We start from the raw sequence: 72089 nt of genomic DNA, 5'->3' as shown, positions 1-72089 counted from the left end.
ACGTATCACAGCTCGATGTGGAATAACAATTAAGTAACATTCACTTCTCAAATAATAAAAAGTTTGTCATGCAGGCAGTTGTTCCGTAACTGTAGGTACGTACGTTTCATCCACAGGAATTCGCGAAAATGTTATTCCGCGTTGTCTCCCAGAATTGTTGCGCCATTTAGCGCAGCAATTGACGTGCCTCCCCGGTCCTGAAGGCATTTTTCTTCCCTTTCGAAGGGAACGCGATGACGACGCATGAAAAACGGCCACCTGCTTGCAATCCGTTCGTTTACTTTCGCCGGTTCATACAACGCGCGTCGCTCCGCGCGGTGGCAAGGTCCAAGGTCTGCAAAGGTTTCGGCCGATATCATGTGACATACGCTCAACAAAAACCACCGATGCTTTATTTCATCCAGGAAATATTTTTCTTCGTGCTATCATACTGCGCCAACAGTACAGAAAATACTCACAACAATAATGAATGAAACATCTAAGAAGTCCATCAAGGTGGTGGCGCTTACTCCAGTTCCACAGTGGCGCCTTCTGGTGCTGGCCGTGAAACTCGGCGAGTGTCTCAGGCGTGGTTGCATACCATCGTCGACGCTGTTGCACATTGATAAATCGTACGTAAAACTTGTCCCATAGCAGTATGCTGTTTCTCAAATACATAGCAATTTTTTTTTTCTGCAAGAATAAAACGCTGTCGGCATTTTCTTGCTAACACGGCTGTCGAAACGTCAGTCTCTGCAATGGGCAAGTGCTGTGAAGGGGGCTAGCACAGTCGCGACTTGATACAAATTGTACGTGCTCACAAAACACAAACGACGAATTCCAGTCACAACATCGCACAGAGGTTGGTTCGCGAATGAGTTTGCAGCTGCTGCACTGTTTCCTTATCGCGGAACGGTGGAACCCGGCTGTCCGCCATCTTCAAGCACAGATACGTGAAGCCGCGAGAAGCCGTAGCTGAAATCCACTGACAAGTACGAAGGCGCGTACACGTCACAATGCCCGTTCGGGTGCATCTACGTATTAAAAATGGCTGCGCCCATGTGTGTTTCAAAATGAATTATCTATTGTTTTGACATGGTACTGTACCGAACTGAGAGAATGAAGGTGCATTTTGGGGAGAGCTGGATGTGAGCTTTCAGAATATCACAACCGTTTCGACTATTTGGGATATCGGCATAGCTGACCTTTAAGATTCAGTTCCGGTTTCGACTCCTGTGTATGAGAGCAGTCTCAAGACATTTTCACAGGTGTGCCTTTTGCAGTTGTACTGTCACCCAATCTGCACAGTGTATTACCGTGAATGGTACTTCGCCTCGCGATATTTTTCATTGCATGTCATGGTAAGCTTCAGTCAGCATAAATTGCACGCAAGTGTTCGCCGTTGCTGCGGCAATGCTAGAAATCACCTCATCATGAAATTTTGTCGTATGCCCCATGTGGGTTGATTCTTGTGAAAAACCATGATCTTTTCTTTATTTTTTTCGTAAATTGTGCAGAATGTGGCTTGCGGTCACTGTTTTTGTATATGGCCGCCCACAGCACTAAAAACATATGTCAGCATCAGGGGCAGTCATATACTGCCTGTACTGCATACTTCTGCTGCTGCCTTTGTTGGCACGTACTACATTACTCCGCACGTGAGGTGTGACATGGCAACGCGTAATCTTGCGCAGCGCTTTTGCCTTTCGCTGCTTTCACGTTTTCTTGCCCGTTAACTGCGTCTGCGTTGCAGTCTTTCCTTTTAGTGGGATGACGACGGTGGTTTTGAGTAGATTTAATGCTTAGGTAGGTCGTATTTGTGAGGCATTACACGACGTTTTACTTGTATTTAAACATCTAAGTATGTTCTGTTGCGGACATTGATGGGCGCATTACAAATGGCGGCAGGAGAGGATCGGCTACATCAGTGAAGCGATGGTGTACATCACAAGTACGGTTAATCGTATTGTTTCATTCCAGATGAACGTGGGACTGTATTGATTGCAAGTGCGTGAGTTACAAAATGAGGTACTGTAATAGCTTTCACGTTGGAAGAGCGCCAGCCTGATATTAACTTCGGTTTCTTTGCAGATAGTTCCCTGTCACAACGGTCACACATGCGAGTCCGTTCGTCGACCATTTCGGGTGAGGATCTGTCCTGTTTGTCAGGATGAAATTGATTCAGCTTTGCCTAGACTGCCTGTTCGAAGTTTCGAGGACTGTGTGGGCGTGCGAGGACTAGCGGATTACCGGATTATTAGTGTCCGCGCAATGTGTGCTCCATATATGTAAACGTCGGAGTTAAGTGAACCGTGTATGCTTTCCATTCGGCAAACGATGATGTACTGGATGTCAATTTACAGGTACGTGCATACCAATAAAATTTAGTGTTACATGTTTGATGTTCTTGGTGCATTTTCATTACTTTTTATTTATTTATTTATTTATTTTTGCCAATTGTGGAGTCCATCATACTGGGCTCCTGTATTAGGGGGTACGGGTAACGCTTCAAGCGGCCGGAACACTGTGGCTCCTGGTGTCAGCAGGGATGCCGTACCAGTTGCTTCAGGGGGCACGGAGTACCTACAGCTTTCGCAGGTACCGCGGGCCTCTTGAAGTCATCTGGCACATTCTTTTAAAAATTGTGCTTAGAGTGTACACGTGTTCGCCCGCTAATTGTGCTGCCAATTCCGGTCTTTGACATAGAAAGGTAGTATCGTATTAACGAACAAGCTATTTATGCGAAGACCATTGGGAGACGACAGTGTGTCATACATCCGACAAGTGTCATAAATCCGGATTGTCGTGTTAACGACGTTCGACTCTATGTGCATGTAGTGTATGATGCCTGAGACGAAGACCTTTGAAAAGCTTGAGATTTTTTCTTGCATTCCTGAGGGTATATATACCGGGCATAACACTTTTTTACAACGACGTTTCTCAAGGCATCTAAAATCCGTATTCGGAAGTCGCGCATGCGCAAACTTGTCGATACTCTGACCAACCGCTATCGTGTAGGGTTCTTTTTTTTCGGGTTAAACCGTATCTTTCACGATATTTGCACCCCGAACCCTTCTTTTTTTTCTGAGATTCGGGCATAACCCAACATCATCGGACTGACAAAGATTGCGCTGAAAAATTCATCGTGCGCTATTCTGTGCGACCTCCGTACAGTACGATGTTCGGCTATTTTTTCCGATGGGATAGCTCCTGAATATCCCTGTCAATTATCATTAATTTGACTAAATTAGACACTCTCTTCACATTGGTGGGGTAAAAAAGTGACCTTTACAAGGCAAATTTCCTACTTAAGCTCGCAAAAATTTACATAATTAAACTTACGTTATACGACATTCATATGCAAAAACCCAGTAAGAACAAATGCCATTGACCGCATGACTCTAATTGGTGTAGTTTTTTTATTATAATTCAAGGACACGTTTTCTGAAACACCCTGTATAAGAATGTGCGACAACCTATTAGAAACTCATCATTAGTTACTCCGAGTTCGACAGTCTTCAGTGTATGGGTCCGAGGCCTCGGTTTCAAGCGACGCGCGCACTGGTACAGGGTCCGTCGAATACGGCGAGTCGTTGTGGTTTATGGTGACGGTCAGATCATTCTCCTCATCAGAATACACGTCTGAATCGGGCTGAAGTCCCGTGGAGTTCTATTCTGATGCGGAGTCGGTTTCCATGATTGCACGTTGAGCGTAACTTGCTTCTTTGGGTCTTCAATGCAATACAACACATGGGAGTCACGGCAGACGAATCTCGCGACTGACGCCACGGCGTGGCGCTCCTCGATTCTGATGCCACCGCCTGCTCTCATAGTTTCGGTTTCGCGTTATCGTTTTCGCTGTTTATAAATTATACGCGCACGTTTATACGAAACGGAGGCTGTTGTCAACATCGGGGGGGGGGGGGGTTCTGCTGAAACCAACCTTCACTTAATTTTGGGCACAACCGTTGCGGATCCTCCCTTTAAATGGAATGACCTTCAACGAGGATTGTCTTCCATTCCCTGATCTCGCTACCGACCGAAATCCCCCTCTTTAAAGAGTTCGTCGACGTAATCAGTTATTACTAGACCTCAGATTCCTAGGCAAACGCCTTTCTCTCTTTCTCTCTCTCCTCTCGTGTGGTTCGTTCCAATAGCGCCATATCAATTCACGAGCACGAATTGGGTGCTGGGGACCTCCTGTATCGACCTGATAGTAACTATAAATGTACGTGTCATAGTTGGAACTTAAAAACAACGATTTAACAGCCGCACTGCTCCCCCTGGTGATGAAACTCCCCCAGCCCAATCTTCATCATCAAGTAGAGTCACCTTAGCTTTAAAGTTTTGTACGTTGTAGTCCAGCGATTCCACCCACAAAATCCAGCATTATTCTTTTGAGCTTATTTTTCGCTTATTTCGCTTATTTCGCTTATTCGCTTATTTTTTAACTGTTGGGCTTTCAAAACTGATTTTTTTTTCAAACAACCGTCAAAGGCGACACCAAAACACACGGACGAAGGCAGGAAAAGATTCAAGTCTTGGACAACACGCCGTATACACCATCTAAGGCCATTTGAAGCACTGTGTGGCCGGGGATTTTGTGCAGAATTCATTCTCAAAAATGGGGGAACGGTGTTAAAAAAAAAGAAATCACAAGATTCACTGAAGCTGCACCTGCCAATGAAACTCCTGAATCATCTTCATGGAATGAAGTTATTACTGCATATTTTGCAACATATTCTTGCATCACGTATGTTCTTTAGAGTAAGAGTCTGGATTGTGCAGCTTCTGATAATGTTACATTTGAAGCTTCTAAGCTTTTGTCTGATTGAAATCTGAAGCAACCATGGGTAACAGTACTGTTCAAGTTACATATTTAACCCTTGGACACTGCATGCACATCCACAGAATGGATAGTGGAGAGTCTATGGCAGTTCTCATGCACAGTCTGCTGCATCTCAAGTGTCTTTAGATGCAAATGACATTCAAGTCGAATGCATCAGTATTTTACTGCCTCGTTCACTCGACACTTCGGTCTGCGGTACACTTCAGATGCTGACACATTATTGCACAACGCAGGGATGAGTTCGATGGAGCACACGTGACAGACTGTACCGTTATAAGATGACACAAAGCATTTAACGTCGTGCAGCCATGTTCCGTGAATCACTGTCGAATATAATCAGGAATGCAACATGGGCACTCTTCAATGGTTACATGACAGGAATTTTAGTAAGAAGACGGTTAATAAAAAAAAAGTTATTCCAATGACATCAACACCAGAACACACCTTGACACAAAGGAGAGCCTCAGTACGTTCACACAAACGTAATCCGTAAGTTTTTCACCCTTATTTAAAGTGCACTCTCAGGTGACGCTGTAGATGATGATTTCGTTTAAATGCACACCGACAGACGGAGCACGGGTAGTTCCTCTGGCACTCGTGAACTGCTTCCGAATGTCTGTCCAGGGAGGTCTTCTGCGAAAATCTCCTGAAGCACACTTGGCAAACATAAGGTCTCTCTCCAGTGTGAATTCTCTTGTGCATTTTCAGATTAGCCGTGTAATCACTGGAGTAGGGACAGAAGCTGCACCGGTGCCTCTTTGGAGCTTCGCCAAGTACGGGGCTGCGGTCAGAGCGGTTCACACCTGCGACAGTAAGAACGAATGTGATGAAGTATGGCGGCCAACACTCATATATTATGCCAACGAATACATTGCACAGTAACGACGAATATAAGCAGGGAGACAAGGCAGGAGCAACGCCACCGAGACAGTGCAAGCCTGCCTACTCGTCGACGTGACGTAACAACTAAGTGTCAGCCAATGAGTATCGTGTTTTCAACGGCCGCAGCCAATCACCAACGTGCTTTCAGGGGTCGTAGCCATAGAAACGAGCCCCGTCAGCCGCATGGGCAGCCACTGTCGTCTGCGACTAATGAACGTCCCCGCGTACTAAACGGGAAAACAAAATAAAGCCCAAAACGGTCCATGTTTTTCTCGAGGCTCCCTTTCTGGAAAGCGTGTTGCACTTGTCGACAAGTTCAAACTTGCGGAAGCTGGCTGTTTGAGTGAGTTTCAAAGTTGGTTGTTTCATTTGCAGGTTCTTGAATTCGCAGTATGACGAATTGCGGTAGCAGACGAATTCTGGCTCTGTGTCGACGTAGCGAGTGAGGAAGAGGAGGCATTAACCAGGCCTTCTGTCTCCAGATGGCGTTGGTTGGGGCAACAGTGGCGAACTATATGGCTACATATTGCGCAATCTCTGCTCCAAATTCCCGTTCATCTTCCAGGGGGCAGAAGAAGCAGGTACCGAGCTACAGCAAACACCAGACAAGTAGCCGTAGCATCAGACAAATGGTAGCTTCCCAAGAGAAACCACAAACAGACAAATGTGTTCATTTTCTTCTGAGAGAAAGCAGAAATGCAGAAATCGTCACGTTCACACTTGCCCCCCCCCCCCCCCCCCCCCCCCCCGTATACGTCCACAGAGTTCGTGGTTTTCGGGTTAAACCCGAAGTTTCACGATAGTTCGCTCCTGACGAAATTTTGAAGAATTGAAGTGGAACCCAATATCTACCCTGAAATCCTTGCGGTCCTTAAACTCATCGTTCTCGGTAAACTGTCAGAAAAGCAAATCATAATATCAGCCAATAGAGCTATTTGAGGCAACCCATTTGTCCTCCTTTTATGATCCCGCCCTGCAGGAGAAAAAGGACAAGCTTTTGTGGAGCTCGCACAAGCGTTTGAATACCGCAGTCATTCACTGCCCCAATTCCGTGCAGAACTGTGAAGATTATTGTTTCTTCTCCCAGTGTCACAGCAGTGACTTGCCTTCCTGTGCACTTCACTTCACTCGAAGATTCCCCGACGACATATCAAGCACAGATCACAGCGCCCGATTTCTCCCCGAAATCTTGTGCGTAAATAGCACCCGATTCGTCCCCAAACGAATTTAAAGAAAATCATCAACCTGGAAAACGAAGATGAATGCGTTGTATCTTGCGTACGTCCGTTTCCCGTGAAACCCATTATTTGAATTAAATTTCAAGCTGAGTGTATTGTAATTGCTCGGCTCTTGGGGCCTTTTTTGGCAGGTGCCTTTCTTGGGGAAGTAAGAAAGACTAACTGTAGCACCTTCCTCGTGGAAATCCCACAATAACTTCGACTCATTAAGAGGGCAGGTATACTAAACAAAAATTATGTCTGGAATGTGCAGGATTCAAGATTATACGCGTTATTATCAACCTCGAGATCAGATACCCTCGCGCACTCAAGCAGCATTTCATATAGTGGATAGCAGTTGTACCACTCCCCACTTATTTTTGCTACAATGTATGCTGTTGTAACTTAGCAGTTGCATGTTTGTTTTCTTGCTCCTTTTTTGTGTATTTCTCTGTCTAAATTTAGTTTATGTGGTACTCGCATTCGTTAGTTTTTGCTTCCTCTCATGCTATGCGTGCAGCTCCAGCTATTTTCTCCATAATTTAGATGCAAACGGCATTCAGTTTGAATGCAATATTTTTAATTCAGTATTTTACTGACCGGTTCACTAGAGGCTTAGTGTACCCGGACGTATCCGGAAGTACCCAAAGGTAAACTTGAGATGCTGACACAAAATAGCGCGCACAAAGCGGGGATGAGATCGAGTGAGTGCACGTGACAAGCAGTAAGGTAAAAACGATTACACAAAACATATATATGGAACATCGTGCTCACGTGTTCCGTGAACCACTGTTGAATATACTAATCAGAAAAGTTGACACGGGCACTCTTCAATAACCATGCGACAGATGCCCATGCGAAAGGCGTACTAGGAACAGGAAGCTTAATCAGAAAAGTTCTTCCGATGACGTCAGCAGCAGAAGACGCCCCGATGCAGAGGAGAGGCCTCAGTGCCCCCGCACGGACTTAATCCTCTCCATCTCATTTAAGGTGCGCCCTCTGATGACGTCTTAGATGGTCCTTCCGGTAGAACGGCCACCCACAGATGGAGCACGAGAAGTTCCTCTGGTCCTCGTGCACCTCTTTGGAATGTCTGTCTAGGGAGTCCTTGGAGGAAAACGCGCCCCCACAGACGGAGCACGCGAAGTTCCTCTGGCCCTTGTGGATCGCTACCAGATGTCTGTCCAGGGAGAACTTTTGCGAAAATCCTTTCGAGCACACTGGGCACACGTAGGGCTTCTCCCCGGTGTGTGTTCTCTCGTGGACCCTAGTGCGAGCCTTGTAGGGACTGGAGTAATCGCAGAAGGTGCATCTGTGCCTCCCTGGAGGCTCCTGGGCGGCAGGCGCAGGAGGCGTGCAGGCGCGGCGGCTCAAACCTGAAGGAGGAAGGACAGACACGACTAAGTATGTCGACCAATGTCCTTTATGCCGAAAAATACAACAGGGGGGAAACGATGCAGGGGCGACAGTGATGTGGTTACATAATTGCGCAATGCTTGCTCTGCATTCCTGTTCCTTACCTGCAACGCATACACAGACACGTAAAAGAAGTAAGAAGTAAATAAACCAGGGTCAGCTAAGTCGCATCACGTGAGCCAGCTGAGAAACATCTGACACCCACATAACACGATTTAGCATATGCACAGCCCCACGTGGTGATGAAAGTCCCCCAGCCCAATCTTGATCATCAAATAAAGTCACCGTAGCTTTAAAGAGGTTGATCCGTTTCGTACGTTGTAGTCCAGCGATTCCACTCACAAAATCCAGCATTATTCTTTTGAACGCTTATTTTCTAAATGTTGGGCTTTCAAAACTGATTGTTTTTTTTTGTTTTTTTTCAAACAGCCGTCAAAGGCGACACCAAAAGACACGGACGAAGGCAGGCAAAGATCCAAGTCTTGGACCACACGCCGTATACACCATCTAAGGCCATTTGAAACACGGCCGGGGATTTTGTGCAGAATCCCGTCTCAAAAATGGAGGGAGGAGATGCTCCTACCCCACCCAGGGGCGGATCTAGGATTTTTCCGAGAGGGGGGTCCGCATGGACAAGTGCCAGGTGCATGCTGGGACTGGGCCATTGAACCCCATGTTTATGTCTGAAATTGAGGGGGTCCGGACCCCTGGACACCGCACCCCTAGATTCGCGCCTGAACCCACCCCCTGTCTTTTCTTTTTCGGTGAGGGTGCCGTCACGCCGAAGGCCGACTGTAGTAATATGCACAAATCACTGTGATGTCCGCAGACAAGCAAAAGTTCGTTGCTTAGGCTTTCCCACCTGGTTTATCCCTTCAAGGTTACGTGCTTGAAGAAAATCTGACGTGGGAACATGGCATTTGTAATACTCCGGCTTTGCCGAACCGAAGCGCGAGACGTCTATTCTCTTGTAATTTTGTTTTGTTATTTGCTGGTTTCTCCTACTTGTGAACAAAGACGGGATTCGAACCACTCAGGTGATGTGCCACGGTGCCGACAGATCGCCCAAAGACTGGTCGCCTGGTCTTCTTGGGAATAATAGGACATGTCCGCTCTTTATTTCTTCAAGGTGAACTCCTTTTAGAAATATTATTGGAAGAAGTTCGCCTTCCAAAGGGTTATCAAGTAGGGGCGCTGCGTGGAAAAAAAAAGGTCTTTAGGCGTCTAGGTTTAGGTCTAGGTCTAACGGTTTAGGTTCACGCCGCTGTACACATTTTAAGGGGGTATCCCGAAATGCCGCCGTTAAGAATCCACCGTTTAGAATCCTATATGCTCAAAATCCCAAAAGGCGGTTGAGTAGCGTTGCGCGCGTGCTGAACTATGGGTAGCCCCCCAATGTCGTGATGAACTGTCAAAAAACACCTAAACTAACCTAACCTCTGAGAACTAATATAACCTAGACAAAATCTAATAATTCCTGCTGCTCCGATGTGAACGCCGTGCTAAGCATAACGGTCGCCACAAACCTCGCTTTTATTCATGAGAATAATCTCTACTGATGTCAAAATCACGCAAAACTCTGAAGTTTGTGAGTAATATGCATAATTCAGCACTCATTCCGCCATTCTTCACATTAGAGCTTTAATTTAGAAAGGTGGGGTCTTGAACATCTGGGATTCTAAACAGTGGAATTCTTAAGGGTGGAATATCGTGGTGTCCCATTTTAAGACAAGGGCCTTGCTTTCCTCGATGTTACGTGTGGATTTCGTTTTGTAGTCGGCGAAGCGCGTAATTCTGCGATCCCCATGGCCAGCCGTAGCCATACCAGAAGGTGACTATACTGCCCCGGCTACACTCAACGAAAAAAAAACCCTGGAACAAGAACTTCAGGAGCGGTATCGCTAATCGGATCAGGGCTTTTGAAGACCATCTTGAGCACTTCGGAGGCAGTTCATGTGTACGACACCGACGAAATGTGTCCACTGTAACAACACGTTTCGACTGCAGGTTGCTGAGGCAGGGCCGTCAGGTGAACAAGATCCTCTGGCTTCAAGCCCTGACGGCACTGGCTTCAGTGACCCCACGGAAATTGTGCAGACTGTGAACAGGAGCATATCAGAGCAAGATATTGGTGTGAGCCCATTGAGGCACCCGAAGTAGACGACGTAGAAGAAACAGAAGCAGAAGAAACCAGCAAATAACAAAACAAAATTACAGGAGAACAGACGTCTCGAGCTTCGGTTCGGCGAAGTATTTACAAACGCCATGTTCCCACGTACGATTTCCTTCAAGAACGTAACCTGGAAGGAATTAACCGAGTGGGAAAGCCTATGCAACGAACTTTTGTTTGTCTGCCGACATCACCGTGATTTGTGCATATAACTATAGTCGGCCTTCGGCATGACGGCACCCTCACCGAAAGCAAAAAAAAAAAAAAAACAGAAAAAAAAAACAGAGGGAGACAGCGTGTGGGGTGGAAGTCCACTCTTTGTGCCTGTGTTTGACCCCTGCGAGCGCTGCCCAATAGGGGTGCGAAAAAAAATCGCGCGCCTTGTGGGATCAAAATATGCAACTATTTTATCGCATATCCTGAACCAGCCATGTCTCAGCTATGTTAGTACAAAATATTGAAAAATTTGAAGATGTCATTTTTGGGTAAAAACTGCCGCGAAAATGAAAAATTTTCCTTCGTCTTCCGCGTTCACTGCATTGTTACGGGATAATAGCTGAAGATAAAGCAACGTATTTAACGTCAAACGAAAGAGCAAAGAATGATATTTCCGCTTAGGCGAAGAACATCACAGTCGGAGATCCAGGGCCTGGGCCATGACCTTCCATACGTGCGGTAAAATGGGTCTTTGTTGTATATTTGGGATTTTTTTTCGTGTACTTTTTGTTGGCCATATAAATTTAATAGCACACGGTGAAACATGCACCATCCACTCTGCCAGGAAAAAAAAAAAGACGTTCAAATGGGACATCTCGTTCAAGAGATACAAGGTCACGAAGTTGGAAAAATTTAAACTGCGAAATCGCGCCGGTTGCTTCGAAGTGCCGTGGACGGAGAAGAAAATATCGCAGAAACCTCCGGGCAGGCACCTTTTGCATCTGTAGGTGGGATAACATATATTTTTTTTTTAGAGAAATAAAAAATGCGACCGGCGGGCATCATTCGATTATAAATGAAACTACCCAGGAGCATTGTTGTGCAACATCACCAACGCCGCTCCACTTGTTCAGTTCCTCTCTCATTTTCACCCTTTCCCTCTTATATAAGCCCTTGTCACCCATTTGCATGTTTGGTCCTGTTGAAGGCAGCGCTGACTGCAGGAACGTCAAACCCTAGCTGTAAATCTATTTCTAGTAACGCCTTAATTATTAATACAATAAAAGTAGCAAACTGTGTTTAATCCTTATACGGCTTCCCAAACCTCTTCATTACATGTAATCTATTTTTTTCGGCTCCATCTGTACCAAATTATCGATATATATATATATATATATATATATATATATATATATAATGAGGGGAAAAAGCCATTAAAGAAACAAGTAAATGACACTAGGCTTATTTGAAATTAAAAATTCCAGATTAAGATGGTTTCTATGGCTGCACGCAGAGAAACAGATAGTCATGGAACGATGCGACAGCACCAGAGGACACGTGTTTCGCCGTGTTTGCGGCTCGTCAGCTCTGGGTAGCTGCGCATCGTTAGGAATTGGCAAACCACGGTTCGCTCAGTGAGCGATATGCACGTGGTAGGGTGACTGAGCACTCCTCAATGCCACAGTGCAAGCCAGCGAATTATGATGGAGGGAAAAAAAGCCATTAAAGAAACAAGTAAATGACTCTAAATGTATTCGAAATTAAAAATTACAGATTAAAATGGCTTCTATGGCTGCACGCCGAGCAACATGACAGCATGACAGCATATGACATATGACAGCACCGGAGGACACGTCCAGCCATAGAACGATCTTAATCTGTAATATTTAATTTCAAATACGTCTAGTGTCATTTACTTGTTTCTTTCACGGCTTTTTTCTTTTCATTATAATTCACTGGTTTGCACTGTGGCATTCAGGAGTGCTCTGTCACCCTCCCAGGTGTATATCGCTCGCTGAGCGACCCCTGGTTTACCAATTCAGAAGGATGTGCAGCTACCCAGAACAGATGAGCCGCAAACACGGCGAAATACGTGTGCTCTGGTGCTGTCGCATCGTTCCGTGAGCATCTGTTTCTCTGCGTGCAGCCATAGAAGCCATCTTAATCTGTAATTTTTAATTTCAAAATGTCTAGCATCATTTTGTTCATGCTTTTTCCCCTTAATTATATATATATATATATATATATATATATACTCATGGAACGATGCGGCAGCACCAGAGGACACGTGTTTCGCCGTGTTTGCGGCTCGTCGGCCCTAGGTAGCTGCGCATCGTTCCGAATTGGCAAACCAGGGGTCACTCAGCGAGCGATATACACCTGGGAGGGTGACTGAGCACTCCTCAATGCCACAGTGCAAGCCAGTGAATTATAATGCAGGGGAAAAAGCCATTAAAGGAACAAATAAATGATGCTAGATGTGTTTGTAATTCAAACTTACAGATTAACATGGCTTCTATGGCTGCACGGAGAAAAACAGATACTCATGGAACGATGCGGCAGCACCAGAGGACACGTGTTTCGCCGTGTTTGCGGCTCGTCGGCCCTGGGTAGCTGCGCATCGTTCCGAATTGGCAAACCAGGGGTCACTCAGCGAGCGATATACACCTGGGAGGGTGACTGAGCACTCCTCAATGCCACAGTGCAAGCCAGTGAATTATAATGCAGGGGAAAAAGCCATTAAAGGAACAAATAAATGATGCTAGATGTGTTTGTAATTCAAACTTACAGATTAACATGGCTTCTATGGCTGCACGCAGAAAAACAGATACTCATGGAACGATGCGGCAGCACCAGAGGACACGTGTTTCGCCGTGTTTGCGGCTCGTCGGCCCTGGGTAGCTGCGCATCGTTCCGAATTGGCAAACCAGGGGTCACTCAGCGAGCGATATACACCTGGGAGGGTGAGTGAGCACTCCTCAATGCCCAGTGCAAGCCAGTGAATTATAATGCAGGGGAAAAAGCCATTTAAGGAACAAATAAATGATGCTAGATGTGTTTGTAATTCAAACTTACAGATTAACATGGCTTCTATGGTGCACGCAGAAAAACAGATACTCATGGAACGATGCGGCAGCACCAGAGGACACGTGTTTCGCCGTGTTTGCGGCTCGTCGGCCCTGGGTAGCTGCGCATCGTTCCGAATTGGCAAACCAGGGGTCACTCAGCGAGCGATATACACCTGGGAGGGTGACTGAGCACTCCTCAATGCCACAGTCCAAGCCAGTGAATTATAATGCAGGGGAAAAAGCCATTAAAGGAACAAATAAATGATGCTAGATGTGTTTGTAATTCAAACTTACAGATCAACATGGCTTCTATGGCTGCACGCAGAAAAACAGATACTCATGGAACGATGCGGCAGCACCAGAGGACACGTGTTTCGCCGTGTTTGCGGCTCGTCGGCCCTGGGTAGCTGCGCATCGTTCCGAATTGGCAAACCAGGGGTCACTCAGCGAGCGATATACACCTGGGAGGGTGACTGAGCACTCCTCAATGCCACAGTGCATGCCAGTGAATTACAATGCAGGGGAAAAAGCCATTAAAGGAACAAATAAATAAACAGGGCCGACGAGCCGCAAACACGGCGAAACACGTGTACTCTGGTGCTGCCGCATCGTTCCATGAGTATCTGTTTTTCTGCGTGCAGCCATAGAAGCCATGTTAATCTGTAAGTTTGAATTACAAACACATCTAGTATCATTTATTTGTTCCTTTAATGGCTTTTCCCCCTGCATTATAATTCACTGGCTTGCACTGTGGCATTGAGGAGTGCTCAGTCACCCTCCCAGGTGTATATCGCTCGCTGAGTGACCCCTGGTTTGCCAATTCGGAACGATGCGCAGCTACCCAGGGCCGACGAGCCGCAAACACGGCGAAACACGTGTCCTCTGGTGCTGCCGCATCGTTCCATGAGTATCTGTTTTTCTGCGTGCAGCCATAGAAGCCATGTTAATCTGTAAGTTTGAATTACAAACACATCTAGTATCATTTATTTGTTCCTTTAATGGCTTTTTCCCCTGCATTATAATTCACTGGCTTGCACTGTGGCATTGAGGAGTGCTCAGTCACCCTCCCAGGTGTATATCGCTCGCTGAGTGACCCCTGGTTTGCCAATTCGGAACGATGCGCAGCTACCCAGGGCTGACGGGCCGCAAACACGGCGAAACATGTGTCCTCTGGTGCTGCCGCATCGTTCCATGAGTATCTATATATCTATATATATATATCTAGAAAAGTTGGAGTTGGATCGGACGGCTACGTAATTATAGTTGAAATAAATGGGAGACAGAAGACGAAAGTAGGGGAAGTAACAAAATAGGGGTTTATTAAAACTTAAAAATCATGAAAGTTAGGGAGGATGTCTACGTTACGGCGGAAGCTCCGCCTTCTTCGGGACAAAAGAGCTAAATGTGGCCACGAGGCTTATAAGGGGCTTGAGAATGACGTGGTCGGTTGGGGGAAATTCCCGCCACCTGGCGGTTGTCAATTGGGGAAATTCCAGAGTGTTTCTGTGTCAGGTCCAGGAGTGGGGTCATCGTCCTTGTGGGTCAGTGGGGACCTTGATCTGGCTGAAACGAGAAAAGGCAACAGGGTCTTATCTAGGTTGTTAGACTTCTTATTGTTGACAGCATGCCAGGGTCCTCGTTAATGGCCGATCGGAATTTGTAAATTAGGTAAGATTCCCGTTGTTCCCGGGAGCGGTCGGAGGTAAAGTTCGACTGCAGAATAAAAACTGAGGCTTCGTTGATTGAATGTTCTGGTTGTTTGAAATGGCGTGAGACTGGGAGATTAGGTTTCTTGGTAACATCCGATCGGTGATTGTTGAATCTAATTCGGAAATATATATATATATATATTGTCCTTTTGTCCTGATGAAGACAGTACCACTGTCGAAACGTCGACCATTCTTTTTTAATCGAAGTGTTAAATTACCCTTTAAATCAATTAGTGTTTGTTAACGTTCCTGTAATCTGTAATCCACGTTTATTATTTCAGTTTTATTCAACTCGTAGCCGTCTGATATATTAACCTCTTTGTCCTATGTATATATACAGGGTGTCTCAGTCAAATCCCCGGGCTAAATAATTCGCGAACGGGTGCACCAATCGACGAACATTCTTTTTTACAAGTATCTGTCCGATACCACCTACAAGCTGCGAACCGCGTGAATGAGTGGGAGGCGCCCATTATTTCAATAAAAATTCAAATGAGTTGCTTGAAAAACATAACTTCTAAAGCAGGGCGCGGTCGGCATTAAAATGGGTACTGCGCCTTTTGGGACCTTCAGTGGACACCATTTACAGAAAAATCTGCTACCGAAGCGAGTCATTTGTTGCAGTAATTAATTGGTTTCGGTTTACATATTTTTGTCACGGTGAAGCGAAAAAGGACATTCTTCCACTCCCTTATCCACCAATGAATTACGTGTTGATGACCTTACTTCGCAACGGGGAGGGCTGGAGAAAAAATAACAGCGTCAAACAGGCTACGCCAGTCCCCGCCCCGCTTATCTGACTGATATGCGCCTTTTCTCTGTTATGATCGCACGGACGAAACACAGTTAATCACATAGTATCTTGGTATCACATGCTTTCCATTTTTTCTTCAGCACTGCCCATTGCGAAGTAAGCTTTAGAACAAGTAATTCATTGATGGATAAGGGAGTGGAAGAGCGTCCTTTTGCGCTTCACCGCGACCAGCCGCGACAAAAAGAAATGTAAACCGAAACCAATTAATTACCGCAACAAATGACCCGCTTCGGTGGCAGATTTTTCTCTAAAAGGTGCCCACTGAAGGTCCCAAAAGGGGTAGTACGCATTTTAATGCTGACGATGCCCTGCTTTAGAAGTTATGTTTTTCACAAAACTCATTTGAATTTATATTTGAATAATGAGCGCCTGCCACTCATTCACACGGTGCGCAGCCTCTATGTGGTATCGGATAGTATCTTGTAGAAAAGAATATTCTTCGATTGGTACGCCCTTTCGCAAATTATTTAGCTCGGGGATTTAACTGAGACACCCTGTATATATATGTTGGTTTGGCCAAGTTGTAAATCAACAAACCTTAAGACGGAAACGAATAGGAATAAGTTAATACTAAGATTTATTATTATACAAAATAGGAATAAAATTTAGCTATTACAAAATCGACGTTCCGCGGAAACTCCTCCTGCTTCACGAATGAATGGCAACCTGCGTATGTCCATTTTAAAGAGACGGGACTGTTCGTGACGTCAGATGCGCCTGAGGCGGATGCGGCGGTACTAAAGCATGGAAGCTTCCAGTAGGTGCGTCCCATGGTCTTTGATTTCAGTGTCTCTAAGGTTGGAGTAGGTCATCGTCGGTCGGGGAGTCTGGCTTTTGTGTTCGTCGGCGTTAGCCTTCTATGTCCTGGGGGATATTCCGCGAATGACCTTTTAGCGATTTCCTGCTTGTTCTTGGCGTTGTCTGGGTGGAGCGTATTCAAACCGTGGTGGACTGAAAAACTAAATATTTGTCCAAGTGGGCTGCTGGATTGTAAGAGCGAATCGCGGTCTTTTATTTTGTGTTCATATTACGAACTGTTCATAGGGTACTGGGGTCTTCGTTTATGAGATAATTCAACTTATATATGAGAAAAGATTCGTGTTGTTCCCTCGCTCTGTCTGACCGATATCCTGACTCAATGACGAGGATCGGTACGCCATCAATAGAGTGCCCCTGCTGCTGGAAGTGGCGTGAAACTGGTTTCTTCATTATATCAGATTTATGGTTCTTGAATCGGATTCTGAACGGGGTTTTTGTCTGTCCGATATATTGTGCAGTGCACGTGTTACATTGGATAGCGTATATGACTTTGGCCGAGTTGCAATCGAAGTTTCCCAGTACCTTTGCTTTGAATCGTGAGTTTGTGCACGGATCTGTTTCGCACGTTTTCATTGCCTTGCAGATTCGGCACCGTTTGCCACTACATAACTGACAACCACGAACTTCATCTGCCGGTTTGTTGACTTTAGGCCTTACTAATCTACCCTGTAGGTTGCGGTCGCGACGGTAAGTGACGCGAGGTGGTTCAGCGAATACTGTTTGCATGCATTCAGACTGCAAGAGTATGGAATGGTGGCGCTTCAGAATGACGTTAATGTTGGGCTGGTTTTCGTTGAAAGTTACAGTGAGATTTGTAACTGACGCACCCTGACGGGAGGCATCACGTGCCACGTGACCTCCTGACGCCATCCGCTCAAACGTTGCCTGCCTGCGTGCTGCTAATGAGGCCCAAGAAGGCCGAAACAGCTGTCCAGTACTGCCATGGCGACGCTTGACTTACAAACATATGCAATACGTGCAGCCAAAGAGCTCCTGCTAATTTTTCCCCTTTATACACTTGACTGGCTTTGCACTGGGCTTTCAGAGGTGTCTTGGGAGACCCTGACGGAAGGCATAAAGTGCCACATGACCTTCTGACGCCACCCGCTCAAACGTTGCCTGCCTGCGTACTGCTGATGAGGCCCAAGAAGGCTGAAACAGCTGTCCAGTAGTGGCATGGCGACGTTAGACTTACGAACATATGTTATACGTTCAGCCAAGGACCTCCTGCAATTTTTTTCCCTTTATACACTTGACTGGCTTTGCACTGGGCTTTCAGAGGTGTCTCAGGACAACCTGACGGGAGGCATCGCGTGCCATGTGACCTTCTGACGCCATCCGCTCAAACATTGCCTGCCGGCGTACTGCTGATGAGGCCCAAGAAGGCCGAAACAGCTGTCCAGTACTGGCATGGCGATGTTTGACTTACAAACATATGCTATACGTGCAGCCCAAAGAGCTCCTGATCATTTTTTTCCTTGATACACATGACTGGCTTTGCACTGGGCTTTCAGAGGTGTCTTAGGACACCCTAACGGGAGGCATCGCGTGCCACGTGAACTTCTGACGCCGTCAGCTCAAACGTTCCCTGCCTGCGTACTGCTGATGAGGCCCAAGATGACCGAAACAGCTGTCCAGTACTGGCATGGCGACGTTTCACTTACAAACACACACACACACACATATATATATATATATATATATATATATATAAGTTCAAAAAAAGACGCGGAAACAGATTTTAGCGAAGTTAAAAACACTAGTTTATTACATGGGGAGACGTTAAAAAGTAAAATGGGCAAGGGGTCGACGTTTCGACAGTGGCACTGTCTTCGTCAGGACAAAAGATGCGTAGCTGATTACACATTTCTTAAATAGGTTTGCTACATGACGTCATAATCGGTACGGGCACGCCACAGGCGTTTGTCAGTGAGTCAGATTCGGGAATATTCCAGAAGGTCAAGTCCGGGTGGTGATGTCATTCGCCGTAGGTCACTGTCCGCTTTGGGGAAAATTCCGGGAAGGGTGAGCGCTGCTTCAAACTTTGCTGAAAAAAAAAAAAAAGAAAGAAAGAAAAACAGAAGGGAAACGAAAAGGGAGGAAAGTGTAGCTCATCTAGGCGGCCAAATTTCTTACCGTTGAAAGTGCTCCCAGATCTTCGTTAATGGTTGATTGGAATTTGTAAATGAGATAAGATTCGCGTTGTTCCCTGCACCGATCTGAGCTAAAATTTGACTGGAGAATAAAAAGTGACACGTTATTTAGTGAATGACCTGGTTGTTTGAAATGGCGAGAGACCGGGAGGTTTGGCTTTTTGGTAACGTCAGATCGGTGGTTGTTGAACCTGATCCGAAATGATGTTTTAGTCTGACCTACGTATTGTGCTTGGCACATGCCGCACTGAATGACATAAATGACGTTAGAGGAATTACAGTCGAAGTCACCATTAATTTTGACGAAAAATTTGAATTAGTACTTTTAAGTACTTGGGTGCTTTGCATTAATTTGCATATTTGACACCTTCGACCATCGCACGGGTGACAGCCGTTTCCTGGATGCGCTGCTTTGCTAACTTTAGATCTAACTAGATTATCGTGCAGGTTGCGCGCGCGCCTGTAGGTTACCCGCGGTGGCTGAGGGAAAATTTGTCCCATGCGCTCTGATTGGAGAAGGATACTATGATGACGGTTTAGTATATTGTTAACGCTTGGAATATTGCTGCTAAATGTTAAGATGAGGTTTACGGAACCATTATCTAACACGCGTTTGTGGTTTTCGAACAGGGATTTGCGGTCTGCTTTGCGGGCTTTGTTTAGAGCGTCGTCAACTAAGCTAGGTGGAAATTGACGACCGATGAATGTTTCCCTAAGTTGAGCTAGATTTCTGTCCAAGTCATCGTCACTGGAACAGATGCGCCTGTATCGAAGTGCTTGGCTGTAAGGGATGGCAAGTTTAGTATGACGCGGGTGACAACTGTTAAATGCTAGATACTGTTGAGAGTCCGTAGGTTTACGGAACAGGTTTGTGGACAAGGCCCCGTTGGTTAACTTTACTTGGACATCGAGAAAGTTAACAGTTAAAGGGGAATAAGAATGGGTGAACTTGATGGCCGGATGTGCTTTGTTAAAGTCGCTGATAAATGTGATTAGGTCATCTTCTGAGTGTGGCCACACCATGAAGATGTCGTCGAGGAACCGCTTGTAAAGCGTGGGCTTCTTCAGGCGCTTAGACAGAAATTCTTCCTCTAGAGCTCCCATAAATATATTTGCATAGTTAGGTGCCATTTTTGTACCCATAGCCGTGCCCTGAACTTGCAAGTAGTGCTTACCGTCAAATTCGAAGTGGTTATTTTTCAGAATAAGATTGAGAAATGTGCATAGGACACAAGGATCGTATGAGGTATCAGAATATTTTGAAAATGCCCTTTCAGCTGCAGCAATGCCATCCTCGTGGGGGATGTTAGTATATAAAGAGGAAACGTCTAGCGTGACTAGCAAACTGGAAGAAGGAGGCTGACATTCGCTTAGAACTTGAAGAAAGTGATTTGTGTCCTTAATGTAGGATGGTAGTTTAGGAGGTATATCTTTAAGAAGGTGGTCAACAAAGCTTGAAATGTTCTCGGTAGCTGTACCGTTGCATGAAACTATTGGGCGCCCTGGATTTCCAGGTTTATGGATTTTAGGGAGCATATAAAACCTGCCCGCTGCGGGGTCTTTGGGGAGTAGATAATCGTATAGGGAGAAATCTATCTTTTTACTTGCTTTTAGATCCTTTAGACTGCGGATAATATAAGCCGTAATTTCCTCTGTAGGGTCAGCCTCGAGGAGTTTGTAGAACGACGCGCACGATAATTGCCGGATACCTTCGTTAATGTAATTTTCTTTGTCCATTACTACGATTGCACCACCTTTATCAGCTTTTTTAATGACTATGTCACTGCCGTCCCGAAGTTCAGAAAGGCTGAGCTGCTCAGCCGGCGTTAGATTTGGCTTCGGTTTGCTGTTGTATGATTTATTGTAAGCGTTAATGATATCTTTTTGAACTGCACGGATGTACATGTCCAGAGCCTTTTCACGGTTAGCCTCTGGCGTAAAGTTGGATAGCGGTTTAAATGGGTTGGAATCTGACTTAGGTTTGTCATGAAAGTATTCCTTCAGGCGTAGACGGCGGGCGAAATTATCTAAGTCCAGATAAAGTTGGTATTCATCTAGCTTGTTGTTACTGGGGCAGAATGAGAGGCCACGGCTGAGTAGTGATATTTCCGAATCGGTAAGTTCGTGGGACGATAAATTAACGACGTTATGGGACTTCTGAGGTACCATCTCTGCAGATGAGGCTGCTGGGGTGGGACCTGTTTTTCTAGCAAGCGGTTGACGATTTTGCGACGGCGTATTGGTTTTACCTGCATTACTTATATGATCACAGTCCTGAGCTGACACACTTGGTTCAAGCGAAGCTGGAGTATTAACGTTGTCCCTGACTAGCTTCCTCCGCTTGGCATTGCGAATTGCCTCTTCCCTTTCTTTTGCGTATTGTGCTAATTCTAACTGGTGGTTGTCTGTTAAAACAGATTTACAGTCGATAGTTTTCGCCTGCTGGGATGATTGGTCTATGGCGTCCTCACAATGGGATATAAGCACTTCGATTAACGCGGCCGAAGCATTGTTGAGGATCTCATTCCACTTATTCTGATGTGCAGATTTTAGGGGAAAGGTGGGTTTAAGGTTAATGGCGAGACCCTTGGGAATTTTGTCCTGATCTTTGTAGAGTTGTAAAGTGGTGCGATGGGAATTATAGCGTGCTGATTTATCGGCTAGCTTACGAAGTTTAAAGAAAGCTTGCGTACTTGGGGGAGGTTCACTTTCAGAAGGAGAAGAGGCACGCTTACCGGCGGTTAGTCAGTCCAGCGTCGATGGTCTTGTATTCTGCCGTCGTCGTTCCAGGGCGGCTGCCTCCTGAGGGGTAGGCCACACTGGATCCGGAACAGCAGTCACGTTGGGTCGGCGTGATGGTAGGACCCGTCGAAGTCGTGGAAGCAGGTCCAGCAGGTGTCGGCTGATCATCCGAACTCCCTCGAAGTTTGGATGGAGGCCGTCAGCTGCAAGGACCTGGGTTGGTCGTCGTCGGTGGAATCCGTGGTCCAGGTAGCAGAGGTCGGTTGAGTTCCGGCAAAGCTGGACCAGTCGGCGGTTTGAAGTCGAAGGCCCGCGGGTTGCACTGGAACTCCCTACGCCTGTCAATGAAATGGCGGCGCCTGTTATGAGAGCGAGGGAGCACTAACGTACAAACCGTCATTTCAATCCCACCACGGGCCCGGATCTTGTTGAGGAGTCGCTGGTAGTGGGAGACTGCCTGCTGGGAGTCCAAAAGTGGCATATCGTTGGTTCCACAGTGTAGAACCACGACACGCACACTTGGTGGCAGCAAGTCTACTTCCTCCAGGAAATCCATGATCTTTCCTCCGCTGCGGGATACAAACATCGTTGGCATCAGTCGAGACCTGGGATTTAAAAAAAAATAAATAAATAAAAAAAAAAGCTGATAAAGGTGGTGCAATCGTAGTAATGGACAAAGAAAATTACATTAACGAAGGTATCCGGCAATTATCGTGCGCGTCGTTCTACAAACTCCTCGAGGCTGACCCTACAGAGGAAATTACCGCTTATATTATCCGCAGTCTAAAGGATCTAAAAGCAAGTAAAAAGATAGATTTCTCCCTATACGATTATCTACTCCCCAAAGACCCCGCAGCGGGCAGGTTTTATATGCTCCCTAAAATCCATAAACCTGGAAATCCAGGGCGCCCAATAGTTTCATGCAACGGTACAGCTACCGAGAACATTTCAAGCTTTGTTGACCACCTTCTTAAAGATATACCTCCTAAACTACCATCCTACATTAAGGACACAAATCACTTTCTTCAAGTTCTAAGCGAATGTCAGCCTCCTTCTTCCAGTTTGCTAGTGACGCTAGACGTTTCCTCTTTATATACTAACATCCCCCACGAGGATGGCATTGCTGCAGCTGAAAGGGCATTTTCAAAATATTCTGATACCTCATACGATCCTTGTGTCCTATGCACATTTCTCAATCTTATTCTGAAAAATAACCACTTCGAATTTGACGGTAAGCACTACTTGCAAGTTCAGGGCACGGCTATGGGTACAAAAATGGCACCTAACTATGCAAATATATTTATGGGAGCTCTAGAGGAAGAATTTCTGTCTAAGCGCCTGAAGAAGCCCACGCTTTACAAGCGGTTCCTCGACGACATCTTCATGGTGTGGCCACACTCAGAAGATGACCTAATCACATTTATCAGCGACTTTAACAAAGCACATCCGGCCATCAAGTTCACCCATTCTTATTCCCCTTTAACTGTTAACTTTCTCGATGTCCAAGTAAAGTTAACCAACGGGGCCTTGTCCACAAACCTGTTCCGTAAACCTACGGACTCTCAACAGTATCTAGCATTTAACGGTTGTCACCCGCGTCATACTAAACTTGCCATCCCTTACAGCCAAGCACTTCGATACAGGCGCATCTGTTCCAGTGACGATGACTTGGACAGAAATCTAGCTCAACTTAGGGAAACATTCATCGGTCGTCAATTTCCACCTAGCTTAGTTGACGACGCTCTAAACAAAGCCCGCAAAGCAGACCGCAAATCCCTGTTCGAAAACCACAAACGCGTGTTAGATAATGGTTCCGTAAACCTCATCTTAACATTTAGCAGCAATATTCCAAGCGTTAACAATATACTAAACCGTCATCATAGTATCCTTCTCCAATCAGAGCGCATGGGACAAATTTTCCCTCAGCCACCGCGGGTAACCTACAGGCGCGCGCGCAACCTGCACGATAATCTAGTTAGATCTAAAGTTAGCAAAGCAGCGCATCCAGGAAACGGCTGTCACCCGTGCGATGGTCGAAGGTGTCAAATATGCAAATTAATGCAAAGCACCCAAGTACTTAAAAGTACTAATTCAAATTTTTTCGTCAAAATTAATGGTGACTTCGACTGTAATTCCTCTAACGTCATGTATGTCATTCAGTGCGGCATGTGCCAAGCACAATACGTAGGTCAGACTAAAACATCATTTCGGATCAGGTTCAACAACCACCGATCTGACGTTACCAAAAAGCCAAACCTCCCGGTCTCTCGCCATTTCAAACAACCAGGTCATTCACTAAATAACGTGTCACTTTTTATTCTCCAGTCAAATTTTAGCTCAGATCGGTGCAGGGAACAACGCGAATCTTATCTCATTTACAAATTCCAATCAACCATTAACGAAGATCTGGGAGCACTTTCAACGGTAAGAAATTTGGCCGCCTAGATGAGCTACACTTTCCTCCCTTTTCGTTTCCCTTCTGTTTTTCTTTCTTTCTTTTTTTTTTTTCAGCAAAGTTTGAAGCAGCGCTCACCCTTCCCGGAATTTTCCCCAAAGCGGACAGTGACCTACGGCGAATGACATCACCACCCGGACTTGACCTTCTGGAATATTCCCGAATCTGACTCACTGACAAACGCCTGTGGCGTGCCCGTACCGATTATGACGTCATGTAGCAAACCTATTTAAGAAATGTGTAATCAGCTACGCATCTTTTGTCCTGACGAAGACAGTGCCACTGTCGAAACGTCGACCCCTTGCCCATTTTACTTTTTAACGTCTCCCCATGTAATAAACTAGTGTTTTTAACTTCCCTAAAATCTGTTTCCGCGTCTTTTTTTGAACTTCTGTAAAACTTCGTGGCCGTTTGATAATCCTTTTACCTCACCCTATATATATATATATATATATATATACTCATGGAACGATGCGACAGCAACAGAGGACACGTGTTTCGCCGTGTTTGCGGCTCGTCAGCTCTGGGTAGCTGCGCATCGTTCGCAAATTGGCAAACCAGGGGTCGCTCAACGAGCGATATACACCTGTGAGGGTGACTGAGCACTCCTCAATGCCACAGTGCAAGCCAGTGAATTATAATGAAAAGAAAAAAGGCATTAAATAAACAAGTAAATGACAGTAGACGTGTCTGAAATTCAAAATCAGAGAATAAATGGCTTCTATGGCTGCACAGAGAGAAACATATACTCATGGAAAGATGCGACAGCACCAGAGGACTCGTGTTTCGCCGTGTTTGCGGCTCGTCAGCTCTGGGTAGCTGCGCATCGTTAGGAATTGGCAAACCAGGGGTCACTCAACGGGAGATATACATCTGGGAGGGTGACTGAGCACTCCTAAATACCACAGTGCAAGCCAGTGTATTATAATGCAGAAAAAAAAGCCATTAAAGAAACAAGTAAATGACACTAGACGTGTTGGAAATTCAAAATTACAGATTAAATGGCTTCTATGGCTGCACGTAGAGAAACACATACTCATGGAACGATGCGACAGCACCAGAGGACACGTGTTTCGCCGTGTTTGCGGCTCGTTAGCTCTGGGTAGCTGCGCATCGTTAGGAATTGGCAAACCAGGGTTACTCAACGAGAGATATACACCTGGGAGGGTGACTGAGCACTCCTCAATGCCACAGTGCAAGCCAGTGTATTATAACGCAGAAAAAAAGCCATTAAAGAAACAAGTAAATGACACTAGACGTGTTTCAAATTCAAAATTACAGATTAAATGGCTTCTATGGCTGCACGCAGAGAAAGATATCCTCATGGAACGATGCGACAGCACCAGAGGACACGTGTTTCGCCGTGTTTGCGGGTCGTCAGCTCTGGGTAGCTGCGCATCGTTCGGAATTGGAATATATATATATATATATATATATAATTAACTTCAATCAACTGCGATATAGCATAAACTGGAGGACTCTCCTTACGAGCGCACCAGCAAACTCCTAAGGCAATGTACCAATTTAATAATTAACTTTTTAAATAACAAATCTATGTGGTTGTCCCAATTGGAACATCTGGTCCCTTCGGCCCCCTGATACAGCAGCCGTATTCAGAACGAAAATTCGTTCGATGGATCGTTCACAAAAATGCGTCAAGTAACACCATTTTATCTCTATTTTGTTCATTGCGCATCTTGGGAGACACGTCTTTTCTTCAACCCCAATGTGACAGAGGTGGTGGTGGTGGCGATGGTGAAAGGGCTTGCCGTTGTCGGCCTCACGTATGTGAGCAACGTCACGACTGACGCCCTGGGGGAATGTGCGTCCTAAGCCGACTTCTAAGGGAACTGTGCCGACATATGTCTGAGACCAATGTGAGAGTGAAATAGAGTACACTCAATCCGAACCAATCGGAACAACGCTTTCATCGTCATATGCCACCGAGTGCCATCGCCATCAATTCAGGATCTGCTTTGAACATGGAGGAAGGAAAGAGAGGAGTATCCCTATTGGCTCTACCAAGTGAACTGAGATTGGGGGCCACTCCACCGACATCACCGCCCGCTTTCCCCGGTTTCGGTTAGATACATCTCTATGGGAGCCCCCAACGCATAGTTTCGGAATACTTTGACAGGTGTCGTCAGTGGTCCCCAGTGGTCCCCACAGTGGTCCCCAAAGTGACGCGTGCAAAGCGATCTCATTGGGTTATTCAGATAACGTGACCCTTGCGGGGCTCCAAAGAAGCTGCAGCTCACCTCCTATCCTCACCTCTATTTCCCCTCGCTTCTCACCTCTGTCGCAGAGCTGTCGGGGCCAGTGGCGTCACTAGGGGGGTGCGGTCCGCACAGGGTGAAGCGAAGGACGGGGTGACGCGCCGTACGAACCAGAGAAAGGTTAACAGAAACGGAAACGGTATTATAGCGGAAATGTAGCAGGTAACGCTAACAGAAACGGAAACGGATTTCGCACAGTTGGAATACCTGAAACAGAAACGGAAACGACAATAATTTGCGGTAATAATTCAGCTACCGCATGACCCGAATTATTTCAATTCTTCACCATATTCTCTGTCTGTTGGACCTGGCTGGCGTCTATGATCGAAGACGCACACTTGTAGGTTAGAGGGTTCTTCCTGCCTGTCAACTCCTCCGAGCGTATAAAAATATGAACGTCTGTCTTTGCATTTGTGTAGTGATGTGCTCTGTTATGAATTTTGTCCTTTGAAACCGTGCACCAGCCCTATTACGACACAGGTAAGCGGCCTGTATAGGACGGTTGATTCTCGATTGAGTCCCAAATCTGAACTAAGAGGTGTAGTGGTGACTCGATATTTATCTATAGCTGGGATTTTCTTACGCCCCCCAGAGGGTGTACACTCCCTGAAATTTCTCAGGTGACCCAACCCAGCTCGGCCACCTAACACGTTCTGGTAGAGAGTGCGGAGCAGCGAACTAAATCCTGTACTGTCAGTCGGATTTAGTCGGTCGTGTGATTATACATCTTAATGTTCAAATGCCGTTCATAATGAATTTGAATGAATTAATAAAACGGGAAAGCTGCGCAGAGATGTCACCATTGTGCCACGATTCTTTCTGTGTCTAAAAAAAATACTTAGCGACGTACCCTTCACCAAGAGAAAAGCCCTCCCCCCCCTGAAAGCTCGGCCGCCCCCCAGAAGTGAATTTCTGGGGAAATCACTGATCTATAGTTATCTGAACTGCCTTCATGATCTGCCATTACCTGACAATTAAATGAAAAAGCGTTACTGAAAAGTGACTTTTGTGATTTCGCATATGCATTTATAGATTTGCACCAAATTATGTAATTTCACGTTATCTTCTTAGGGTGTTGACATTGTTGATGCATGTAAACTGAATGTCTATAGAATATCTGTTATCATACATTTTATGATGTATTAGTGTGGACCAGAAATCAATGATGCAGAGGGGCGTTTTCATTCTTTCGGCTACCATCGATCATCGGCTACCATCACTTCGATCCTTTCTAGCCGTTTAAACGAGTTTTCATCGACAGTGTCTTCGTTTGCAGCAATCCTTGCGGTGAACTACCTCATCCCATCATCATTCATGTAGTTGTTGTTGTAGCCTCACCTCAATTTATTGCTCATCGTCACGTGGTAAATTTTGTAGCATATTTCTTTTTTTTTTCTGCTCCCTCGTGCGACTGTTTATCCTGCATCAGTCGCTTCGACGTGATCTGATGTACGTTTTCAGAGAATTCCCTACATACACGGAACAATGTGGAAAAGTCACGAAGCTTTCTACTGTGAGGCCTTCATCATATTATTCACTGAAGAACGATCACCGACCATGCCGCATTAGGAACATCTCCCTTTCAGTTATTCTTCAATTACTGCCCCCGGCGATACATCGACAACGAACTGAATATCGACAGTGATGCTTTCGGCATAGACATCAGCACGCACGTAACTGCGCCCACGCTAATCTTACGAAGTATTTGGATGGTATGAAGACAAGATTCAATTCCAAACACCGAAAGCCATCCTTCCAAATCGGAGATCAAGTGCTCTTCTCCAACAGAATCAGATATGGTAAATTAGGAGCTCTTTTTGACGGACCTTATATCATCAAGAACATTGCACATAACGCTTACGACATAGAACGACCGCTACCGAATGGGGCTACCGAAAGGAAGAGAGCGACGGCTATGCAGATCAAACTCTGGCTTGATCAAATCTCTCATTTGAAACATGACTTCGACCTCACTGAGCTGTTCCCAGACCACGTGAGCTCCATCGTCGTCGTCATCCTCGTTAACACGGCCCCGGTCTAAGAAATTGCGTCCTCGCAATTACCGAAATTCTCGTCGGTCGCATCATCCAGTAGCCATCTGGGCGGTCGGCGCGCTAGTTTGGGATTCTGACGGCAAACGTCTCGCAATGGAGTTGCGCAGGGTGTGTCACTTACTAAACTTGGTTGCTACAGTGAATGCTGACTCTGGTCATCCTCTTGGAACAGCTCAGTGAGGTCGAAGTCATGTTCCAAATCAGAGGGTTCAAGCCAGGGTTTTATCTGCATAGCCGTCGCTATCTCCCTTTCGGTAGCCCCATTCGGTAGCGGTCGTTCTATGTCATAAGCGTTATGTGCAACGTTCTTGATGATATAAGGTCCTGCTGATGTAGTCTCGATACCGTGCGTGATGGAGTCACTATTCTTCTGTTAATGATGATGATTGTTTGTGGTGATTGTTTGTTTCTTGCCAACATACGGCGTGTTTATTCTTGTTCGTTACAGAATTTTTATTCAAAAAACTAATAGAGGAAAATAAATGTCGTTTTTTTGCAGTAGAGTTATATGGCCAGGCGTACATTCGTTCGAAGAAAACAGAAGAAAGTGAAGGAATAAAGTCATGCAACTACATGATCACTAATTACCTAAAATTCATTACCCTTTTAATGAGAGGATTTCGCGCTAAGGCGAAATAATAGAATGGGAGGTATTCGTCGTCGAAAGCAATTTCATGTTTAAAAAAAAGCACACTTAAGTGCTTTGCAATGAACCTGTTTCACGACGTTTGAAGGCACTCTGAACCGTATTCTGCAGCGCCATTTGTGGTCGTGTAGCCGGAGGATTTTCCCTACACTGGCATGTATCACCTAGACTGCGGCTCTGAAAAATCGTGGCGCAAGGATTTCTGCAAAAGAGATTACACACTAGACAGAGACACTACCGTCTAGTAACGGCGTTCTACACTAGAGGGGGACAGTTGGCGCAGCGGTCGCCGTACGAAACTTTAGTGCAACAGGCCCATATCCATCGCTGAATTCTCTTTGCAAGCGAGCCGAGAACAAAGCACTTTTCTAGCGCAAAAAGAGCGAGTGCATTCCACGTGAGGGGCGCCACGTGATTTGGAGCTATGGAGCTGATTGGTGTTGGAGCTAATCTATTGGCCAGATAGATCGCCTTTCGACCCTAGATAAGGCGAAGCTTGCATCATTTCTGCAACCGCAAAAGGCGTATTTCTTGTTTCGGCTCATTTGTGTAGCGAAATTCAGGGATGAATATTTCAAAACATTTGCGCTATTAGTCTTTTTCTTTCTTTTTTGACGCGGAATGTATATCAAACAGGAATATACTTCTTTTTCGGATCTCGCTTTTATGCGAAATTCCATAATTAAAGAGCTAATTAATCAACGTGAGATAATTAGTGATGTCGTGATTACATACTTTCTTCCAGGCAATGTTCATGCGGCCATATACCTAAGCGAACGCAATGCATCCTGGACAGGTCCTGGTCGCAAGTCATAGCAAACCCCAAGACACACATAACCCTAAGAATGGCGGTGCCGCGATCGGCGGCCAAATCATTTTGTAAACAATGCGGATGTTGCTTCTGCGTGACGTCTTGGATGTCTTTCGGCCACGGTAACTATTTTTATTCGGTAATCTCGTAGTAAAACGCGCAGTTTCGCACATATGGCCTAGTACCCTTGACGACTTCCAAAGATGCAATGACCACCGCGCGTTAAGACTCACTGAGCCGATGCAATGTACTTAAACTAAGGAGAAATGGGCTGCCATGTTACGGAAGGAGCACAGTTTACGCTGGCAAAATACGTTCACCTTCTCGCGTTATGACGACGGAAATGTGTCGGTAAGCGGCATAACGACATGTAATCAGTCACCAGGCCTCAAACGACGTTTCTATGACGTAAGACAAGGACAAGATGGCAGTTTTGCCCAAAGAACCCGCTTGAGCGTAGTTCAAGCAATGTCCGATTCGTGTCACCCATTAATAGGCACGTGCAAAGTGATGTTGACAACACTTTGATTGGCCCTCAAATGAGAATTCGAAACCGAAACCGCTGGTCTTTCCGAGGTATCGTGATGCCATATGACTTCGCTCGGTGCTCGAGAGTTTAAGCTTTCAGTTAACTGCCCGTTGTAATGAACCTTCAAGGTTCCCGTATGTTGTTATTAAAGGAGCATGGAAGTGACCTTTAACATGACTCGAAATCCTGCTTCATTTGTGAAGTTGTCCACAAGGAGTCACCATGCAAAATATTTGCGATCTGCGGCGTAATGTCACTGCGCAATACACTTTACAAAATACAGTCCGAGAACGGCAGTCGAGGGAGAGAGACACGAGCCCCGCGTGACGTAGAAGCTGCTCGGCGCCTTTTTTCTTTGTTTTTTCATCTCTGCTCGCACGCCTCTTATACATGTGTCAGCTGTGCCGACGTCACTGGTCACGTGCCGTAGCCCGTGATTCGTCACGCCGTTTCAGCTACGCTTCGGCGCTCTTCGGATGCGGAGAACGTCCTTTAAAGCTGGGCGGAACGGAGCCTTGCGCGTGCTCTCTGGGTTACCTGCGCTCATCGTACTTTCGCAGCAGCTCATTTTATTTGTTGTAGAAGACGTTGCAGCGAAAAACTAAAAATATTTTTGGGGTCTTCCATGCTCCTTTAACCTTTCAGGCTCCTGTATGTTGTAAATAACCTTTCAGTTTCTGGTCTCTTGTAATTAACCTTTCAGTTTCCAACCTGTTGTAATTAACATTTCACTTTCCCGTCTCGTGTAATTAACCTTTTTCTGTGTAGCTGCATTGGCTGTTAAGTTACTTTGGAAAAGTATCTGAGCTACATACACTGATAACATACCTCAAAGGTATCTGAATTACATCTTGAGAGAGCTGAGAAATCCGCGGCTCGCTGGTGGGATTCCGTAGCAAGCCCAGGCTTGAGAGAAAACACGCAAGGCGACGAGACTTCGTGTCGTGTCGTGTCGTTCTGCTTTCTTCTTCCCCTCAACCTCGAGGTTTTGCTATGCTATGGGCCTGAATTAGAAGCTGCAAATATCCAGTGAGAGAAAACATACCTCCGGCAATAGGAATTCTTGGGCTTTTGGAAACAAAATTTATAGGCTATGTCGAGCCAATTTCTCAGAATTCAAACAGAAAATCCTGTACAGTTTTCACGATCAGCGCTGTTAAAGCTCGAAAGGAAAAATCAGTTCACGTTCCTATTCTGTTTGGTTTATCGTTCACTCATTTAATTAACTCAACAACATGTTCACAGAAATTCAAAACTCATGATGAAAGATGAAAGTCACTGAAAAGGTTAGCCAGCTGTAGGAGTCGGATTATCTTCTGGATTATCAGTCCTGGGATCTACCAAGCAAGCTTTCAAACTGCTCTATACAGTGTTCTGTGCGGAAGCGGAATTGTTTGACATGGCATTGCGTCGGATGGCACTTGGACTGTGGTGTGTCTGCCGCCTACGATTTTGGCGCGTCGTCTACGTATGATTCTATCGGATATGCCTGGCAAGTAATGGCCGGAACTACCGTATATAATACATCCTTACACCCATTCTCGCAGCTCTACCAGACTTGTACGTATTTGGAGTATTGTATTTAAAATATTGTATTTTAAATAAATTTTGCGGTATTTTGGTATTCTACTCAATACTTCTTGTTTTGTGTATTCGTACTCTATTTAAGATACATCTTATGGTATTTTTAGTTTAATTACATATTTTGGATCTCCCTCTCAAACATTGAATCTTGAGCATTGAATAAAAGCAGTGTGTGTTACAGTTATCGAGCAAGATTGCTTCGAAGAACAAAAGAAAAAGTCTGTATTTAATCAGTGACAAATATAATAGTACCAGGTCACAACAGATTCAGTCCCGTTCTATTTTGTTGGGCAGGTCACAAACATAGGACTGCCCTGTTGGAAACGACATAAATAGACAAATGTCTCTGACACAATGCGGTTCAATGACATTCACGTCTGAACGCTCAGACAAAAAACAGTCCTTAATGTGTGGTGAAAATTTGCGTGAAGGCACACACACGACTACCTTCCTGCAAATCAACAAGCACTTTTGGGCTCGTTGCACACGGAGCTCCAAAATCTTTTCAATCCTCTGGTACTGTCCGTAACAGTCCACGAACACAGTGGAGTCACTTTTAGTTGGTCTACTGTAGGCCGCGCTGTTAAACACCTGGTGACAGTAAATTAACCTGTCATGTTCCACAACACCCCCCACTTGGCTACCCAAGAACTGTTCTAATGCTTGTACCTCTGTCGAACTTAGCCTTCCTGCACGGCCATGACCCATCATGCATACATCACCAGCGTATGAGGCAGTCTGTATATGAGCAAATCCAAGAAGACGTTGACATGCAACCTTCTCTTCGTTAGCAACACGGCCCAGAGCAAGAGCAGTTTGCAGTTCTTGATGCATCACAACCCTTTCTGTGGTTTGTTGTGGCGCACCTCTCGCAGCTGTAACCAAGTTGACCAGCATGCCATTTCCTCCCTCAAAGACGAATGCTGAGTGGGCCCACAGGGGCCCAAGATATGCCACTGATGCAGCAAGGTGTAGGAGAGCATGAACGTTGAAGGTCATAAATGCCTCTCCGTATAGCGGGATGCAACGGCCACAAATTCTCTCAGGAGCTCATCTGGCAGAAAAAAGAAAAACAAATTAGGAATGCTTTTTAGCACCACTTGTATTGAACCTTGTACATGATATTTTCGAAGTGATCACAGTCTGGTAGTCACTTTCGACGACATGCATGGCAAGGCTCTATCTATCACTTACTGAGTGGCGTAATTAACTTTCAACCTTGTCCAAATAGGCAGATCAAGAGAACGAAGTGAAAGTTTGATGTCGATAGTTGAGAGTGAACGGGAGCAACTATTCGGTGCTTCCGTGTGGTTTGCCCGGCAGTGTTTGATGATATGATGTCAGCTTTAACCCTAACATTTTTCTTCTGTACAGTAGCACCTGTGGGCCACCTTGTACCTTAGGAGAGCATAGTTGCAAAATGACAAACGTGCTGCCAGATTTATGCGTAGTGAGACTACAAAACTGAACTTGGTTTGACACCATCTGCATCAATTTTTGTTCTCTCTCTCTTTTCTTTTTTGTAGGTATTCTAAAACTCCAAAATATTAAGATTTTCCAGAATTTCTCCACTATGATCGTAGTTTTAGGCTGCGTACCAGAATGTTTAAATAATATTTCCAGTTTATCATTATTTGCTTGCAGTCCAATCGGGCACATGCAGCCAAAAGTATAGGTGCCTTTTAGTGTGCATACAAATCCATATAGCTGATAGCCAGTCGTCAATGCTGCGCTTTGTGAGCCTGACCTGCTCAGCTACATGTGGACGTTTGGATTGCAAAAGCCACTGAACCCACCGCATAGCAGTTCAAACAGCTATTTTGGTTCGCTAAACCTAAACTCAAACCAAACCAATACACCTGAACCTTAACCGAACCCCAAAAGATAACAGTTCTATATCCCTGATGGTATGCCTCCCCTGTGCACCAGTGCTACACTGGTTTGATATGCTGTGTTTCAAACTAGTATATACCTGCATGCGTTATGTCAAGGTCTGATATATTTTCTCTCAGGAGGATGTGAACGGCTTCAGAGAGTTTCGCCATGTGCCTCCAATACTCTCTTGGCAGGATATCCACTGTGCATGGCATACTATAGAATAGCAGCCAACTTCTCAGCTCTGATGCTTTCCAGTGGGCATGGTCACTGATGCTCCGTGGGAGTCTTGTGATGCAGTGCGGCGGTTTTATAGAGAGGAGGCGGCTATTGATCGCTGACAGATGAGCTCGAGAACCTCGAATAATGTTGAAGCATTGAATCACTGGTGACTGATCACCTGAAGCATGCGTGCAAGCCAGACAAAACCTTCAGGAGGACCACACAAATTTTGACAAGCGTGTTTTTTTTTTAGAAATTTGAAGGGGCACTGAAATGCAAAAACAATTTGCTCTCAAATGAAAGTGCGTGTTTCAATTAGTGTGATGCAAGCAAAATTACTTCACAGAACGCTACCGTTAAGAAGAACACCACTATGAAAACAGAGTCGTCTTTGGCGGCAACGAATGAGATCCGCCGGAGGAAAAGATTGGCGGCATCCAACGAGACAGCAGGAGAAGCATGCACATACCTATCGTTGCCTCGTGGATTTGAAACGCATCCGATTGTAGTGTTCTATATATGAGCGACATGATGCACACTGCTGCATTTTTCAATACCGATTCCCTGAATTGTAGCCCACAACAGTTCTCGTGGATGTTCCACTGACAACCTTTATCTTCACGTCCTCTGGACGGCGACGCCAGCCCGCTTCGCAACACGCAATTTGTTTTTCACCGGGACTGCTCTATGACATGGCACGCGCAGCATGGACTAAAAATGCCGATGCACGAGCTGAAACGACGTTCACGGCTTAGCGCAGAAGCAAGGAATAGTCAGGTATAATTTTGATTGTAGCTCCGTAATGCAATCAAGTTTTGAATAACGATAACAAGTACGAAATTAACATAGCGTGTAATGTAATTTGAAGTGAACTTGTTTTTGTATTTTAGTGCCCCTGTAATGACTCGTTCTCACTCCGCACTCAAGTACATTGCTAGAGAAAAATGACCTGCATATTGTATATTGGAAGGCATTTCCTCTATACCAAATGAAATGTGAAAGATATTTGAATACCTATGTACTGACGTTCCGAAGAGTGTGATGAGCTGAAAAGGTACTCGTTGACTTGCCCAGTAACACCAAGTAGTACCGAATGCATGTATTCGACGCTACATCCACGCACAAGGTCGAACCCTGAGAATGTAATGCGCTGTGTCAAGAAGTGCAAGTGCATGAAACTGAGTGAACATTTCATGCGAGAACAGTAGTCAATACAAAATGAAAGTGCAAGGTAGCAAGTCCGTAATGGTGACAGGATTCTATCATTTCAACTTTGGATTATTGCAGAGTAAAAAAGGAATACCTGAGACGGAAACCTTACCTGGCAGATTCATCATTGGCGTTGGGCCTTTTACACCGTTAATGTCGGTGTCCAGCTCAAGTGCAAGATGGCAATCACGAACCACCAATGCAGACGTCCTTTCTTCTACTGGAGAGCTGCTGATGTATCGTGCACAATCTGAAACAGTGCACGGGCAAATTACTGTCTGCCAAGAGCCCAAATATTCTCGCAATGTTCTTATCCACGAACAAAACTACTCTTTATGATAAAGGTATCCCCCTAGGCCCGCCGCAGAGTACATCTTAAGCAGAAAGTAGAGGAGCAATATGGCTCCCTGTACTGTTCGATGATGTATGTAATAATAACATACTTACTGTCAATGTATTCACATGTTATGAAGCACCACGTGCAGGAACTGTATCCATTGTGCTGCTTCATGTTGAGGACAGCTGGCCTTGCTGGTGCGTCAACTGCACAACACAGTACAAATATTCGCGATGAGTAGCAGTGCCCGTCTGCTTCCCAGAGAAGTGGGCCGATGCTGTTGACCTCCTCGACAAACTTTGTTAGGAAGACCGACATATCTGGATGATGTTTCCCAAACCAGAAGGCAGCAAGGATGCAGTTCCTGAAGCGCGAGCGTGGCGGCAATTCGTTCAACACAAACTGAATAGGCCACACTGACGTGTTAGATGACTCGAAAAGTGGGCTTCCGTCAGTGTTCCCCGTCAAAGTCAAGTCACCGCGACAGAACCCCACTGTATTTTTCAATGTGTCATATCCTGCAGCAGATGTTATGCCACTTATTACGCCTGCAGCTGGGTTAGTTTCAGCAATGCTTCTATGCAGCTCTTGTTTGGTCTTCTCCACAACATACTTCAGCTGTTTCTGCATGCTAAACATGACAAGACGTTGACTGCTGCCCTTTGGGTTCGCACGCTCTCCACATATTTGGCAGTGTGCACCAGCCTGATTGTTGTCATCAAAAAGAGAATCGCATGCTCCACATAGATGATAAGACCTGGCCTGTTCCTTCGTTTTGTTTGTTCATAGCTTTCTGAACATGTATTTACTTCGTGGTAGAATATTACTTTCTGGCTGAAAGAGCATGTTGATGAAGGAAATAAGATCGCCCAGCGCCTTCCACGTCAATCCATTGCTGACCACAATTGACATCAGCATCGCAACAGCTCCTGCCTTTGTGGTTGATGAATGTGGCAGCCTCTCTGCGCCGAATTCATCAATACACGTAGCTAGAACTTCTTCCTCTGACACATTCCTAGGAAAGTCTCTGAAAGGATCTGTTTCTTCGTCTTCCTCACCGGAACTGTAATCATCCGTCTCCAGAATTCGTTCGTCTTCTTCGGCATGATCGGATATGCTGCGGTGACAGCTTCGCTCCCTTCACAGGCTGCATGCCCCACCGTCCCGACAACACTGTTTGTAGCATCACCATCCGACTGATCGTCTCCCGGTGACCGCCCTTCGTGGGTGTTTCGTTCCTCGCGGACACGCCTGTAGCGTAACGTTGACGCAGGAACGACAAAAGGGGAATTTGCATTCAGGTAAGTCTTGCAGCGTTTCGGCGTTCCACTTGCGCATTCATCATTCGCAGTAGCCATCGTTTCCGAATATCATAACGAGTGGCACAGCACAATACTTTAGCAGATTCCTCGCACAACCCAACAGGTGGAGCAAAGATATGCAATTCAATGCGATTGAATGAGATGACAACCATACACAACGAAAAAGCTAGGTAGCGCGGTCATTAAAAACTGTTGCCGGATGTAAATTCAAGCGCCACCGCGGCCGCCGCTAATGGAGCATATAACGCAATGCTGATTTCGTGTACTGCAGCTGGTCACTGTATGTGTAAAAGAAAGGCACATAACAAGGAAACAAAGAAAACTAACAATAACGATATTAATGTATGTCATCACACAACTTAGCCGTTTCGAATCCGTAACTGTAGTGTACAGTAACATGCACCTAATCCCTTTTGACGCAGGGCAGATCCCAAAAATAGGTTCACAGGTGCGAAAAACTAAATAAAAATAAAACCAAATAAATACTGTGACAAACTCTGACAAGTCCAACGCTTGGCGTCGCCCTTGTGCTCCCTCACAAGCTATAAACATGGCAGCGTCCTGGTGAAAAGCGTGGTTGTGTATGTTCACGTCTGCTGCGTTTAATCCTGTCATTTATCGTCCTGTCATACACGCGTACGTTTGCTACGTGCAGGATGACGTCCGGGCCATTGTACCGGTGTCTCTGATTCGGGATTTTCGCCCTCGAAGTGAAACCGACTTTGACAGTTCTCACCGTATGGTATACTGGTGTTCTACGAAAGGAGATGGCAGCGATGAAGAATATTACCCGGTAGAAATATTGGACCTGGCTGGTAATGTATAAGAGTTTTGCACTTTGACTTTGTCTTGCGGTGATGCTTGTGTTCTGTATGTCGTCGCCTTATACATTCCACGAGGTATGTGATCACGCGTTCAGCGTCCCGAAACAAACTTATTTCGCGCATGTGTGTTGCTTTTGGTCCTTCATAGAGCTGCTGCCAGTAAATCACTCATCTGCCGGAGTGTATCCGCCAGTTGTAAGGGCAAACAATTCCGTAAGGCATACGCTGCACTCAAGAGCCGTCTCGTGCACTGGAAGCTATGCCTTTCGACCAATGCGAGTTTGCTAACCACATTTGCGCCAGGATGTTTGGAACTTACGTTATCATTTTCTGTTAACCTGATACCGTTGTTTAGTGTGTTTAGTGTTTAGGAAACAAGATGCATATAACCAGTGTAAAATTGACGTTATTGACTGCACCTTTGTTGTTCCAGGTTCCAAAGCTGCCATAACCTTGAAGATAAAGAGCAAAAAGCTGCCCATACCAAGGATTTTTTCACTGCAGCAGGGATTACCATCCTGCGAGTGACAAGAAGGTACCTTCCTAATTGCCCAAGGTTTTTGTACAATTAGTGCATTCATGGTCTTGCTGTGTTTCTGTAGTCTTATTCCTAGAAGCTCCTTCGTAGTACTCTGCTCGGAGGCTAGCAGGTACTAAGCTTGGAGAGGAGATTCAATCATTTTGTATCATCATGCTGTTCTGATGTTCTGTAATTTTTACGCCATCCATTACTATTACCACCATCCTGTTACCTTCTCTTCCATGTTGATTTCGTCATATGTCACTTTACTCATTATATTGCATATTCTGTTCTCTGTTGCGCGCTGCTAGTGGATTTCAGTGCTTATGTAATTCTTTTATTTATGTTTTGTCATCAGAAGTCTGGTTCTGACACAAGAAAGGCAAAGGAGAGTGCAAAAAAGCAGCGTTTAAGGGACATAGCTTCATGCTCCGGCCAAGGGGGCCGTGCAGTCAAAAAATTAAGTAAAGTGACTTGTGTTGCTGCTTCATGTCTCACTGAATTGAACCACATATTCAGGGACATGGAAAACGCAACCGTTCCTGTTCTGGGGACGACTCAACGTCTTCAGATGAGAGTGTTGTACCACAACACTTACTGGTTGAGAAGGATGCAACAATTGCACGGCTGAGAAAGCGGCTTCGCGAGGAGCAGGAAAAAACAAGTCGTCTGACCCTTGCCCTGCCAGACAAAATTGTCAAGTGATTACATATGTGGGACAGTTCAGGCTGCATAATGCTACCTGAGTGGGCTGGAGTTTATCCATGCTCTGTCAGCCCGCATCATTTAGCCGTGTGTGGCGCTTCAATTTTGCTTTTACACTGTTTGCACAGGAATTTTGCTACAATTTTTTTTTTGCCAAACCTTTACGATGCATTTTTGTTACTTTTACCAAAAATCTCTCTAATTATGCTGTAACAAGGCACTACAATAAGTTGTGATGATGTTTATATCTGCCTGAAGATGTTTGAGTTGTACTAATATAAATGTTCCTGTTTCAGAGGTGGCACGACAAGTTGCTGCAGAAGCAGCTCCTCAACCTGCATGGCCACTTGGTTAGTATTTATTTTGTAGCTTGCCTACTATAGGGAACGCATTGCGGGAATACACATCCTGGACGGCACTGGGACCCTGTTCTTTTTGTGTGATGTTTATTGTGATTTCAATATGTGTTGCAGACGCTCGACAGACATTTGCTCCTCCACATGAGTCTCCGGCTGGCAAGTTCTTTTGTTCTGCTTTTTCCCTATCATCGCCATGTTTGTTAACCCACATATTGTACTGGAGAATGGAATCATGCTGGCCGTTGCTCTCTTCTGTAAATTATGTTGCAGTGATTTGAATATGTCTGTTTCAGAGGTGTCACAGAACATTTGCCCTCAGGACATCTCTCTGCATGGCAAGTGTCTTTCTATTTGCTACTTGTGCATTGTGCCAAGGCACAGAGTGGTGTCAATGGTGGACTGCCACCAGGTCCTCTCCACAGTTCTTCCAGTGTAATGATTTCAAGATATCTGTTTCAGAGGACGTGGTACAACATGCACTCGTATCTGGTAAGTGTGCACCTTGCAGCCTGCTGTATTCCTGCAGTCCTTTATAGCAAACTAAATGTGACAGTAACAAGGTGTCTGCCTTTTAGGATATTTTCTCATTAATCAGACCTCCTCCTGTTTCACAGACAAAGAGTGTCTTGGCCTTCAGAATGACAGTGACGCCCTGCCCATCATAACTGGTGAGCTTTCACATAGCATGTGGTGTCCTGCCTAATATGTCGAAATAATTTTATCAGAAATGTATGAATCAGAGAACTGGTGTTCCCAATATCATTTCCCACCCAGCTGGATTTAGTAATTCAACAAAAGTGCACAGCTTTTTTTAATGCAAGCATGCCTTCAAAGAGACTAGTCTCGTACAGCTGGGGCGATTCCGAAACTTAGCCAAACTATATTCACATACACCGTCAAACAAACAACATACACACATACAACCGTCAAAGTTTCATTCAGAATAACCAAGTCGTTTTCGAGGAATTTCTCGAGACGTGCCGTAATAGCAGACTACGAAACCTGCGCTCCACTCTCATGTAACGTCACGCATGACGTCGGCCTGCGGGTACGTCGCCGTTGTCGTGGTAGCTGGAACCTTGGGTTGAGCCATTCCCTTTGCTCTTGAAATGGGAACACTCAGGCATATATCTCCACTAGCGGAGAATGTAGACCGTGCATTGGCTGTGGGGCCTCCGATAATGTGGCACATAGTCTGATACGTGGAAGCTAAGTCACATGTTTTCTTTATATAATGCGGTTTTTAAATAAACATTCATTCCCTCTCCATGTTCGTCGTCAGCGACACTTCATTTCCAAACATGATCAATGTACAATGGGGAGTGTAATAGAAGCGTGCGTAACAAATTTTTGGTTGGTCGGACATGTATTCTGTGTGGAAAATGGTGTATGGGAGCGTCCCAAGTAGGGCATGTATTGTGTTCGTAATACATAAATGACCCTGTACAGCATGCATCACGAATTCATCTTCCTTTGTATTTTACTTTGTTTGTATACCTACATAGCTCATGTGTACTGGTAAGTTCAAATAGCTTTTTTGTTCTTGTCTTGCAGTTGATCAGGGAACTGCTTGCCCAGTCGACTCCACTCGTACTCCTCCTATGTTCACAGGTGGGCACACAATCAGTAGCTGGAATTTTTGTTACTAATTCCCTCACCCTCTACTTTCGTAGGCAGTCGTTCGGCATCAACTTCTGGGGCTCTTGCTCGTCCAGCCTGTACGGGTATGTACTTCTTCATTAATTCTGCGCTATGGCCAGAGTTTTCAGTGCAAGATGCATACAGTAAAAAGCCCACAATGTTTGTTTCGTTAATTTCTTCCTCAGTTCAACCAGGGGAGATGAGGCCATCTCCAACCAGGGAACATCTGCAACTAGAAGAAATACAGTATGAAATGTACTCAGTGGTTGATAGGAAGGTATGAGTTATTTGAAGGATGGTTATCGAAACTACCTGTTCTCAATTCTCCCTTCTCACATTGCCCTTCTTCAAATGACCTTGCTCAAAAGGACCTGCTAGTTTTATCCCGTATCGGAACTACCTCCCTCAAAACGTCCTTCTCGTATGACCTCATTGCACAGAGCCATCGCCTTATTTCAGGAGAACAGTTTCCATTGACAGACTTCTTTCTTTTTTTCCATTCTATAGGAAGTTGACAGGCATACTGCTGACTATTCCCTTTTGAGTCCTTTTTGTTCGTACTAAACATTTTCACTCCCTGTCAGATCGAGTTTATGAACTTATGGCGAGTTTAAATTCCGGAGCTCCCGATTTCACGGTCTCGAAACAACCGAAATGCTTGATTGCTTCGTATACGATAACTACTCAAATTCACGGGTTTTCTATGTCTGTCCAAGTCATGTTAACGTGTTGTCGTGGTGTGGTGTTGTCCAAGGTCGCAGTTGGTATTTACCTGCGCGTGACGGTGCGTTTTACAGTCGGATAACATTTATTTCCACTAGGGTATTTTGCAACGTTCAAGCATTACGATGTACGGCAAGTTTAGATGCATGGGGGTGGTGAGTGGGTGTCTTGCCAATTGCAGTGCTTGAAATTGCAGGAAGACGACGACCGTGGTGCACCTGTTTTGAAATGCAATATCCAGTTAACGGGATGGGACACTCTCTAAAATGCTTTCGTTTCTAATGATGGTTTAACTGCAGAAAGCTTATTTTGCAGGTCACATTTCAGCAGGCATTTCTTGTAAGCATTTGCCCAAATCCAATTCTGATGCATTTTTTCGTATAGCAAAGACAATGAAACTGTGCAAAGAGTGCCATCTAGTACAAAGTCCCAATTTTATGGCATTTAGATGCAAATTATGAGACAGCACTCATGTTTCCTTCGTCTGTGCCTACCCAGCACAGGCAATGATACCGTAATTCATTTAATTAGTTGACACATTGCAAATGTAGACTTAGCGGTTGAAAAACTCAGGCAATTCTGTTAAGCTGAGCTCCTGATAAGAAGAACAAATATATTAGGTCCCTTTGTGTTTGTGTTAAAGGGACAACACTGTACAGAGTGTTTCACAAAGGTCTCCCAGAACACTTCACAGGGAGAGCGGCCACTGGAAACCTGAAACTATTTATGGTACTTCTGTTCCAAACAAGTCCCACTTTTGATGTACCACCTATTTGTACCACAAGTGTAGCTACCAGTTTCCTCTTATCCCTGTGAAGCTCTGTGGTGCAAATTTGAAGAGCTATATTTCCCAAAAAATTGTTGCTGTTATATCAGACAAATTCACAGCTAAGGCAACAAATGGTTCAAGCTAGCACAACTGTAGCACTACCGTAATATGAGTGCATAACATGATGTCAGGCACTGAGCTCCATTAGATCAGAACAGTCCATTTTATGCAATCTGGCCATGCGACTACTTTTTAGGTTCACCTGGGGGATGGGCATTTGATCCCCATGGATAAGTTCGCCTACATCCAGCGTGGCACCACCGACTCGAAGCTAGTCAAGGATCTGGCTAGATATTTTTGGACCACTGAGGAGTTGGGCACCAGAAACATGACAGGCCAGCCGTGCCGCAGGCCAGGTATAACAACCAGTGTGAAGGCCCCGGCAACACCTGCAAAGGTGCAGGCCATTGCAAGTGAGTCCTCATCTCTTTCCAACTGGGCAACCATACACGCATAGGAGCAGCCGTGCATTCATTTTTGTGCACAAGTCTCCAACCTTTGCATGGTTATACTTTTTGTATGAATTCTAGAGGCAGCATTTTCCCCTGACATTGTGCATATGTCTGCAACTTAGGTCTGAGTTCAATTCTCTATTTCTCAGATGGCCAGTCAAAATATATTGCCGACCATCCTAGTGAAGTCCCGAAGGATACAAGATTAAAGTGTGTCCGTAGGACACTGAGCGATTTTTTCGCTGATGTTGCTCGTCAGGGGAGGCGAAGAAAATAAAAGAATAGTAAATGTGAGTTGCGTGTCTGTTCCTTCCTCAAACAACAACACGTTGGCACGAGCTTTCTCAACATGGACTGACAACTGCACCAAAGAGCATCTAGCATGTGCCACGGGTAGAAATTGCCAGTGACCAGTCCGGTCTGACAGTATGTTAATAATCCGGTCTAACACTGGAGAGTGGTTTCCGGTCTGACCAGTAATACTGGATTTTTCACCAGGGGAATATACGAAAAAAAAAGTCTGGTTGACAGGATATATCTTATAATCATCATCAAACAAGAGCATATGTCGTTTTGTTCAGCACCTTATGTACTTTTTCTTTTTTTAATTTCAGGTGGTTCATTCAAGCTAACTCTTTTTTATCTACTTGATGACATATGCCATATTTGTGTGAATGTGCAAAATGTTACATAATCTTTATCCTTTAAAGCAGGAAACTGTTTGGACATTTTGTTCGTTGTCAGTTTAACCGAATTTGTGTACTTATTCTGCCCCTACGTCAAGGTTATACCCATAGCTAAGGGAGAATTCTCGCGCGGTCTTGTACATGGAATCATAGAAAGCACACCCCTTTTCTTACACATCACATATATTTGTACATCAACTTCCGTAATTCTCATGGCCACACGCGCGGCATATTTCATTTCATTTTATTTTCATTTATTTTATTTCATTCTACACAAAATATATCACAACTGGAGACCATAGACATGGAGGAGCCAGAGGGAAAACACCCGGTTGAAGGCTCCTCCCTGAAAAGTGCGTTAAACATAATAAGAGCACAAATCATAATACATGAAAATAATACAGTCCAGGAAACAAATAAATAAAATAAAACAATAATATCATAATGTAAATATATATAAATATATATATAAAAGGAAAAAATAGCCAGAGCTCTTTGGCTGCACGTACAGCATATGTTTGTAACTCAAACGTCGCCATGCCAGTACTGGACAGCTGTTTCGGCCTTTTTGGGCCTCATCAACAGTACACAGGCAGGCAAAATTTGAGTGGATGGCATCAGAAGGTCACGTAACACGTGATTCCTCCCGTCAGGGTGAGATAACTCACTCACTGAAAGCCCAGTGCAAAGCCAGTGAAGTATAAAAGGAAAAAAATAGCCAGAGCTCTTCGGCTGCACGTATAGCATATGTATGTAACTCAAACGTCGCGATGCCAGTACTGGACAGCTGTTTCGGCCTTGTTGGGCCTCATCAACAGTACGCAGGCAGGCGACGTTTGAGTGGATGGCGTCAGAAGGTCACGTAACACGTGATTCCTCCCGTCAGGGTGAGATAACTCACTCACTAAAAGCCCAGAGCAAAGCCAGTGAAGTATACAATGAAAAAAAAAAAAAATAGCCGGAGCTCTTTGGCTGTACGTATAACATATGTCTGTAACTCAAACGTCGCCATGCCAGTACTGGACAGCTGTTTCGGCCTTGTTGGGCCTCACCAACAGTACGCAGGCAGGCAACGTTTGAGTGGATGGCGTCAGAAGGTCACGTAACACGTGATTCCTCCCGTCAGGTTGAGATAACTCACTCACTGAAAGCCGCAAGGCTGAAACAGCTGTCCAGTACTGGCATGGCGGCGGTAATATAAATATATGTATGTATAAATAAACAATAACATAGAATAAAATAAATAAATAAATAAATAATGATGCACCCCACATGACAGGAAACAGAAGGATCAGCAACTGTCAATTATCAATACATTTCTAACTTGGTTTCTAAAAGATGAATAAGAACATACATTTTTTATTTCAGGCGGCAACAGGTTCCAATTACAAACACCACGAAACAAAAACGACAGCTTGCCGTAATTTGTACTGATCTTTGGTATATTTAACATTCCACCTGCTCCTGCCCTAGTACGCGAGCTTGAATTCAAATTGTAAAAATTTATCTTAGGCAAGGTTAGATCAAGTTTTAAAATCCGATAGGTCAAATCTAGAACGCCATATGTTATTATGTCCTGGACACTGAGAATATGAGTATCACGATATGAAACATGGGATAAATAAGGCAAATCAAAGATAATCGGGATGACAGTCAACATGTGCCGTTTCGACACATGAAATATGTATTCATGTGATCTAACCTAACGTCAATCAGACGGATGCGCAATCTACATGACCTTTCTCGACACATGGAATACGTATCCACCTGATAAAAAATAACCTCAGTTACGACGGATGCACAGTGTACATGGGTCCTCTCGATACATGAAATATGTAATCACGTAATCTAACCTAACCTCAATCCTGTTTGAAATAACCCAAGTTTGAAATACAAAGGGACCAGAGGTCGCTCGCTGAGCGACCCCTGATTTGCCAATTCCGAACGATGTGCAGCTACCTTGAGCTGACGAGCCGCAAACACGACGAAACACGTATCATCTGGTGCTGTCGCATCGTTCCATGAGCACCTGTTTCTCTGCGTGCAGCCATAGAAGACATGTTAATCTGTAATTTTGAATTTCAAACACGTCCGGTGTCATTTCCTTGTTTCTTTAACTGCTTTTTTTCCTGCATTATATATACATATACATACATATATATGCGTTTATGCCTTTTAAATATATATATATATATATGTATATATATATATATATGCGTTATATGCCTTTTGTAACCTTTTAAAAGACCTTGTACATAGATTTTCCTCTCAGTCCCGAAGAAGCGGAGCGAAACGTAGACTTCCCCAGACCCTTAGTTTAAATGCCAGCTTAATAAATAACTTTCCCCTACTCCCTACTTCAGTCTCTGGTGTCTTTTCTCCCCTATCTATATTCAACATCCTGGTCGTTCGAACCTAAATTTTGTAGTATATATATATATATAAGTATATATATAAAAGTGAAATAATAAGACTTGGACTACAGATTACAGGAACGTTAACAAAAACTAATTTATTTAATGGGCAATCTAACACATAGCTTAAAAAAAGAATGGTCGACGTTTCGACAGTGGCACTGTCTTCATCATGTCCTCATGAAGACAGTGCCACTGTCGAAACGTCGACCATTCTTTTTTTAAGCTATGTGTTAGATTGCCCATTAAATAAATTAGTTTTTGTTAACGTTCCTGTAATCTGTAGTCCAAATCTTATTATCTCACTTTTATTCAACTTCGTAGCCGTCTGATATATTAACCTATTTGTCCTAAGTATATATATATATATATATATATATATATATATACAGGGTGTCCCACCGAAAAAGGGCCAGGGGCTAAAAAAAACACGGAGTGCTGGACACATACGGAACCAATTGTACGTGTTTAGCAGTTGTGTGGTCTATCCAAAAATATTTTTTTCATCGCCCCTTGTTAATTAATTAGCGGTAATTAATTTTCTAACTTTTCAATTATAAAGGCTACGAAGTTGTCTCAATGAGAACATCTGATCTCCTCGGTCGCCTGATACCAAAGCCGTTTTCAGAACAAAAATCCGTTCGATAGATCGTTCACAAAAAATTCGTGAAGGAACACCATTTTTTTCTTTATTTTGTTCATTGCGCATCCTCGAAGACGCGTATTTCCTTCATTCCCAATGTGAGAGAGTGAAAGAGCACAGTGCCGCCTCATGCGTCGAAGATGAGTTTTAACTTGCGGAAACAAAACAAAAAGAAATGTATGGGGTGACTCTATCGCAACTGCCCTTATCTTGGGTTGCTATTTCTGTTTTCTTTTAATCTTTTTCCAGGACGCAAGAGGCGATAGTGTGCTCTTTCGTCGTCTCGTTTTGGGGGTGAAGGAAAGACGCGCCTCTAGAGATGCGCAACGAACAAAATAAAGAAAAAAATGGTGTTGCTTCACGAATATTTTGTGAACGATCTATCGAACGGATTTTTGTTCTGAAAATGGCTTTGGTATCAGGCGATCGAAGAGATCAGATGTTCTCTTTGAGACAACTTCGTAGCTTTTATAATTGAAAAGTGAGAAAATTAATCACCGCTAATTAATTAACAAGGGGAGATGCAAAAATATTTTTGGATAGACCACACAACTGCTAAACACGTACAATTGGTTCCATTTGGGTCCAGCACTCCGTCTTTTTTTAGCCCCTGGCCCTTTTTCGGTGGGACACCCTGTATATATATATATATGTGTGTGTGTGTGTGTGTGCGTGTGCGTGTGTGTGTGTTTATAAATACGTTCGCATTTAGCTGGGACGCTCTGTATGCAGGGTCTTACTCTATACAAGCCTACCCGCGCCGGCATGTCGTGCTCTCTAATTCATAATAATTGCAATAATAAAAATATTTATAATGATTCGTGGCTTTACGTCGTGAGGCAGTCGACGTCCAGTGGGGCGTACCCTGTGCTCAACACCTCTCGCTACGTACACTTCGCACGTCGTCAGCTACCCGACCTATCAGAGGTGCACGCGGGTGTGCCCTGCCGTCGTCGTACCTTGTTTTCTGGTATTTAGTGGCAGTTCAACGGGGAACGTTCTTCATCCACCGTTCGCGTTGCCAGTCGCACGTCACAGTTTAAACCTGTCTAATAGCTCTGTCAGCTTTCTCGATGTGTTCCCGCAATTTCAGGATATCCCCGGCGTGCGGCGGTGGTTGAGAGGTGTAACGCTGCGTGAGAGCCAGTCCTGGCCTTTTGCATATCAATCGCTTTCCCATGTTTTCAGGCCAAGAAAACCTCCCTCGTGGTTGCGATCTTGCGCTCGCATGAGGGACAGACGGTGCAGGACGCGGCACATCCACTGCAGGAGACAAGATGACTGCATGGAAGGAAGATGATGTGTCTGTCTCCCGTCTTGCAGATGATGCACTTGATCAAGTCACCTGTATCAGCTTCTGTAAGAGACGTTCAAATATTAAAGGTTAAACCGTACGGCTCTAAGTCTACGACGAGTCTACTAACCGCGGTTGAGAATCCTCATTCAGCCCGAAGAATATTGCACGAACATACTACTCTTCTACATTTCAAATGAAAGGGTATTTTTCAAACTATGAGTGATTTCAGAAGGAGTGTGACTCAGAGAGAGAGGAGAGCACTTTCTGAAACTTTGCGGTCGTCAGGATACCGCGTTGGCTCCTCCATTGCAGTCTTTCCTGCAAACCGCAAAGCATCAACACCACGAAGTCGTCGTTACAAAGTCACGAAGACGGGACGATTGCTCAAGAACAACACGTTGCTTGGTGCACCGTCACGGTATGTCTTTGATTTAAATGAAAATGATATCTTCACAGCAGACATGCAACGATTGTTTGTGGAAGTACACTTGTTTTTGTTTAAAACGTCGTATCTTGAGTGCGTGTATCAGTGTGGCGTCATCGATGCAATGACATTAGAGACTAATGACCAACAAGCGTTGTGTATATCGGTTGAGGAGCAACTACAAGTTGGCACCTACGGTACACGTCTTCGTGCCCGGAGCACCGGTACAAGCCGAGACATCAAGTTGTGGCAACATGATTTATTTACAATAAAAGAGGCAACTGCCTCGAGCATCGTCAACATGAGACGTTCCTTCTAGTCGAGCACAAGTAACGCTGAGATACCGTTTCAGTCCGTACTTCTTGGTCTATACCGGAAGTTTCATGGCACAGAAAGTCAGGATGCTTCTCCCATCCATAAGAGGGATCCAGGCGGATCGCCTCTTATGACCATCCAGGTGATAAGGGAGCGGAAAACGCACCCTACGTGCTGACGTTGCACTCCGCTTGGAGGTGAGCGTCGGATAAAGAACAACAGATCACGCGACCAGCCACTTCATGGGAAAATAAAGACTGATTTGTCTCGACTACGCGAAATCTACCGACCCTACCACAATCTTCTAACGTGAATGATACATAGCAATTTAATGTTCTTTCTTCCAAACGTCAACCGACGCTCCCCCAGTGCCTTCTGCCTCTCAATACTAATGTGACGCTATTGTCCCGTTAGAAGTAGAAAATAAGACGACATGCGAACTTTATAGTTGAATAATGCCACGAGAACAAGTTCAAAATATACTACGGAAGTTCGTTGTCTCCACGAAGGTCATCTCTTCTCGATAACAAATTCAACGGAGAACTTGGCAATGAGGACAGATAAGCAAGTTAGCGCACCACACAAACGTGTTGGCAGCGTCCATCACCCATAATTGAGCCTCTCTATGCAATAAGGGGATAAGTCGAAAATCGCAACGGAGAAAGTAAAGTAAAGTAATGTCGCTGTAAAGTAATTACAGCTGAGTTTCCTCGAATGTGAGTTTCCTCGTAGTTTCCTCCTCCTGAGTTTCCTCGTGATATACATAGGCATGTGTGTACTCTACATGAATGTCCTGTTAGCATCTTTTTTGAGGGTGTGACCTAGGAGGAATTGAACAAAACCCAGGAGCATGACATACGCCCTTTTTCATGCCGGAATAGCAAGCCGGCGTGCTGCCTGGCTGGCCTTTCCTCCTTTATTTCTGCTTTACCTCTTTTTGTAAAAAGAATTCCAAGACAGAAAAAAAGTTTAATGTGTCGGGCATTGGCAGGGAAGGGTAACGGTAATGATAACAGAAACAGAAACGGTATGCTACAGAGATTGGAGATGGTGACGATAACGGAAACGGAAACGCATACCACGGTCCTAGACTACCGGACACAGAAACGGAAACGAAAATTATCGTTCGGTATTGAATTCGAGTAATGGCTATTCCTGTTGCGCGATGTAATATTAGTGACTTTCCATATTTGTTTTTGAATTTTCATGCTCCATTCCCCGTAATATCTACATAGTACACGAGACCATGGAAAGAAGGCACAATAGTGGATCTCGGGGGCGCATTTCTCGTTTCATTCGTCCCAGTCGTCGTAACTCCATGACATCATGACATGATTATAGCCACCGCAGCACGACGATGAGAACGTGACGATTTTTAGTTACTTATTTCGTATTTTTCCCATTCACCGTGACCATGTCAGTATTATTTACCACTGAGAGCGTCCGCTTATAAATGCGACATTGGATGAAGGTTACGCCCATTTTGAGTTGCTGGACTCCGAATGACCAGATACATGTTCCTACATTATTGATTTTAAGACTTGCAAGATCTGCGCATCCTAAGGACGCAAAATTACTTGTGTAGTGCACCTGTTAAAAAAAAAAAAAACACATCGTATATATATGGGACCCATGCATACGGCATTATTGAACATGGGGCATATGTGTCATATGGACATATGGGTTATATAGATTATACTGGGTGCTCGTATGTCCCGTATGGCCCATACGAGAATCTCCATATCCAACAATCCCATATAAACGTGTCCCATACAATTCCCATGTGGTTCATATATCCACATGAGTGTGTGAGCCACAGCGGAATTATGAGACCGCTTATACTGGGCCCAGAGAGCATGAGGTTATGTACCACGTTAAAGTAGCCCGCTACTGGGGTAGCGGTCGTATGACGATGCGGAGTATACAGGGTGCATCCAGTGACAGATAATGGGGAACCAAAATCCACCTACACGCTAGGCACAAACGGGGAGAATACATTGTGAAAGCGGTACAGCGGTACATCTTAGAAAAAATGTAGGTGCGTCAAGCGAATATCTTTACGCGACCATAGTGGAGAAACAACCAGGAAACTTTTCTCCGTTGTCCAGTTTATTTGGCTTGTTACATTCGAGGGCACGGTTGTAAAAACTTGCACTGCCATGAAGCAGACGTTGGAGTTGCATAGGTGAAGTGCACACCCTACCTGTTTCGCAGTAAACACAACTCAGTAAAGTGCTTTCCAACGACCTGTCGCTTAACTTACTTTATGTCTTTCAAGATCAGCGATGGGTGCGTTATAGCCCGCCTACAGGATAAACGCGATTGAAAAGAGCACGTCGAGACCTTCAAAACCATGTTACACACGACAATGTACCTGCAACTGGAGCGGTTTTTAGGAAAATGCGGCCGCCCGTCCCATGTATTGTGATGAGTTCAAACACGGAAAACCGAGAACCCGACAACCCCTAAGGTTAGAGAGCTACGGTCAATTTTGTCAACGTTTTGTACATCAAGGGGAGGAGGTTCCAAAAAAAATAACATCGTCGGACGCGAGCTTCCGTCCGAAAAAGGGCCCCAAAGGAACCCCAAAAACACCGTTGCGAACGCGTCTCCGCCCAGAATTTCCGAACCGCTAAACACCGGACCGCGGTGTGACTTGGCCAATTATGGAACTATTCCAAGCGTACTTGGACGCACAATTTGGCGTTAATCCGACAAACGCTGCGAGAGTGACGGCGCTCCGAACGTGTCGTATATGCTCATGGAGGCCAAAAATTTCCACATTTGTCGGCTACCGTTTTCATTCTTCACGTTTGGTGCAGCAGAGTCACATCCGCAAGTTATCATAGTGTCTTTTATGCTTTGCAAATAGACGCAGTACTCACTTGGAACTTCCCTTGTTCTCACGTTTTCTGGTAAAGATACGACTTCACATAGCGCCCTGCGTAGGTCTTGCTCGTCGAGCACGTCTACCAACCCGTGCTGTTAAGTCTTGCGCGTATCGCTAACTCCACGATGTCCGGTTTGATGCCCTGTAGAGTCAGACGACGGACAAGGTATGATGATTTTAGGTTCACTACCAAGAACTCTGTTGCTTTGTCAGACTTGTTCTTTTCTGCAAGGCTTCTCTGGAACGCAAAGTGTTGATAAGGTTAGAACCACTTTGATACGCTTGATATACGGGTAGCATTACTCCTTTTCCAGAGGGGGCCGCCTACTAGAATGGCGTTTGTGCCTATTGACACATGATAATTGATAATCTGAGATCAGATTGCGCAGATCGATGCCCCACACGGTTCCTCCTAAAATTCTCTATACTAACTTCTCTTTGTCTTACTCGTTACTACTCCCTGTACGTCCTCCCTGTACTGTACCTGTACATGTGATTCACAGATAGCCGGGTTTATTGTTGTTAGAGGTCAATATTTAACATGATGTGTTTTTACATACCCTACGGCAGCGGACAACGACAGACATCAGGTACGAATCAGACTATGTGCAGTTCTGGGCAGCTAACCACTTCGCTGAGGAAATCACAACCGACATAATTCGCCACTTGCCGTGCGCTATGGGCGTCGACACTAGATGGTAGCGATTATTTTCCTCTATAATACTTCGCACGACAGACTGCCCCTCTTACGAACTACTGGACTGATTTCTTTCACAAACTGGAGGACTTTTTTTTGTGCCGGCCTCAGAACATCTGTGCACACCGGTATGTCCACAGAGGCTCTCTCGCAAGCAATACCCGCGGTATTCAGGACGCGGTTGGCCATGCTCTAAAAGGGTAACAGGCCATGTCGGTCTTCCCCAGCAATTAACCGCGTTTAGAGCATTACGTCGCCGAGTAGAAGAACGGCTCGTCGGACAGGGCAACTTACGGACATTGTGGAATACCGCCGGATGAAAGCTAAAGTAACACGAAAACTTAAGAAAGAGGACAGGGAAGCGTTGGCGTAAGTTTTGCTACCATCTTTGATGATGTTCTTTTCAATATGGTATTTGTCCAAAATTGTCGATTCGGATTGAGCAATTTTGGTCACTTTCATGAGAATTGTGAATGAGGTATCCACTGAAACCGAATGGGCTCTCCTTTCATGTGTATAATACGTCTTGGCCACAAGGATTTTTACGATATATATGCGAAGGAGGACATTGTTGTTCCCATCATGAACCAGGCAAGCCTCCAAATGCCCTATCCTCCTTTCGCCCTGTGAGCCTGACAAGCTGTACGGGCAAACTGATGGAGAGAATTGGTTTTGCATCGCCTCGACTGGTGGCTCGAATAACAACGTGGGGTTTCCTCACGTAATGGAGTGGATTTCGTCGCCCACCGAAGCCATCCATGGATCCAGTTCTCGAACCTAGTCTCTACAGTCAACATGCTCGTGCCCATCGACGGATCGTCGTATCGCTTTTCCTCGACATCAAGCGTGCATTAGATACCGTATCGCACGTTTGTGTGCTTGCACGCCTTTTGCTCCTTTGGAGTATCCGGTCGGCTCATCATCTCGGCTCGAAGACTTCCTTACAGACCAAACTGTCGCTATCCGTACGTCCCAAGGCCTAAGCTCTCAGTATCCACGTTCCCTGAAGGAGTCCCCCAAGGAAGTACTCTCAGCCCGACACTCTTTTAACGTGGTGATGACCGGGCCTACAATCAGTAATTCCTCGCAAAGTGTCGTTTTCTCTGTATGCAGATGACGTCGCCCTTTGGACAGTAGGAAAAAACACGCCAGCCATATACAGCGCCGTCTGCAGCTCGCTTTAAATAATGTCCATACGTACCTCGTGCACTTTGGGATGGACCTTTCACCCGAAAAAGTGTGTCGAGCTCCCTTTTCACGCGCGAAGTCAATTTCCGCGCAATTTAAACGCCCAATTTCCTTCTTTGGGTTGGTGCAAAGAAGCTTGAGCCGGGTACGCTTCCACCGCTGCCTTGGCACGGTATTCGACTCGGACTTGCGCTGGGACTCGGCACATCAAGCAATTTGAAGCTAAAGTGCAGTGATAGCTCCCCGACAATTCAACAATCTCTCTGGCTCAGGATGGGGCTGTGGTCAGCGTTCCCTTCTCGCAGTTCACCGGCGTTGGTGAGGGCGACTGTGCTTTACAGCCTTCCTATACTGCGCAAGGATATCAACAATATCATTAAAGTACTCTTCGGTCCCTGTTTGCTCGAAGCCATCGTCACTGCCTCGGAGTTCCAAGAACGGCTGAAACTGGCAAGTACTGGCTGAAGCTGGTGAACTCCTGATTGAGGTTCTACGTCAACGTGAAACGCTTTGGTACTTCCTCCGTTTGCATGCTCACATTCCCCGTCGCCCCGCTCCTCAGGAAAATGCGATACCGCCCTGAAAGCGACTTCTATCGAGTAGCGCAGAGGACATGCCAGACTCTCACTGGCTTCATAGCTAAGGGACATTTTACCGCCGGAAGCCCTTTGGTCTTGTTCCGGTACCGCCTACGTTTGTACGCCTTCCAAAACCTTCCGGAAAAGAAGAGATCAGGTCCCCCCTCAAGTCCTCCGAGCCTATTTTTCATGCTCTGGTAGACGAGAAGTTTTCTACGGTTACGGCAGCATATACCGATGGCGCATCCCGAAACAACAAGTCCGCCTCAGCATTAATCATACCATCCGAAGGCGTAGTGCACGCAGGACGCCTTTCACATCAAACCTCCTCCACAGCGGCGGAACTCTATGCCATCCTTTTCTTTCTACAACACATCGCTGATTTTACACCGCAGGAATGGGCAGTCTTCACAGACTTCCAAATCTGCACTTCAAGCAATTGAAAATTCCGACATACTAGGCCCATCCGCACCCATAGTCACAGATGCGTTAATGGCTTTATCCACCAATCTACGCAGCAGGCCACAGGCTAGTTCTCAGTGGGTTCCAGCCCATTGTGGTGTCGTAGGGACGAGCAGGCAGACAGCGCTGCAGAAGCAGCACTCTCGTATCGGAAACGGACTAGTGTTGTTCTGCTTAAAGGAAACCCCAGTTCCATTCTGCGACGCCTGGCGACACCCTCGCTCCTTAATTGGCCTTTACAGCTCAGTGGCGTTACCGCTTGAGACAAGTTGACTCTCCCTTCTGCTGCCCACCGTGGTGCTCTTGAGGATCTGGAGACATATTCTTCTTCATTTCCCCACTACCAACCTTACTCGAACGGCACTCTCCGAGTCTCTTCGTCAGCTGGACTTCGCCCTTCTCCCTATCGAAATTGCTTGGTCCCTGGCCCAATCCAGCCCAGCAACGACCTGCTTTCAAAGCTCGTTTGACATTTCTGGACACCATCGGACTTCGGTCGTTATTGTGAAGGGGCTCGTTATTTTATTCCCTGCATCCCACCAGCAATGGAGTAGAGTATCGCCTCTGGCGATGAGCTCCCCACTCTTCGGAGACAAAATAAAGTTGTTGTTCCAACCGCAAAGCATTCGGTGCAATCTTATAACGAAACCACCAGGAACGGACACTACGCACAGCAGGAAAGCATGCAGAAAATGCGTACGACGAAAACAACAACGCGAGGTGCAGTGTACAACGAAGTAAAGCATTCGAACAAATTTTAGCAAATTTAGAACAAAATAACTTAGGATGTTCAATATGCACAGTGAAGGAGGAGTGCTTGCAGGGTGAAATGTCCACCAAATACAGGAACAGAAGGATGTAAACAAACACCCCAAAGCAACCTGCCCCAACTCAGCTACTACGTACAAATTTGCGCATCATGCTATTAGCCTGGTACACGCTGCGGTTGTACCAATGCGCTTGATTCACTAGATTCCTCTACGTTGGGCAGCTTTATCGCGGGGCGGAGGGTAAATTACCTCTGCGAGTGTATTGTTGTGTTCCCGTCTAATGTTCTCGATAGCCTCATCACCAAGCTGCAGAATGACGTAAGGACAGTCTCTGTACCACCTGGCGTGTTCAGATAATGGGTCGCTCCTCATCGCTCCAACTGCAAAGGGAGTTGCCGCACTGAAAGCAGGTTGTGCGATCTTGAGCACCTGCGCGGAGAGAAGAACGTGATCACGCAAAGTATAAGAACCCACGTAAGCACCTTTGTAATCAGGTCATGTGGAATCCCTTCCAGTGTCAAGATTCCTCATGTCTGGTTTCTCGGTTTGAAATGCAGGTTTCTCGTGGTATGATAAAATTGTTTCGGAAATATTCGTTCGTAGTTCGACGCTGAGGAACATTGCCGAAAAGCAACAGACTATTCACGACTAGCCCTCTTGTGCCCTATGGTGAGAATCGCTAGTGACGTGTTTTTTGAGAGACAGAGAGAATGCATTTTGAGTATACAGACCTGACCATAAGCATTGATCATAAGGCATACGAATGACTTTGCATCCATGAAGGCTACCCTGAGGCGTGTTGCGTGAGGACGACATCTCTGTCTCACAATTCCCTTACGCTTCACTGTTTCTAAGTGTTCCACCCTGATAAAAGTGTGGAATGCTTAAACGCCACAACCTCCACTGCTTGGCAACTGCGTTTATTTTCTTTCTTCTTGTTGTGTCTTCCGAGCTTAAGTGATACGCCCGTGCAAGGCGGCAGCCGCTCAGGCATCTCATCTATGTTGGAGGCGTGAAATCATTTGTCGCTATCGTATGACTTTTCTAGAGAGGAAATGCCGCCAAGCTGTCACAATCCATCGTCTCTTCTTGCAGCGAAGTTAAAAAATCGCACAAAAGCTATTCCAGTAATTCGCATGGAACTTTTTGGTACCATGCTCTGTGGTCGAGGAGACAATAAAATGCGACCATGGCTTCGAAATAGGCGGTGTGCAACGCCCACAGGGCCGCTGCTTCTCGTTCCGTTTGCCAGCAGAAATTGCGCAAATGCTTCGGGAGACATCCAGCACTAGCAGACGACCCTGCGCCCGTTTCCATCCATGTTTCTTGCAACGTTCTTGCAGGATTCCTTTCATATTAGACATAACGTGAGTAATCTTTATCACATAACTCACATGTTGTTGTTGGCAATCAGGCATACCGCCTCAATCAGTTTGGCATGCAGCGGGTTGTAGCTCTCCCGATGTAATTTGTCAAAATTCCTGAACCCGTGAGAAATTGTTTCTTTTTCAACAACGATCCTCGGCTTTCGACGGATATCGCGATTGCTGGTTCATTTTAGTTATTTGCAGTTTGTGGGCACCACTCGTTGGGATTCCCAAGATTAAGACAAAAGGTAAAAGGCTTTTTAGTTTCCCTTCCGATTGATACTGATAAAGTAGAAACGATATATTTACAATAAAATATGATTGGTATGGGCGCCCGAACTTGACTGGATCTCTCAGAAAGGAAGACCGCCACTTGTGTCTCGAGGTGGTAGTTTAGCAATTAATGAATAGTGTAAACCAGACAAGAATGCGAGTTATATGCTCAAAACGCCATTTAGATACACTACGGCATGTTCTAATGTCAAGCGTTAATTGAACTAATGCGATTAACTGAGCTAGAAAAATAGAAGAAAATATCAGTCCTTCCACAATGCTTTCACTTCAGGCGAAAGTGAAGTGCAACGTGCGTGCGGACACTTACTCAAGCGGTAATTTTCACATGTAAAAATTTCGCAGATGCAATGTGCAAGGTACAAGGTGGTGTGAACTAGAAAGGATATGACAACGGAAAAAATGGCTAGGAACCAAGCGAGTTGATGAAGATGATGCATGATGTAAAACCTCGAGACTAGGGAACCTGATGGGACAGACACAAACACGAAGTCTCAAACACAGCTAAAAATTTTACTTCACATACAGGAAATATATACACAACAGGGGAAGAGAAACAACCAGATGAGGACAAAAAGGGGTCAGTTCGGGAGAAAGAGCAGTCTGTTCAAGGCCGGACCGAGGATTACGGATGGTTGGCACTTTCCCAAGAGGTTATGCATAGGGTCTCTCTCAAAAGCCTTCTGTGAGGGTCCACTTCGAAGCCTTTACAATTGTTCCATCCCATAGAGGAAAGCAATCTGAGCATTCTTCCAAATGCTTGGCAATTTAAGAGTTAGGAGCTTTATTTTTTTACTTTAAATGAATGCTCTCTCAAGCCATCATTTAAGCAATGTTTTGTGTGGCCAATATATAACAGAAACCACAAGCTAGGAGATCCGATAAACAACGTTTAACAACAGGGGACAAATTTGTTCCGGTGATTCTTGCAAGTAAACTCCAGGTTTGGCGAAAGGCGCCGAGGTGGTCAAGACGGAAGTGTTATTGAAAACGAGACTGACTTGAAAATTTCTTCGCAACGGCCAACAAGTTGTGAGTCACCTTTGTGGAAGATAACGTGTGGTTTTACCTTACTTCCACAAAGTGTTTCCTAAGCATCTGAATGTTGCATGTACTTTCAACTATATGCAGGAATTTCGAACCGTGAAATTCTCAAATGGTACATGGAAGGCATCGGTTGACGAAACAAAAAAGTGTTGATTACCAGTGTAGAAGAATCCAGCTTTCGCCATTTTTTCTGTGTTTCCCTTTGCAGTTGTAGGATAAATGTCGAACGATGATTTTCTGCTAGCCAACGACGCGTACCTCTCATGTATGGGCCTGGTGTGGCGCACAGCATACTGCTTCACGCGATTTCCATACGATTCTAGACGTGCGAGGTATGAGTACTTCTTTACAGAGACGTCATTCTGAACGGTAGACTAGTTCAGGTCTTAATCTCATTAGGCTGCATCCATCATGACAGTGCCTGTGCCAGAACGAAAGATATATGAGCTGCATGATACCCCAGACTACCGCAAAAAGTTATTTCCATCAATCGGACATAACATCGCGATCGCAGGATCGGGGTGTTACGTTGCTGACTGAATATCGCGAAAGTAGAAACTCCGCAGCGTTGACAATTGCTCTACAAAATTTCGCCCATAATTCATCGCTCGGGGCTTTAGTCGCGAGCCAACTACGACCGAAACGGCTCACACGCGAGTTTCGAGTTCGACACCCATGTTAGGCATATCTCTTTCACAGTCGTCAGGCAACGAAGATTCACTTTTTCACTTTACGCTACAGCATCATCGCCAAATGTTTTGGCACAGCTCATGCATTTAATGAGCCGTAAATTATCCCGAACAGATTATTAGATGTTTGCTCCAAGACAACACTTGCCCCTTGGGGAATTTTTATACGATAAATCCTTCGGGGTTAAAAGTGCGCGATTTTGCAACCAAGTACGGTTCAACACCCCTCCTCATTGCACATCCACATTCCTCCTCTCCTCTCCTCCTCCTCCTCACAATTCTTGTCTTCTGTTAACGGTTTTGACGCGGTGTTATCGGTGCCTCCCTACATTGAGTTGCAAGCGACTTTCACCAAGGAGCGTAGGCCAATCCTGGTAGCACTGCGGTTCACGGTGGTGTCATAAGGCCCAAGCGATGGCATGCTCAAGGTTTTCCAATTATACTCCTTTACGTAGGGGTGAAGGAGCCAGGACGAACAAATGTGCAAGCGTACAATTCTTCAAACAGGGTAGGTGTCACGTGAGAGGCTTAGCGCGTATTCTTCTCTTCGGAAAAATTGTGGGCAGTTTGAGAAGCATGCTCTGTGTGTTCAACGTTGGTGGTCTACGTGTATGCTGTGAAGGCACCTTGGGAAAATGGTAAATGGGTACTAACACACCCAACTCCATGTGCAATCGCCCACTGTGCTGCGTCGCCACGTGAACATGGTCGGTATAGGTTCTGTAGGTCGTCTATACTTGTTCACGAAAAAAGAGTCGGCTATCGTCGTGCTTTCACAACCAGCTTTTCGGTGCAAAAAAGAAAAAGACAAAGCGAGAATAAGGCGTTTGATAGTCCCTTTAGCAGTACGCTATATGTCTTAATATAAAAAGCAGTCAGGAAGCACTCTATACAGTGAAAGAAGGAAGTCATTGAAAAGGTTAGCCAGGCTGTAGGACTCGAACCCACATTGACAGAATGGCGCAAATGCAGGCTAACTGGTTGATAAATTCCATGATAGGCAAGCCTGAGCGATGGGCAAGATACGTAAACAAACACAAACACGAAGGCTCAAGCTTTTGATCCTTGATGTTTGTGTCTGTTTACGTGTCTTGCCCATCGCTCAGGCTTGCCTATCATCGAATTGACGTCGAGGGCTCCATCGGTCCAGGGCATCTTCGATATTGACGTCGAGGGCTCCATCGGTCCAGGGCTCTACCAGTTGAGCAAAGCTAACACAACTCCCCAACCCCTTCCAAGGTTGCGTCATTTGTAGGGACAAACACATCCACTCACTCACACACTCGTTCCACTTTCACTCTTGCATGTTTTCTCACAAACGCACACATTCATACGACGCGGCTACGCAAGCGGTATCTGTTGAACACGATGGAAACTGTCGTATAAAACGTGGTGAAATAAACGTATGAATGCGTGGGCAAGCGAGAAATCATGTAAGAGTGAAAGTGAAATGAGTGAGCGAGTGGATGTGTTTGTCCCTTCAAATCACACAACCTTGTAAGTCGTTGGGAGGTGTGTTAGCTTAGCTCAATTGGTACAGCCCTCGACCACTAACAAAGATGGTGTGGGTTCGAGTCCTACAGCCGGCTAACCTTTCAGAGTGACTTCACTCTTTGATGGGTCTTTTTACAGTTTTTGGTGTAAATGGCTTGTCCCATGGCGCACACCTTTTTGGTGTTGCCTTTCACACGAATGAAGGATGTTGTCTGAAGCACACTTGAATTTAAGGTGTCTTCCTCATAAAACACTCTGATAATGAGTGTTTAACAACAAAAACATCGGTAAAAGGGGAGTATTCTATTAAAACACCTTTCAGGATGGAATTGTTTTGTGGCAAATACTGCCTCACAAATGGTTAGTGTAATACGAGCTCCAACGACAGCATACCAACACATACAGTTCGATGTTCTTCTGTCTACGGCAACCACCACCCTGAACACGGCAGACTTCCAGCCGTGGCTTCATCGTACAAGCTAACCCGGAGCGCAATGCGCCACAGGCAAGGCTTGTTAGGTACTGTAGGTGTGAGTGGCGAAGCTTGAAAAGACTTGGTCACCTTCGGTAGCCTCTATTGACGTATCGGATGGATCATATACTGATATACAATTTGTTTGGGGCACGTTCGTTAAGTGTAGTAGCGGAAAACGTCTGTAACGGTGACGGGAATTCGTCTTTGCAATTAAAACGTACGCCTGCAACGAGTCAAGGATACCATTTAAATTCTTGATATCCTTTTCTGCTAGATACTCTGTTTTTAACTCAAGTTATTGTTTGTAATGTCATTAACTGCTGAGTGGAGCTGCGAAACCAGTATACTTTTCATTTGACCAATTAAAACGCCGTTTTAAATACCATATTCCCATTTCAAACGGGGTGTAAAAAAGCGTATAGGACGTAAACACCTCTTTTAACACCTCGCTTTACACACTAAATGATCGCCATGGGAAAAAAGATGGTGTATGTCGATATTGCACCTTTAGTAATGCTCTTTTTACACCATTTTTCTATAGTTTGCGGAACAGAAACGGTGTTTCTATGATAATACGCCTGTATTGGGCGAATACAGGCGTAAAATGATTTACTCTGTAACAAAGCAGCGGCTTGAGGGGCGTTTGGCCAGTGGTCGGAAGCTCAGCGGAAAGCGCCGCTTGCAGAACAACGCCGCCGCTGGCGGAAATACGCGGAAGAGCTGCTTCAGATCCCTTGCTCCTGATTGGCCTTAAGAATATTGATATGAGTGTTCTTCACGTTGACTGGGTGATAATCATTCGATTGCTCAGAGAGGTGACCAGTCGTGCTAGTACGCGCCTCTTTGCTTTTGCTTGTGTCGTCTCTAAGGTTGCCCTCGTAGACGCTGGAGAGTACTTTGGATGTTTTTGAATGCTTCCCAGTTAAGGCTGATTCACAATCCTGCGGTTACGGCTGCGCTTGCCTGTTACGGCCGCTAACAGCGAATCATGGCAACCGAACATCATTTGTATGGAACAACGGCACACGTAAGACGCTGTAGGCAGCCGTAAATGCAGTAATCTCAATCAGCCTTCAGATTGTGGCGAAGTACAATGAACGGCCAATGTGAGCACGGAATAGCTGATGCAGCTGGTCATCGCAACAATGGTAAGGAGGAGGACATCGCAAGAAATTTCTTGCGCGTCCAGAGGTTATAGAACTCATTCTTTTGGAAGTCGGCATTCCTTCTTCTGATATGCAGTCGAAGATTACAGTATAGTTCATGTCCACATGTTTTCATATGCAATAGTCCCTTTAAACTTTGTCAATGGTATATTGTGTTTGCAGGCTGTGAAGAACTATATTGTGATGTTAACGATGTCGTTTCTAGCAGCAGCGGGGTCTTACCTACACAAAACACATCCGTAGGGCATAAAATAGGCAGTAGATTTCGTATCACTGCATCATAAGGTATGGTGTGGTAAGGAGCCTCGTGCAATAAAGGCGTACGTCAGTAACAGGTGGCTGACCAGCATCTCATCTACATCAAACAACATGTTTTTTCCTATCTTTTTCTTTTGTAAGGGATCTTGTTACGCGCAATATTTTGACACGCAGCTCCCATTATGGTCTATAGTTGGCCTACCTAGTCGGGATTAGAAGGATACCACGTTACCTTGAGACGTTTGCTCCATGGGCTCGCCTCTATCCATAGCATGAACTGATGAAAAGCGTGCAATCAGCCTTAAAGGGTGAAATGAGCTCGAAGAAGAATGAGAAGGCGGCTGAAGAAGAATGAGAAGATGGCTGCACGCAGAGAAACAGATACTCTGTTGAGTATCTGTTTCTCTGCGTGCAGCCATAGAAGCCATGTTAATCTGTAAGTTTGAATTTCAAACACGTCTAGTTTCATTTATTTGTTTCTTTAATGGCTTTTTTTCCTGCATTACAATTCACTGGCTTGCACTGTGGCATTGAGGAGTGCTCAGACACCCTCCCAGGTGTATATCGCTCGCTGAGTGACCCCTGGTTTGCCAGTTCGGAACGATGCGCAGCTACCCAGGGCCGACGAGTCGCAAACACGGCGAAACACGTGTCCTCTGGTGCTGCCGCATCGTTCCATGAGTATCTGTTTCTCTGCGTGCAGCCATAGAAGCCATGTTAATCTGTAAGTTTGAATTTCAAACACGTCTAGTATCATTTATTTGTTTCTTTAATAGCTTTTTTTCCTGCATTATATATATATATATATATATATATATATATATAGGGAGAGAGAGAGAAGCTCTTTTATTGGCATTACATACGGAATTCGGACTCTTCATCAACAAATGCACATCATTTACATAAGGAATGACCTTGAAGGATCAGACGCTATTCGCGTGTAACTGATCCGTACTCAAATTGGTAGCTCAAATATGCGGCAAACAGTAACTGCGGATTACACATCAATGAACTCATGAGTACAAGCTGCAACCCAACAAATCGTGCGCAGAAATAAATAGAACTAATATATATGCAAGACACAAACGAGAAAACACATGAATTTGTAAGTACAACGTGATCTATTCCGTAACATGAGAATATTCAGTTAATGTCAATCCAAGATAGCAGCTAATTTGTAGCTTGAAGCGTAAAGTAATTATGAGTTGTGTCTTAAGGACATGTACTGATGTGCTGCTTTGTAATGCACTGGCAGTGAATTCCATAACTTGACAGCGTAATATTGAAAAGAAAAGTAGCCGTAGTTGGTCCTTATCTTAGGTAAACCTAGGGAAACGGTCCGTGGTTTCTTAGTGGCATGGTACATTCACGACTCTTCAGAGTAATAAATGGTAAGTAATGGTAAAGAACATAAGTTTTTCTCAGTTTGTAAACGATGGTCCATAACCTGCGCTTAAGTAAAACTTTTACCTCAGGATATTGAACAATTTAATGCAAAAGTAATACTTTCATTATTTGGCGTAGCTAACATCGCTCGTAATGCCTTTTTCTGGCAACATGCACAGGCTTAATTGTGGAATCGTATGTTAGGGCATAGCATGCGATACCATAGGAAATATGGCTTTGAACAAGAGACATGTAAACTTCTTAGAACTCGTGACGGCACGAGGAACCTCAACTTATTGCATAAGTACCCGAATAAACTTTGTTGCACACGTGTGACACATGGTCGTGCCATAACAAGTGCTCATCAAGTGTTATGCCCAGAAATTTCGTTGAGGAGCGTTTAGCAATAGTATGAGGACCAAGTACCAAGTCACTATTACAACTACCCGTGAATAATGGGGGGACCTGAAGATGACATATGAAGACTTGGACGGGCTAATCTCTAACTTATTAAAAGTCAGCCAAAAATGAAGCCTTGATAGTGTATTATTTGCGCGTGAGAATAAATCGTTTATATCAAACTCTGCAGAAATATGGAAGTATCGTCCGCGTACAGAATTCTTGGCTCGTTCAGATAAGATACCAGGTCATTTATGTACGGGAAAAAGAGAAACGGCCCAAGAATGGAACCCTGGGGGACACCCGCCGAAATGTTGCCAACAGTGAAGAGGCATCACCAAGTTAAACAAATTGCTTTCGATTAGACAGGTAGCTGGATATAAGTTTGAGAGTTACGCCTCGAATTCCATATCGTTCTAATTTCGAACAAAGTAATGGATGGGCAATCGTGTCAAACGCTTTCCGAAGGTCAACGAACACGCCCGTGGTTAGGAGCTTAGTCTCAATATTAGACTTAATCAACTCGCAGACCGAGAGGGCTGCTATTTCAGTCGACCTGTTCCGGCAAAACCAAACTGGTTATCCGATATCAAGGAATGCCTCTGGAAAAAATCCTCTAATCTGGATAGTATTAGGCGTTCTAATATATTACCGATAGTGGGTAGAATCGCGATGGGTCTGTAGTTCCCGGGAGATAAACGACTACCGCTCTTAAAAATTGGGCAGATTTTCGAGACCTTTAACTCATCAGGGTACGATCCTTCATGAAATAATGAATTGATGATGGCGGACAAAGGCGTTGAAATCAGTGTAGCCACATTTTTAAGAAACTCCACAGATATGTGGTCATATCCTGAAGCCGCCGTGTTTTTCAAATTGTAAATGACCGACTGGACTTCTTCTGGACAACAAGGGGAGAAGAAACACATGTGTGGGGGTTACGAGAAGGAAATGTGACCTAGCTCAGAATTAGCGTTGTCTGAAGGTACGAACGCAGCGACATTTAGAAGTAATTATTTAATAGATTGCATATAGCTACTTGATTGTCAAGAATGTTCCCTGAATCATCAGCAAGGCTTGAAATGGCGTTTGAGTGCCTGCTTTTCCCAAGAGCGCAATTTACTAAGTTCCAAGACTTGCGTGAATCTCCAAAAGCTTCCTTAAATTTTGGTAGGAGTAGTTTCTCTTAGCTATGCGTAGAAGTTTGCTAGTGATGTTACGTATTTCTCTCTCAACCCTGTGTTATCAGGGTTCAGACGATGTTTGTTATACAAATTTGATCTACGCTTTACACATTGTAAGAGCCCGGTAGTTAGTCACGGTTTCCTTTTGGTCTGTCTTTTAGAATATCTTTTCAGCTTTGACGATGCCCCGATACACTGAGTAAGTACTTTATGAAATGTACTAAATTTACGTGTAGCACATGTGTCTGCATCCACGAAAGACCAGTTGACGCTCTCGATATATGACCTAGCTAATGAGAAGTCACAGAACGTAAGAGAACTATTTGTCACACAACGTTTCTTCTCAATCGCAAAGATGATGTCATGGTCGGACATATCGCAGGGCAACACTCTGACAGTGAAGGAGTCCGAATGAATGTTAGACAGGATATGATCTATGAGGGTACCAGTATGCCAACTTGGGTACGAGTAGGGCATTGAATCCATTGGCCAGTGCTATTGGCGAGTAATATATTTAGATATGAAGTTGACTGACCTTTACCTAATAAATTGATATTTATGTCACCCATAATTAAGATCTTGTACTGGTTCCGAAAAAGCCTATCAAGAGTAGCATCTAGTCTTTCCAGGAAGTGACTCATGTTGCTCTGGGGAGACCGATATATCACACCTATTATGACGTTCTTATCTCTGAAAAGCAATGACTCTTTCCTGAAGCGCTCAGAGGGAACTTCGATGAACAAAGTTTCACATAAATCACAGCCTAGGTTTATGTCATCTCTCAAATGATAAGTCAAGGAATCATCAATAAGTAGTGCAACGCCGCGTGGAGCCCCAACACACGATTAGAGCATTCCAGGAGATAACTACTAAACGAAAAGTACTGCTCATTATCCTTTTTTAACCATGTTTCGGATAGATCGAAGATTGTTATCCTGTTTGTTAGTGCCGTAAGTAATATGGACAGATCATCATAATGCTTATTTAAACCTCGGACATTTAAATGAAAATAAGAAAAAGCAGACCGTAAATAATTCTCATCAAGGTCTTGCAAGGAAGATGGAGAACAAATTATGAGGCTTCACATCGTCACGAACACCCTAAGTCATAAGAGCGATGTCTTCTCTGGTCTTAATATGCAGAACTTGAAAATCGTCAGATTTTCTCGCGTAGATTTTCCCTTTGCGGGTCCAAAGGTGTTTCCAGTTAACTTCTTTCTTATGTGCTACCGCCGCGCCTAATACTTGCTTGTTAGCAGGCGACAAGTGCTCATTAATGAATATCTTCACATCACCACCAGGCAGTCCCAAAGAAGAACAAGTCAGTTTCACTTTCCTTGACATTTGGAAAAGTTCATCCCTTTTAGCACGAGAAATCATGCGGACAATTATATTTTCTGAGTAGACTGTTTTGTTGGGACGCGATGACATACTTCGATATCATGATCTTCAAGCTTCACTTTTACTGCTTCAGCAATTGATTTCACAACATTAGCTGTACTTGGGATGTCCTTGGGTACGCCTCTGATTTCGAGGTTCTTTAACCTCTGATATTGCTCGATGGCATTCAATTCTTGCTGTAACTTATACACGGAATCCTCAAGTTCAGCATTCTCACGCTTGATATCAGCTACTTCGCTACGCAATGCGTTTAATTCTTTGATGTCGTTTTTGCATTCCGACAAGGTATCTTGGCAGGATTGAATGGCGTCCTTTAGGGAGCGATCAGCACGCATTTTCTTTTGAAATCATCAATGATTTTGATTAGCTCTTTGATTTCTTTGCTCGACATCGTACGTCAATAATAGTTCACACAACAAGAAACACCAAGCAACACTTCAGCGGCAGTGCTGTGCAATACTATATGGAAGTTTACAAGTTGGTGGTTCTCACCTGTAACACAGGATGTGATCAGTACATGTTCATTGCCACTGAAGTAAGGACGAGCGCAGAGCAGATGCGTCTTTTATGCTTTCGATGACGGAAATGGTGCTTGCAACAACGTAGCTGCGACGACTCAGAACATGTTGATAATCAGGTTGTCGAAGACCGTTTGTGTGTCAGATAACAAGGGCACGCAGGCTGAAGATTGCAATCTGTAACACAGGATGTGATCAGTACATGTTCATTGAAGTAGCACTGCCACTGAAGTAAGTATACATATGCTATACGTGCAGCCAAAGAGCTCCTGCGAATTTTTTTTCCTTATACACTTGACTGGCTTTGCACTGGGCTGTCAGTGAAGCGTTAATAATAATAATATTTTTTATTCCTTGTCAATCAAATCAAAACACAAAGCAGGCCCGTCTAAGCCGAAGGCCTTGTGACGCTGGGCGTGGAGGCAGTCAACAGCAAGACAACTAAACACAACTTAGCTAGAAAAAATAGACCAAATACAGCTACATAGTACGCTAATTAGGCGCAATAATATAATTGACGCACTGACGTTTTCAAATCTGACTTGGACTGGATCGTTAAAAACTGAGAAGGAAGATCGTTAAACACGCGAGGGACATAACATACTCTTCGAAAAAGCCCATACCTAGTGAAAGAGAATGGTACAACAACATTAAATGATTTTGTTCTCACTGAATGGTTCACCGTGACAGGTATTTTGAAGGAAGATTCCCAAAAGTGATTTAGTACAATGGTTGATTTAAAAAGATTACCAAAAGATGCAAAAGACAGATCTCGAAGAAGGTCCCCAGAATGCCCCATGCAGCAATTTTTATAAGCAACACTTTTGAGACAGCTTCTAAGAATGTTGTTAACCTTAATTTCCAAGTTTCACTACAATGTGCGAACAATGTTATACCATATCGTAATATACTGTAACCGAGAGCATCTAGCACTGACCTACGAACTCTCGAAGGCGTTACATACCTAAGAGAAAAAGTACGCAGGACGTTTGCCAAACACGCTTACATACAAACGATAAGCGTATACGAAGAGGGGAGTCATGTCCTGTAGATCACATAAACAAAATACAGAAGCCGACACTGAAGATTTTTGTTTAAGTTTAATTTGTACAAGCTTTCGCGTGGAGGTCCACGCTTCCTCAGGTATAAAGTGAAGTGGTGACACACACAAGTATATATAGTATAGACATATACACGACTAAACACACTGCTGTACAAAGAAAGGGAAGAGGAAAGAAGATATGGTGCCACATGTCTGTGTACAATGAATAGCTGGGCAGACGGATAAGTGACCTCTAACCGTTTAAGAACAGTAAAAGGTGTTGTTGTGAACAAAAAGGCTCGCCAACCCAGTTTCGCGGAAGGGGGTCAGGAGTATAGGAAACGAGTGGCCCAGAATGGACAAAAGGGAAGGTTACGGATTATCTAACGGAGTACCAGACGATGACTGAAAGTGGGGATTCAAGAATTGTGCACAAATAAATATAGATATATAGCTATTAAATTTACATAAGCAGATATAACGAGCCAGGACTAAGATTCAGACCATTTGGTGTGAGACACTTGAATTGCGAAATTAAATAGGACTCTCTATTCTTACGTTTAATGTCGGTGCGGAACCCAGATTCTAGCAATATAATTTTCAAATCAGTTTCAAAATCGTGATTAGGTTGATTGAAGTGAATGGCGACAGGAGTTTGGCGGGCATTTAGGATATCAAATTTGTGGCCATAAAATATTTTTTCTCATTGTGTTGGAGGTTTCACCGATGTATTGTGAATTGCACTTGCAGCAGAATATCAAGAAACAAATATTGAGTGAATTACAGTGGAGTGAATGACGAATTTTCAAACAGAAGTCACCCAAGGTGCTACGGGCAATGGTGGACGGCGCGATAAATTTACAGGTCTGGCACCGTGTACTACCAAAGGGATAACAACCCGGCGAGCGCTTCATCATGCATGATGACGTGAGGATGTCGCGCAAATTTTTCGATCTACGGAATGCTACTAATGGGGGAGTGGGAAAAATTTCCTTTAATTGCTCGTCAGCATGTAATATATTGAGGTGGCGTCTAAGAATGGAATTGGTATTGACAAGTGATTTATGATATGTGGTGGATAAAACTACATTACTCAAGTCCTCTTTTCGTTTCGGGGTGAATAAGGACTCCCTGGATAGGCTAGATGATTTGGCAAACGAGTCATGGATGAGTTCAAATGGGTAATTTCTTTTTTCGAAATCAGATACCATTTGCTGAGCATGTTTTACAAAATCAGTCTGATCTGAGCAGATTCGTTTCAGGCGCAAGAACTGACCATATGGAATACTGCTTTTCTGGTGATTGGGATGATAGCTTTCATAGTGGAGATATTGGCGCTCGTCCGTTGGTTTCTTGTATAGTTCAGCGGTCAGCCTACAAGATTTACATGACACTGTCACATCAAGGAAGTTGATGGATGACCTTGAATAGTTACAGGTAAATTTAATTTTGCTATGCAGATGCCTCATCACCAGACCAGAGGACAAAAATGTCGTCGATGAACCTGAGATATATAAGTGGCTTAAGGGGGAAAGAATTGAGGGCTGAGTTTTCAAAACGACCCATGAATAAATTGGCATAATTAGGTTAATTAATAATAATTTTAATTAATAATAATTAATAATTGCCCGTAGCACTTTGGGTGACTTCTGTTTGAAAATTCGTCATTCACTCCACTGTAATTCACCCAATATTTGTTACTTGATATTCTGCTGCAAGTGCAATTCACAATACATCGGTGAAACCTCCAACACAATGAGAAAAAGATTTTATGGCCACAAATTTGATATCCTAAATGCCCGCCAAACTCCTGTCGCCATTCACTTCAATCAACCTAATCACGATTTTGAAACTGATTTGAAAATTATATTGCTAGAATCTGGGTTCCGCACCGACATTAAACGTAAGATAGAGAGTCCTACTTAATTTCGCAATTCAAGTGTCTCACACCAAATGGTCCTGAATCTTAGGTCCTGGCTCGTTATATCCGCTTATGTAAATTTAATAGCTATATATCTATATTTATTTGTGCACAATTCTTGATCCCCACTTTCAGTCATCGTCTGGTACGCCGTTTAGATAATCCGTAACCTTCCCTTTTGTCCATTCAGGGCCACTTCGTTTCCCATACTCCTGACCCCCCTTCCGCGAAAACTGGGTTGGCGAGCCTTTTTTGTTCACAACAACACCTTTTACTGTTCTTAAACGGTTAGAGGTCACTTATCCGTCTGCCCAGCTATTCATTGTACACAGACATTGTGGCACCATATCTCCTTTCCTCTTCCCTTTCTTTGTACAGCAGTGCGTTTAGTCGTGTATATGTCTATACTATATATACTTATGTGTGTCACCACTTCTCTTTGTACCTGAGTAAGCGTGGACCTCCACGCGAAAGCTTGTAGAAATTAAGCTTAAACAAAAATCTTCAGTGTCGGCTACCGTATTTTGTTTATACAAACGATAACTGAGAATTCCATGTCATGTCCGAATCAAAATACAGCCAATGTACTTGATAGTTCATGAATACGTCAATGGTTGTGAGTAGGGCTGTGCGAATAGTAATTTTTTGGGTTCGAATCGAATACGAATCGAACAGTAAAATCTTCGAATAGTAGTCAATCGAATAATGTCGAATACCACACAAAAGTGTGTGCTTATTGCTGAATAGTAAGCAAAAGCTTGCATTGAAACCTTGTGCACAGTTTGTGAGACTGACTGCGAGCTATACACATATTGTGAGAATGGATGAGATGCAGACGCATCGCTATTGTCGACTGGTGCCCTGTAGCCCGCGGCGCAAGATTCGATCGCTTTTTCTGGTCAGCATCCCTGGCGATCTGACCTATCCAATAAAGCTCTCACAGTTTGGGTGGAGGTGCGCCTGATCGTCGCCTTTACTCCTAATATTCTACCCTGGAGCTTCGCTCCCGCAGGATACTGCCTACAATGTCGCCACCGCCTTCCGCAGTCGGTGACCACCCGACGCCCTTCGGGTGACTCTGCTGGGCCTTCATCACCGCCCCTCAGGCCCCGGGACCCACCGTCCTTCTCTGGAACTGACTCTCTCGATATTGTCGAATGGCTCAATACCTTCGATCGGGTCAGTCGGCACAACAAGTGGGATGATGCCACAAAACTTAACAACGTCGTGTTTTACTTAACCGACTTACCCAAGACGTGGTTTCTGAACCATAAAGCGGATTTTAACCGACTGGATGCTTTTTCCACTGGCATTCGCGAACTCTTCGACCGCCTGCCTATCGCAAAGCCGATGCCGAACACAAGCTTTCGCATCGAACACAGGGTCCCGACGAACATATACGTCGTACATCGAGGATGTCATCTCTCTTTGCGCCAAAATCGACGCTAACATGTCCGAAGCTGATAAGATAAAGCACGTCATCAAGGGACTGCGCGAAGACGCCTTCCAACTCCTTGTCTCTAAGGCCCCAACCCTCGATCTCCGACATCGTTACACTGTGCCAGACGCTTCAGGATGCGCGCAACGCTCGTATAGCGTATAGCCCTCCTACAAGCCTCACTATCGTCATCACTCAACAGCACCAACTTGTCCCCCCCCCCCCTCCCGGCACCCCGGACACAGACCACAATAGCACACTCGCCGACGCTGTCACACGTGCAGAGGAATGCCGACATCTAGCCCGTTATCGCACGTTCGACTGCCGGGCTCAAGCTAAACGGAGATATGACGAACATCACAAGCACGTTGAATTCTGTCCGGTGTTGAAGTGTTGTTGTGTGCACCAATTCGAAAACCAGGGCTCTCCGAAAAACTTATCTGCCGGTACCTGGGCCCATACCGAGTCCTGCGTCGTGTTTCGGACGTCAACTACACTGTCGAACCTATCAGTCTACCACCC

General features: G+C 44.8%; 1 protein-coding gene and 2 long non-coding RNA genes across 4 annotated transcripts in view; 1 reads left to right on the top strand and 2 right to left on the bottom strand.

Annotated features, from left to right (window-relative positions):
- Window positions 1-39676: 39676 nt before the first annotated feature.
- On the top strand, window positions 39677-41583 carry LOC135374076 (uncharacterized). Its single transcript, XM_064607076.1, has 6 exons — window positions 39677-39737; window positions 39859-39972; window positions 40098-40151; window positions 41038-41094; window positions 41157-41207; window positions 41310-41583. The coding sequence occupies exons 1-6, from the start codon at window positions 39677-39679 to the stop codon at window positions 41405-41407; spliced, it is 435 nt and encodes a 144-aa protein (XP_064463146.1). The 3' UTR covers window positions 41408-41583.
- Window positions 41584-47566: 5983 nt separating this feature from the next.
- Window positions 47567-58575, bottom strand: LOC135374079 (uncharacterized). Its single transcript, XR_010416747.1, has 4 exons — window positions 58355-58575; window positions 55742-55921; window positions 51793-52035; window positions 47567-48228 (listed from the first exon to the last, which is right to left on the bottom strand). It is a non-coding gene; the product is annotated as an uncharacterized LOC135374079 (long non-coding RNA).
- A 3941-nt stretch (window positions 58576-62516) lies between these two features.
- Window positions 62517-72089, bottom strand: part of LOC135374078 (uncharacterized) — an 18600-nt gene continuing 9027 nt past the window's right edge. The window contains exons 2-3 of one of the 2 annotated variants that reach the window (XR_010416746.1): window positions 67141-67343; window positions 62517-62620 (exon numbers count right to left, since the gene is read on the bottom strand). This is a non-coding gene — a long non-coding RNA (uncharacterized LOC135374078). Of the gene's footprint in view, window positions 62685-67140; window positions 67344-72089 lie in introns of both variants that reach the window. The other variant, XR_010416745.1, reaches the window with a different exon arrangement.

Source organism: Ornithodoros turicata, unplaced genomic scaffold (assembly GCF_037126465.1).
Source record: "Ornithodoros turicata isolate Travis unplaced genomic scaffold, ASM3712646v1 Chromosome42, whole genome shotgun sequence".
Taxonomy (NCBI): domain Eukaryota; kingdom Metazoa; phylum Arthropoda; class Arachnida; order Ixodida; family Argasidae; genus Ornithodoros; species Ornithodoros turicata.
Note: the sequence above shows the minus strand (reverse complement) of the source record. Positions and strands in the feature narration are given on the sequence as shown.

Excerpts from the sequence above, each read along its gene's own strand:
- LOC135374076 (XM_064607076.1), top strand. The coding sequence starts at position 39,677 with ATGTTTGTTAACCCACATATTGTACTGGAGAATGGAATCATGCTGGCC. Across the intron at positions 39,738-39,858 it reads GCTGGCCGTTGCTCTCTTCT|GCACAGAGTGGTGTCAATGG; the intron begins GTAAATTATGTT and ends CATTGTGCCAAG. Across the intron at positions 41,208-41,309 it reads TGCTCGTCCAGCCTGTACGG|TTCAACCAGGGGAGATGAGG; the intron begins GTATGTACTTCT and ends TTTCTTCCTCAG.